Consider the following 72,089-nt stretch of genomic DNA (forward strand, 5'->3'; position numbering starts at 1 on the left):
AGAAGCTAAAAAATCTCCCAAAAGGCTTTAAGAAAAACATTATTTATCTTTAATGGGTTTTCTTAGTGTTGCATGGCATATTGAGAAAGGAAATAAAAAGAGTACCCATAATGAAGAAGGCAGCAACACAACATCCAATTTCTTGGAATAGGATGAGAACAACACAATATAGTTAGAATAGCTCATTGTCTGAAGCACTAAACAAGGATCAATCTCATCCTCAATGTCACAGGGTCTAATCTTAGCCCCCTCTGATGCTTCGACCTCATTAGAAGAATATGACAAAATCTCCTTCGCAACACTCCACTCTATCATGGAATCTTCTAGAATGTGCATAAGCTCTTCTAGTTTAGGAGAATTGTAGGTTGTTGAGAGCTTTTTCACTTGATATCGTAATCTATCTCTCCATTGAAATCTCTAAACAAATCTCATATTGAATTATAATATTCACTACAATCTATCTCTCTACTGAAATGGATTTTCTCCCTATAAGCAAGCTTGGCTGCGTATGTTGGTAGATTTAAATACAAATAGTTTGCAAAGGACCAAGAATCCATGCTGCCCATTACCGTTCATTACCACTCTTCCACTACTACCATTCTTCCACTACCCTATGCCATCCTGCCAACTAAGTTCTTAAATAGGGAAATACATGTCATTTTTTTTTTTAAATGTCAAAATGTTTACTCTAAGTGTAATAACTTATTTTTTTGCAATAGGTTTTTCAATCTTGCAAACTTTGCAAGCATCATTTAGTTACGCCATAAAATACAAGCTTATTTTAAGAGCATACGAAATTGAAAATCATGGAAGTGGATAAGGATAATGTTAGGAAATTCTCTTTATAGGGAAAGTGATATGACATGTTCATGTTCGATATTAAACAATACCATTATGTGGCAAAGCTTCATTTGAGTACTATGATGAGTCTGAACACTTTAAAAAAATTGCAATATCAACATAGGATATTAATGACAAGATTTGATGTCCCCACAAATTGATTGCAGATCTATATGATGTAAGAAATTAGAGGAAAGGCAAAAATAATACATGAAAGTAAATGTAATCTAAGAATAAACATGAAAACATGTAAACCATGTGAAGTAATGACTATAATAAATGCATTGTACAATAAGCAAGTTAAACATTTAGAATGATAAAGTATGGATATCATATGGGCTACAATGAATCTCATTATGTAAGTTTTCCTTATATAATAAAACTTATATAATAATAACAATAAAATTGGCTTTTTCCAAAGATCATATTTACTATATGATAATAAAAATCCTTCTCTTCTAGAGTAATACTAATATAAGACTTGACAATTTCTAGCATACATGGATCTCGTTTAAATAAATGATTGTTAACTCATACACTAAATTTAGGATTAGGATTCAAACAAGAAAGAAAACCACTTTTCCTTCTACCAAGAACACCTTAAGGTTCCTTAATGATGAGTTTCTCTAAGCTTGACAATGGAACCTCAAGTATTGCATGCTTAAATAGTATAAATATTTCATATCTACTCAATCACAACATATTTCTACTACTAATGAAGGCGATGGGACTACAACACTCTATTGAGCATTTGGAAATACATACATAGACTATAGCAATCCTGAAGTACTATGAGCAACTTCTTGTTGAGGTTGAGAAGACATCTCAGGAAAGATAGGCATCGGTGGCCTTAGAGGGAGTTTTCTGGCATCAATCAAATTATTTTCTGCCCTTACTGCTACATCATATGCTTGTGGCAGAGTAATACCTTCGAGAGATTGGATTATAATAGAGATATTAGGATTGAAATCTTTGAAGTAAAAGGAAAAAGCCATAGTAGTAGGGGGGTGGGCCGTTAAAGGAATTATTTCCTAGGTTTTATGAAATCGGGTATTAAAATCTATAAGTTATTCTCGAGGGGCTCTTTATATAGTTATTACTTTTTGCATTGATAGGGACAAGCAATCTCCTTTCTATGAGAACCTATCAAAGAAGTGAACACCAAGCATGTCGTGATCCTTCTATAGAATTTGGTTGTAGTGATCTGTACTAGTTGTGTGCTTTCCCTTTAAAATAGGTTGTAAGTAGTCTAAGGGAAACATTCTACTCAGTAACATTATGGATGGTACAACAGTCAACCACATCTTGCAAATGTTCCACAAGTTTTTTGAAATCTTCTCTAGTAAATTTAGGTAAAACTTTTAATGTTGATGCGGGAATAGGATCCCATTGGACATGAGGAATGAGAGAAATCAAGGGGCTTCCATTATTCCATGTGACAAAGTTTTTAAGAGGTGTATGGGCTATTTGTTGGGCTTTCCTTTGAGCTTGTGTTGTAGATTTCCTGACGACTCTAACTTGTGTTATGGATACTATTAGAGGTAGCAACAAGATTGGATTCTGGAAGTTCTAAGATCTAGTCACAAGACTATGACTCATGCACACTCTTGTGGTTTACAAATTGGTCCCATTGGGTGTGCCAAAAAAAGAACTGTTGATGCTTAAGATTTGTGCTTATGGATAATCAGTCTTATGAAAATTTTAATAGCAAATGGGGGAGAAAATGCTTTTCTCTAAACAACCTCCAAGATTTGAGAAGTTCTCTTCAAATATCTTTAAAAATGAAAAAGGGAGAGAAAAATGCAAAGAAATAAAACATAAAACTAAAAGTGATGCATCAAAATTTGGTGAAACTTTATTTATTGAACATAAGATAAGAAATATCCCATCCCAAAGTGTAAGCACGTAGCATCACTACCTCTTCATGTTAGGAGGAGAACAAAATGCATAAGATCTAATTGATATAGAATACTATATATATTTGTAGCATCGTAAATTGTCATCGAGCCAATCTACACCTCATGTTTATGCCCCTAATTTAGCATGTCTCCCCCTCATCTCCTATCCGGGTCAATTCAGTGCCTAAATTCCAACTTTTATGCTTAATACACTTACCAAGTGATTCCCTGAAGAAGTGTCCTCCTCCCTTGGCCCAAAATTTGGTCCCCCTCTTTGGGGCCCAATTTTCAAGGAGGGGATGAGACCTACTTCTCCAGCAAGAAAATAAATTGGTGGCTTAATATGACCGTTGGAGGTCGGCTTAATCGGTAAATTGACCTAGATCCTCATATATAAATACATTAATCAATTCATTTCAATCCTAAGCAATCTTAGTCTTCACATTCAAGCAATCACACATTCAAGCATTGAAGTGTTCATCACCAAGTATTTCCAGAGGTCTTCAAGGTTGCATATTCTTCATTTAGTCATTGTGAGCAAGTTACAACATTTATATGCAATCATGTGTGTGTGATTAGGGTTTTGTCATGTTCATGTCATTTCATACAACACATGTGATTACATTCACGAAGAAAAGGATCATTATTAGTCATTGCAAATCTAAGGTATATCTTTTCATTATTTATTTCAGTATTTGCAATATTTCATTCAAGATTAATTCCTAAACCGGGGCTTGACTTAGGCAAACCCTATTTTCCTACCTATTTCCCCTTCTTTATGTGTGTAGGAAGAAGGTATAGAGCTGCAATCTTCAAAATAAGCTTTATTTACAGGGACGAATCAATCCTCCATTGGAGTGTGAAAAGTGCAAAGGATCAGAGTGACCATCACACTGGTCCCAACAAATTAGGACCTCGTTCTAGAAACAGATCTAAATCCTTTTACAATTATTAGATCTAGGTTCATGGCTTGATTCGATGACTTTAGCTCACTATTCATGCATAATTACTTCAATGTCGACCCATTTTCCCTAATTTTAACATCTTCAATAAATCAATTCAACTTAAGGGAAAGAAGAGGCACATTCAACACCCCTGAAATTATATTAGAATCTAGATCTATTAGGTCTAGATATATCTAATTCCTATCTTTCCCTAATTAATGTAATGGTCCTTGAGTTCAAAAATTAGTAATTTTCATATATCTAATTGTGGAAACCCTAATTTTTCAACAATATTCAGACCCTTTAGCAAGAAGCATCTATTAAGGCTTGATTGAGACACAAATTTCTCAACTAATGCAAATATTCATTTGTTTATAACCATTAAGTCATCAAATTGACATGGAATGATATCAAATTCACACATCACAAACCACTAAAAGAGTATAACTAGACATGATTTAATGACCTATTTTATCAAATTGAAATCACAAGAGTCAAAATTTTAGACACTCGATTCATTTACTTGTGATATAGAAATTTTATTTATCAACCAAAGAGAACAAACACACAAGAGAGGCTAACTCAACACAATTTGATGTGTCTTTTTTTCTTGATTTCAAAATAAAATTAAAAGTCTTTAGCATAACAGAGTCTTACCATTTTTTAGAGATCATGAACCCTTAATACAAAATTCCCATGGGCTTAAATAAAACTAGACGATATTAGTTGTAATCATTTTCTAAAAACAGAAAGAAACTTACATAGTCACCACGTGTATCTTCCATCACGGCATCTTCTACAACTATCTTTACCATGACCCAAGCATCATGATTTGCATAGTCACCACATGTATCTTCCATCATGGCATCTTCTAAAACTATCTTTACCATGACCCAAGCATCATGATTAATAATCTCATTTGTTAAAAAAAAAAACACCACCTATGACTCCCATCACTTTTAGAGTAGCAATGAACCCATACATAAAAGACTATGTTACGTGGGCAAACCTTTCAATAAATGTCGTCTCTGATTTTCTTTCACAAAAAATATCATCCAATGGCACAAATTTCTCAAATTTAAAACTAAAAACCATTCTCAAAGCCCATCGGGCTGCTAAATGGCAATACCTAGTAGAGTCGGGTCAGTCTTTCTAAGTTCCCACCATAGTGAACCTTTTAGCAAAACTTTGCAGCATTGCCACATGGCACCTTCGAGTAAAAACCTTTGAAACATTGGGCTCCTTGAAACAAAAAGCATGAAGGTAAACAGGGGGTGGCTACATGTGCCTTTAAAGAAAAGACAAACTATAACTTCCTTAAAATTTCACTAGATCGCCAAGTGGGACCTTGACTCTTTTTGAAATGAACTTTAATGCTTTAGATCAAAAAAAAAAAAAATCCAAAAGGAGAGAGAAAATTAAAACACAAAGATGCAAAATGAAAACCTTGAGAATTGACCAAAAAAAATGGAAAGCGCCTTTTATGCCCACCACTATAGACTAGTCTACAGTTGCAAGTTTGTATAAAGTTGGACATGTTTAAAAAATATTCTTCACTCTAAGATTTGGTTGGTAAATCTATGAATAATATATTATTATTGAATATTGTATAACTCACTAAATCGATTTGGTTGGTAAATCTATGATTTGGTTTAAATGTTGAAATATACATGATAATGTATTGCAATGTAATAAAAATGTCAAATCAATTGTAATATATTTTCAATAAAAGTAACATAAATAAAATAAAATATTTTATCTTTTTAAAAACCATTTTGTTTCTATCATATGCATCATCCATCTCCAAAAGAAAATAGTTGATAAGAAAATAAAACTTTTTAAAAAATATTTTAATATTCTCTTAAAACTCACACACTTGCCCATTGAAATATTAAAGAAAATCACATATATCTTCAACAAAGCTCTTTCAAAAAATACATTTTACAAATCTTTAAAAAAATTAAAAAATCACGCCATTAATAACTAAGAAGAGGGATGTCTTTGCCTAACCGATGCTTTCTTTGTAAGGAAGCGACTGAAGATGTTGCTCACTTGTTACTGCATTGCTCCTTTGTCCAGGAGATTTAGGCTCACTTCTTTGATCTTTGGGGTGTTAGTTGGTGTTTCCCCTTCACCTTGTTGGATTGTTGGGCTCAACAGTCCTACCCCTCGGATAACCAATCTCTTATGGTTTTATGGAATTTTATGCTTCCTCATGTTGCCTGGGGCATTTGGAAGGAAAGGAATAACCGCACTTTTAGAGACAAAGATTCTCCGGTTGTAGTGGTTTCTGAATGTATTCAAAACTCTATTAAGGAGAATTTCATTACTTCATGTTCTTCCCGTAAGCTTGATCCTGCCATTCAATCCTCCAATTTGGATTGGGACATTATCAATAGATGGCACATTGATTGAGATATTTCAAGAGCTATTGTTAAAACAAAGCACATTGGACCCAACATTGCTTGGATTGCTCATCCTAGAGGATGGATCAAAATTAATGTTGATGGGGCGGCCAAAGGAAATCCTTGGCTAACAGGTAGTGGGAGAGTTGCTCGTGATTACAATGGTAGGATTCTCTCGGCAATGACACTCCCACTGGGCACTTAGACAAACCATTATGCTGAGGCAAATGCAGCCTACGTTAGGCTTAAAATGGCTATTCGTGGAGGATTCAATAAAGTATGGTTGGAAAGTGATTCACTAAATATAATCAATTGTTTAATTAAAAAGACTACCCCTAGCTGGACGATTAATCATTTAGTGTTTCAATATGATTGCCAAATTTGAGGTAATTCAAATTTCACACATTTTGAGGAAGGATAACAGGCTTTCAAACCACGAGGCAAATCTCGACATAGCTAGAGATGATGAAAAGTGGTCGTGGAAGGGGAATCCTTTCCATTTCATTTGTGTGAACTGGTGAGGGAGGACGTCAAAAATCTCTCTACAATAGAGCATTAATTATGACAACTTTTCACATATGTAAAGCTATTCATAGAAAGAAGTAGCGACAACCTTCCAAATTTTTCCTGTGGGTCTGGTTTGTTATCATCTGTCTAAAGCTTGGTTTTAGTGTTACTAGAAAAAATTACTAAGGCATCAATCTTATGGGGGGAGACAAGAATAGAATGGGGTCATCATCGTATGAGCTTTGGGAGAAAAATGAAGAGGTCTGGAGGGAAGTCGTGGATGGGGGTATGGAACCATTTGTTAGAAAACTCCATGGCCAAAACTACAAGCTCGTGGATTTGTTTGTTAGAAACTAGAATAATGGGTTTCTAAGCATGTATGGGGTGGAGTTCAGGGTTGATGAACCCTTCATTGTTGAGATTACTGGGCTTAGCATGGATGGTAAAAAATTCTACAAGGAGAGGAAAAATTTGGAAGAAGCCCTCTCAATTTTCTACGATAAAAAGAGTGAAAGAAGCAAAGTCAAGAAGAACCCGGATGGAGGCTACAATCGAAAGGATCTTCTAAAGCTCTGGGCGGACATTGCAAAGTTTATTATGAGGTACATAACCCTTGTTGGCCGCTATGCTATTATTTTTTCCTATCATTTCACTATTCAGAATCACTTTAGGCATGATAAAAAGAATTTCAATTTTATTTTATTTGTTGTCATCTCTTGAGCATTCCATTGATAAGAAATTTGAGAATGAGGAAAATCGGGTTCTGCATGAGGGGTTAATCCTTGTGATTATGGAGTACACTAAGTCTCATGAGGTTAAACCCTCCCCTATTGTGGGAAACCATAATCCTTAGCAAGCTAGGAGGTGCGTGATGTTTCAAACATGGAGTTTGGTGAGGCGGAGGGCGGAATTGTTGTGGACTAGAATGACATCCATGTTTTAGATGATTCAAAATATAAGACCTCGGAGGATGAGGGTCCCCCACAGAAGCCCACACCTGGAACACATAGTAGCAGGAAAAATCCACCTAGATGGGCAATGAAAAAGTTGAAATCCCTTGTTTCTCATCCCCAAAATTTGGGCCCACAAAATCTTAAAAAGCAAAAGATTGGAAAAAAGGTGGAGATTCAAAGGGGAAAATGAAATTAAACTTGATATTCCCCTTAATGTGGACCCCAATGAGATTAAATGTGATGAAATGGATGTTGGCAAGCTCCTGGGCAATTCATTTGCTAATAAGGAGAAATGCTTCCGATGGATTTTTGGTGAAATTAATTTCTTGAAACAAGGGATCAAGGATATTGTTGACTCTTTCACTGAGAATTAGGCACCTGATAAAATTGATAAACTCCTGAATTTGTCCCAAAAAATTATAGAATATATTAAGGTCATGAAGATAGAGCATGAGGCTAGGATTGATAGGTTGGAGAATGAAATCCAAGATTTAAAGGGTAAACTCAAGGGCTTGGTGGAGGTTAGTAAGGAGGCAATGTATAACAGTGTTGAAGGCATCAAAAGAGTGAACGAGGAAATCGCCTTGCAGAAAGCTCATATGACCAGATCCAACCTATCCTAAGACATTAACCTGGACAAGAAAAACCAAGATGTGCAAGCATGTATGGGGCCCTCTACTAGGACCAGGAGCAAAAAATACGAAAGAGGTAGCTCAAGTTTCATCATGGAAGAACTCCAGGAGATCAATAACAGAGCGATCTAGAAGAATGTTGAGCTTATGAAAGCTCTTTGTTGTTTTTAGCTGGAGTTTTTTTGTTTTCGGTGTGTTTTTTGTGGTTTGACTCTTTGGGGTGCATCCCTTGTTTTTGTTGTTGTTTAGCAGCTGGTTAGACTCTGGTTAACTCTGTTTATTTTTTGGATGGATTTGGGTTTTGGGTCCCGATAAAATCCGTTTATCTTAATCAAAAACTAAGAAAAGAATGAAATAATTGCTAATCTATAGATTTAAACATAAGTTTAATAATGAAAATTAACCACACTTTTACATACCTCATGAATCAAACTCTGAATAATTATCCTAGTTCAATTCCTTCTTATTATTCAATATGATAGAAAATAAATTCATCCAAAAGAATTATTTTTTGGAACCCAAGCTTTGAAGCTGCCACAAACTTTGACCCCATGGGTAATGTGAAACTCACTTGGCAATCTCTTTCAATAATGAATAATGTGAAATTCTAAGATAAAACTAATTTACTACCTCAAGTTTGTGTCATTAAGTCAAATTTAAGGACAAAATTCTCACTACTTTTCATTGGTTCACCAAACAATACACACTAGGGGAGAGGACCCAGGTACCTAAGGGCATTCCATTGGTTGTGATAGTAGTTGTTGATTTAATACCAACACTTGTTGATTTATTGTCCAATTTTTTTGATGAAACTACACTAATAGTTGTGACTTTAAAGTTGTTAAATTGTTGATGATGACTACCCATAGTTGTTAGAAGCAACCAATTATGTGATGCCACATCGGCTGCACACAACTATGGATCTCCCTTTTGCACGACCATTTGTCTCATCATTTTTTGGGTTATTTTGGATACTTGGCAAAAAGCATGCTAATGTGGTATCACATTTGATGATGTGACCTTGCAACCTTAGTTATAAGAAGGGGACTTGCAAAGTAAGTTGTTGTTAAAAATTGGGAGTGACTTGAAATTTCTATGTAGGATTTTGAGAAGCATGAAATTAGGGTGCTCAACCACTAGATCTTCTCCCCTAATTCATTTGATCCTAAATTCCTCAAATAATACACATTAGAGAATCAAAATATTATAAACATGAATATTATGATAAATACCTCTTAAACCGTTTGAAGTGGTTTCCTTTATACTTTGAATGTGGGGAAGATTATGCCATATTTGTATTTGTATAATAATATTATATTTAAATTTAATTATGTATTATATTTAAATAGATAATGATTTTTAATATAAATATAATATATAATAATAACAAGGGTTGCAAAGCATCATAGTTATTGCCAAAGGCTAGAAGAGTAATGTTGGTGTTGTGTGATTTGTTTGTGTATAATTGCAAGTAGATGTTCTCGTAAGTCAAAGCACTATGTAACAATAGTTGGAAAGAGTCAAAAAGACAATCAACTATGTTATATACAGATGGTTTTATTTTCAACATGTTATTGTTTTCTAATGCTATGTCAATTGTTTAATTTGTGTCTCTATTAATTGGTTCATAGTTCTCTACATCTATGATATTCTCTAATGATGTTATTAAACTATATTCCATGAATGCAACAACAATGAAATTGATATAAAATTATTCATTAGGCAAAAATGTTGTCAGCTTGCAAGGAACATGAGAAATAGGCAATTAATTAGTCAATTGCACCCAATGAAAAATTGTTTGGGATTCTTGTACTTTGTCACTTTAGACATTATAAAATAAGCAACTATTATGAACATCATTGTAAAACTTGTATTAAAATCTAAATTTTATTTTATTTCATGGACAATGTTCTACAGTCTTGTTTCAATGAGGCAAAATACTTTGAACACCATAAAAATTCCAAATTTGAATTTTGAGAGTATTCCATTCATTCAACTATAGATGTGAGGTGTTTGTGTTGATAAACTATAGAAGTTGGGAGTGTATTTTTCATTTCATTATGTTTAACTTTCCTACAAGACATGAGAATTTATTGTTATTGTTTACAGTTTAATTTCGTTAGCCCACATAGGTAAGGGATCTTGCACAAGATATGTTCTAGTTCGCTGATGTACCTTAGCAAGGATTTCCTTCAAAGTGTTGTAGAAAGTTTCATACTTGATTCTTATAGAGAATTAACTATTAATTTGATAAAAAATATTTGTATATTTATTTATGGTGCATATTCAACTTTATTAAAACTTTAATTGTGTCCTTCAGTGTTCTTGCCTTTTTGCTTCTATAGTTCTTGCACATCTTTTCATTTTTCAACTTGAGAGTTGGTTTATGCTAAAAATACTAAAGAAAGAATGAATACTATGATGATGATCTTAATTGCTTAATCCTTTTTGGTTTCTCTTTTAGAAAAGAAATAAGAAATTTGAGGTTATGTTCATGTAGCAATATGTTATGGATATTGGATGGTACATGATTGAATACAAGGATGTTGTCCTAATTCTTGCTAGATGCATTGGAAGTGCAGTTGTTGTAAATATGGATGAATATTAAGAAGCCGTTAATGGACTTAGTGAGTTTTAAAGGTGGGTACAACTAAAAACATTTTGTAACCATAAAGGATCTCTATACATATTTCTTGTAAATAAAATGTTCTCTTAAGGGAAATCAGTTGAGTAGCCTCCCTTGTATAATTTAAAGTGAGAGGATGTTGTCCTAATTCTTTGTAGTATCATTTGGGCTCATGCTTGTTGTAAGAATGGACAAATATTAAGAGATAGACATAAGGGGTTGTGGAGACATTTAGGTGGACACAAGCAAAATCATTTTGCACCCATAAAGGATCTCCACACATTTCTCTTGTTAATAAAGACCACTGTTAGGGAAATAAATTATATAATTTTCTTAGTTGATGATGTGTGTTTGTCTTTCTTAGGTGAGATGCTCGTTACACTCTATAATCATGCTATGTTTTTAAAGAAGTGCATTTAAAGCCTTTTTCTTTCTTTGAGAATTGATTGCAATATATTTCCTTATATGGCTATAGGATGTAATCTACTAGGGAGCATGTTTTGTAAAAATATGGATAGATCAAAGTGTGCCTATTGGACCTTAGTGACTTTTAGGTGGCTATAAATAAAATTAAAAAATCATATTTCCATCTATATATTCCTAAACAAAATATATCAATAAAAGAATTCAATTGATTAGTTTTACATTGTTATGCTCTCTAGTATTCTAATAAATAGGTTGTTGTAATATTCCCTGACTGTATGACGAACTGGCAAAGACTGTTGAATTGGCAGAGGAAGGTTGTACAGTGGATAGACCGTACGGTGGTAAGAAGAGGGGGCCATACAGTGTGAAGACCATATGATGGAGTGAGGGGTCGTACGGTGTAAGGGTTGTACGGTGGGCAAAACAGGGTGTACGATGGTGTGAGGGAGATCGTATGGTGGTGCCAAGCAAGTCGTACAGTGGGAAGAAGGCAGGTTGTATGGTGAAGGGGATGTACTGTGGTATGTTTCCTTGATCATATGGTCAGTGTTTGGGGTGTAAGGTGGTATGTTTGCTTTGATCGTACGGTTGATGTTCGGTCATATGGTGAGTGAATATGGTCGTGCAGGCTGGGTGTATGGTAGTGGTTGTACGGTGAGTGAATATCCACCAAGTTCTGCCTCGAGCCCTCCAAACGCTCAGTCTGTACAACGAAATGAAATTATTATTCCAGACACGAGACTTAGGTGAAGATTGGCACATGCAAAGAGAAATTATATTGATAATGATCGCACAACAGATTACACAAACCCAGAACAGAAGCAAACTAGGGTGAGGAGAACTCCCACCAAAATTGCGGATGCCAAGTAGGGAGGATCTCTCACCTCCAAAATGACAGACAAGCTGAACTCCAACTAGAATCCGCACAAACAAAAGGAAAATACCAAATTCCCATACCTACAATAATGACTAACTCGGCCATATATATGGGCTCCGAGAAACTTCCCGAAGGGTTACAAACGGGCCAACACGACCAACCAAAACTTACCTAATCTAATTAAATAAAGGGCCCGAAAGGTTTGTTATTAAATTTGGGGCCTTACAATAAAGTAATTAGATTTATTATTTAATTATATCGAGGACATCACAATCCTCCCGGGTCAAAAATTACTTTCCCTCAAGCAATTGTAGACTTGGATGCCCCAGAATTTGCTCGCCTTCCCAGGTGACATCCTCGATGGGTAGATTCTTCCAGCGTACAAGGAACTCCTTGACTGTGCATGTTCTCAACCTCTTTTCTCTGACATCGATGATCTCCATGGGCTCCAGAATTAGTTTCCCTTCTTCGTCGATGGGTGGCAGATCCTTGGATATTGTGACGCGTTGGCCGATGGCCTTCTTCAGACATGACACGTGGAAAACAATGTGAATCCGACTCCCCTCGGGAAGCTCCAACTCGTAGGCAACTTCACCCACTCTCCGAACCACCCTGTAGGGTCCATAGAAACGCGGCTTCAAATTCTCCTTACCACTTGTCTTCAAGGAGGATTGTCTGTGCGGTTGAAGTCGGAGGTGAACCAGATCACCAACCTCAAAATTCCGCTCAATCCGGTGTCGGTCAGCATACATCTTTTGCTAGTTCTGAGACCTTTGCAAATTGTCTTTGAGAGATGCCAGGATGTCTAAACTCTCCTAAAGCCAATCTTTGGCTATTGGTGCATGACTGTCTCCCAATGCCAGGTCAACAAATGAAGAAGGTTCATAACTGTACAGTGCTTTGAAAGGTGGCGTGCCTGTCGACATGTGATAAGTGGTTTTATAACAGTGTTCACCCAAATGTAACCAGCGAACCCAAGCCTTTTGTTGAGCTGAGACATAGTTCCTGAGATAACCCTCCAGCCATTTGTTCACAATCTTGATCTATTCGTTTGTCTGTGGATGGTAGCTCGTGCTGGGCGACAACTCGGTTCCTACCAACCGAAATAACTCCATCCAGAAGGTACTCATAAAACGTCTATCCCTATCACTGACTATGTTTCGCGGTAAACCATGTAGGTGGAACACCTCACGGAAGAACAACTCGGCTACTTGAACTACTTTATATCATGTGGGGATGGCAAAAAAATGTGCATATTTGGTCAATCGGTCAACTATGACAAAAATGAAATCCTTTCCTTGCACTCTGGGGAGTCCAGTAATGAAATCCATTGAGATGTTATCCCATTTCTAGTCGAGAATTGGTAGTGGTTGCAGCAATCCAGCCGGTAGGTTATGCTCAGATTTGTTCTACTGACAGATGGAGCATTCCCGCACATACTGCAGGACATCATTCTTAAGCCCCTTCCAGGAAAACCTTTCATGGATCTGTCTGTAGGTTTTCAAGTATCTCAGGTGTCCAGCCAAGGGAGAATCATGCAATTCCTTTAGAATCTTTTTCTTCATCTTGGATTCGGGTACTAGATAAATTCTATCCTTTTAATAAATGATGTTATCAACCACCTTGTATCGGTCATCCTGCACTTGACCATCCATCATTTCACAGGAAAAAGTGTTCTTGGAGTATTCAACCAACACATATTCCTTCCAGTTCGCTGAAATCTGAGATAAAGAACATATGGCAGGCCTTCTTGACAGGGCATCAACGACCATGCTATTCTTCCCCTTTACATATTCAATGTCGAAATCAAACGGCTGGACTTTGCTCACCCATTTTTGTTGTCGTTCATTCAAATCCCTCTACTCCAAGAAGTATCGCAAGCTGTTGTGGTCTGTCAGCACAACAAACTCTGCTCCGACAAGGTACTACCAAAACTTCATCAGTGCGTGTAGGATGGCAAGGAGCATCTCCTTGTCGTAGATGGAATACAACCGCTCAACTCTCGAGAGCTTTCGAATCTTGAACGCAATGGGGTGACAGTCTTGCATCAATACTGCTCCAATGCCTTCCCCCGAGGAATCACACTCCAAGATGAAAGGGCGAGTGAAGTCTAGTAGTGCCAGAACTGGACACGTACTCGTAACTTCTTTTAATTTGTCGAAGGTTTGTTGCGCTTGTGCATTCCAATGGAAGGATCCTTTCTTTGTCAGATCTGTTAGTGGTGCCCCTAGCTGTGAAAATCCTTGTACAAACCTTCTATAATAACTACACAAACCAAAAAATCCATGCAACTCTGAGAGAGTCTTGGGAGGAGGCCAATACAAAATGGCTTGAATCTTCTCTTGGTGAACTTGTACCCCCTAGGCGCCGATGACATGACCCAAGTACAGGACCTCGGTGATTCCAAATTCACATTTGGACCTTTTGGCATGAGGTGATTGTGATTCCATAACCCCCTGGAATACTTCATCCAAATGCCCCACGTGTTCCTCCCAGGTCTTGCTGTAGATGAGTATGTCATCGAAGAATACCAATAGGAACTTACGTACTTGCTTGTTGAAGATGTGGTTCATGCATGACTAAAAAGTGGTCTGCGCATTGGTTAATCCAAACGGCATGACCAAGAACTCATAGTGTCCGTAATGGCAGCGAAAGACTATTTTTTCCACATCTTTCTCCCTCACACGGATCTGATGGTAGCCGGAGCAGAGATCAATCTTGGAGATAGAATGCGCCATGTAGTTCATCCAGTAGCTCATCGATCTTGGGAATGGGGTACCTATTCTTGATAGTCTTCTTGTTTAGTGCACGATAGTCAACACACATTCTGAGAGTTCTATCCTTCTTCTTCACCAGTACCACCGAAGATGCAAAGGGGCTAGAACTAGGTCGGATCCATCCTTTACCGAGGATTTCCTGGATCGTTTTCTCTATCTCATCTTTGAACTTTTTTGGGTGGCGATAGGGTGTGGTGATAACGGGTTTTGCTCCTTCCTCCAACTCGATGGTGTGCTCAAACCCTCGATGTGGGGGTATAACAGGTGGAATATCAATGAAGACCAGACTATGCTCATCTAGAACCGACTGAAGTCCCTCATCCCGGTAGTAAGTCGGTTGCTCTTTCAGAGATTTTGTTGAGATCAAGCAATGTGCTGCCTAGACTACTTCATCATGTTTGAAGATGGCTTCCATCCTTTTGGCATAAATCTCCCTTAGGTTGCCATTTGACATTCCCCTGAGAACCACCTTCCTACCATCCACCTCGAATGAGAACTCCATCCTTTTGAAGCTATGCATATACTGGTCGAGGGTCTCATCCATTGAATGCCCAATAAGACATTTGTGTCATCCAGATCTACAACAAAGAAATCATCGGTCACCGTGTAATTTCCCATGGTGATGCTCAGTTGCGGAACTAGGTGAGTGCATGATAGGAGATTGCCTCCTGCCACCTTGACATCAAACCCTTCATGCTCCTTTGTACACAAACCCCTTCGGGTGACAAGTGATGAGTTTATGAAGTTGAGCGAGGCCCCACTGTCGAGTATAACAAGAACTCATTGCCCTTGGAGTGCACCACGTACTCTAAATACACTGTACCTTGGGGTACCTGCCAGTGTGGCAATGACGCCACCCTCCACACCAACGTGGAGATTCTCTCTGCCAGACTGGTTTCTTTGGTAGATTCTTCCCTTAGGGTTTCACTTTCCTTATGCTCCTCTTCTCCATCAGACATCACTTCAATATAGTGAATCTTTCCTTTGCCCAAACATTGGTGTCTTGGTTCCCATGGTTCCCTGTAGGTAAAACAAAGCTTCTTCCTTCTGAGTTCCTGTCTTGTGGCTTCATCGAGCGATGACCCCTTCAGAAAGGGTTTATTATCCTTCTCCCTCGGAACGAAAGGTAGTTTGGTATGTGCAAAATTTCTGGAAGAGGAAGATGTTGCCATGTTACGTGCCTTTTTTATTGCCTCTGTGAGCATGCTGGGGTTGAACCCTTTCACCCAACCTTTCAGTGGTTCCATCAATCCGTCCATGAACAAGACCACCAATCTCTACTTTGAGATGTTGGTTACCAATACAGATAGTCTCTGGAATTTTGTGATGTAATCGTCCATAGATCCCGACTACTTTAGTTGTGCCAACTCCTTGAAATTGAGTTTTGGATCCTTCCCATCAAATCAATCTATGAGCTTCTTTGTGAATTTGACATAGGAGGTTATCTGGTCATGGCCAAGAGTGACCATTCCATGATGCCACCATTCATGCACGACCCCTTCCAGGTGGAGTGTTGCAAACTTGATAGCTTCATCTTCAGGCATCGGGTTGAGTTGGAAGTAAGTATCTGCTTTTTGAACCCAGGCTCATACCGAGGTCACTCTGGCCCCATCAAAGGATGACAAGTTGATCTTGCCAACCTTCCACTTGAGGTCATGGTTATAGTGTCCATAATGGCCCCAACTTCTGCCGCTCGAGTATTTCATTCGGAGCTCCACATAATCCTTGAAGGATATATCCCCCTCGAGATTTGCATCCCTCCAATCTTGGTTCAATTGTGCTTACATCTCCTGAAAGGTGGGCTCTTGTTCCTCGCATGATGCTTCTGATTTCTAAGGAAAAGTCGGCATCAACGGTCGTGAATGTGAGCGTTGGACGTTTGACCTTCCGTGATCGATCATCACCCTATCCATTCAGTTCTCCATTCATTTTTTCCAAGGCCAATTATCGTAAGGTTTCCTCCATGATTTTTTGTCATTGTTCTCCTCTGGTTAGGGTGTTGTTGAGCTGAGCTTGGCTTTTGGTTAGCTCCCTCAATAGTGCCATGACTTCTCTTCCAGGATCTTGTGGTTCCCCCATTCGACTGACCAAAATGGTACCTCCTTCTGATGTACACTTGCATCCACTACATGTCAGGTTGGCAAGATCACAAGCTCTAATACCACTGCAATGTTCCCTGACCGTACGGTGGACTGGCAAAGACTGTTGAACTGGTAGAGGAAGGTCATATGGTGGTAAGAAGAGGGTGGTTGTATAGTGTGAAGACCATACAATGGAGTGAGGGGCCGTACGGTGTAAGGGTTGTATAGTGGGCGAAACAGGCCGTACGGTGGTTTGAGGCAGGCCGTACAATTGTGCCAAGCAGGCCATACAATGGGAAGAAGGCAAGTCATACGGTGAAGGGGATGTACGGTGGTATATTGCCTTGACTGTACGATGAGTGTTTGGGGTGTATGGTGGTATGTTTTCTTTGACTGTATGGTTGATGTTTGGTCGTACGGTGAGTAAATGTGGTCGTGCAGGCTGGGTGTACGGTAGTGGCTGTGTGGTGAGTGAATATCCGCCAAGTTCAGCCTCGAGCCCTCCAAACGCTCAATTCATACAAAGAAATGAAATTATTATTCCAAACATGAGACTTAGATGAATATTCACACATGCAAAGAGAGATTATATTGATAATGATCACACAACAGATTACATAGACCCGAAACAAAAGTAGACTAGGGTGAGGAGAACTCCTACCGAAACTGCAGATGCCAAGTAGGGAGGATCTCTCACCTCAAAAATGACAGACAAGCTGAACTCCAACTGGAATTCGCACAAACAAAAGGAAAATACCAAATTCGCATACCTACAATAATGACTAACTCGGCCATATATATGGGCTCTGAGAAACTTCTTGAAGGGTTACAAACGGGCCGACACGACCAACCCAAACTTGCCTAATCTAATTAAATAAAAGGGACCGAAAGGTTGGTTATTAAATTTGGGGCCTTACAATAAAGTAATTAGAATTATTATTTAATTATATCGGGGACATCACAGTTGCTTGCTAGATTGAATAATCAATCTGTATGTTTATGAAGTGTAGAGATGTCAAGCCCCTAAAATTATAACAATCACGGTTTTGATGGGCTCTTTAATAGTCAATTTTTATTCAGTTGGGTTGAAGTTGTTTTTTAGTTTCTTGTTGTGGAGAGTTTTAACCATGTTGTTCAATTAACAAAATCATTCATCTGACTGGAATTATCCTTTGTTTTCCTCAATGAAATTAATATCAAATTTAAAATTTCTCGAAAATTTAACAGTATTCTGATTACAAGTATATAAATGCATCAAAATAATTTTACAAATGGGTTTTCAAATACAACTGTAGGAAAATCCCCACAGGTTTACAACCCATAACAAATAATGGATTTAATTTTTGTTATCTATTATTAAAGTAAAAACCAACACAAATTTAAAAACCTGATATCATAGATTTTTTTTTAATTTGACAAGCCCTAATCGATTTTTGAAACGAGTTTGAAATTGCAAACCATAATTAATGAACTCCATTACCTAATTACCAGTGACCAAGCCACCTCAATTGGTGCAAACTTCTTGCTCCCTTTTAAAGTTATTATTGATTTTACAAAGCAACCATAAGCATACTAGAGAGCAATTTTTCATGTTCATATTGAAAACCTGAATAGCTTATATGCATCCTTTATATTGAAATAGATTTGTGCGTTGTGAGTTTGGATTTCCACTCCACGATGGTAACAATCATATGCACAAAGCAAATTGTGGCAAGATAGCTCCAACACCCTTGCACATATAAAGATTAGCTTGAATAGAGAAAAAATATAACCTTACACCTTGCACAAGACAATCTCACCCTCCAAAGTGAAGAGGTTCACTAGGTTTTTTTGCTGTACCAACGCTTTGTTTCCTTTATGATTAATTTTAAGAATTGGTTTTTCTTTTCATTATTATAAAGGTAGATTTAAAATGATATTCGATTATCATTTTCAAGAAATAGTTATCCAAAAACTTCCATTTAGCTCATTAATTGGCCATATCAACTCAATTTTTTTTAGCCAATGAAATTAAAAATAAATATGTTTTCAAACATGTTTATTTAAAAAATTTACATCTACATTTTAAGAAAAGTTAATATTTTTTTGTATATGAAAATTTATCACAGCATGATTGATTAAAAACATAGGCATTAATAACATGTTAAGAACTACACAATTGCTATAGTTCTAGATAGCAACTAAAAATAACCATAATATATTTTAAAATTAAATATAATTTTATTGTATTATATAAAATAAAAAACAAATAAAAACAAAAATAAAAAGTAACACAGTTAAATTAATTGAAGGTATGAGGCCGATTTTGACTACCGACGGGCGTCGGCGTAAATCCTGCTGGTTTTGTTTCCGCCCTTGAAAACTGTGGGAAATGGAAAATAGTTCATTTCAAAAAAAGAAACGCTTTCCGCATGATTATAAGAAACAGCAATATATCACCCAGCAAACCCTAAATGACAACCATATTCATTGATACATGTATCACCTGCAAGCAAAATTAGACGGCTTCAAAAACTTACATAGAAATTTACTGAGGTCGCGGTATCCTTATTTTTGACAGTATTTATGCGAGGAGTCTTCTTTAGCAATGATGGGGAGATTTTTTTGCTTGCTTTTTCTGACCAGCGAATGCTGACAGACATTTCAATCCTTCGCCGTCAGTGGCGGCAGTTTCTCTTTGCTGACAGGCGATTAGCATTTGCTGGGCTGCAGGTACTGGCAATTACTATTTGCTGGGTGAATTGTCTATTCTGGGTTACTCGCAGGGGGTTGTGTGAAGGTGAGGGCAATCATCGTTTCTGCTGGTGCATGTGACTGATATCCAGAAAGAGTCACTGGAAAACGTTTCTGAGATAATATTGATGCTTGCAGCTGGACTGCGAGATAAGTCGAAATTCGAGTTCTTTTACATATTTTCCAAGTTCATTTTGCTGTTCCGTTGCTAGCCTGCGTGCCTAAAAGAGTTTTTATTGAGAATTTTGAATCCTAATTTTGAGTATTGTCGTTCCTCGTTGCCGTTGAATTGATTTTGTGGGTGGAGCTGCTTGGGTCAGTTGTATCAGAATGTAAAGGGTATCAGGTTTTTTTTTTAAATTGGTTTTATCTTCTTTAAGGTTGGAGAGCAAGTAATTGCTCCCATGAGTGGTGTTGCTTGGTAGCTGACCAAGTGGGTTCATAGACTTTACAATTTTCTAAAACGCAGAACTCAGTTTCATCTTGTTTTCTTAATTGGTGGTGTTGGTTTGTTGCTCGGTCTTGCTGATTACTGGAGAAAGGGATGGACTTCAACAATGGCATGAAAGTTGAAGTATGCACTAATGAGGAAGGTTATAGAGGTGCATGGTTTGAGGGGACAGTGGTGTTTAACGAGGGAGGGGGTATTTATAAGGTGCAGCATGAAAAATTTGAGAATGAGAGAAAAGAACCCTTGGTGGAAGACTTCCACTTCACTCAAATAAGACCACGCCCTCCTAAGATGAACATAAAAAATTGGAAAGTTAATGATCCTGTTGAAATATATGATAAACACTGTTGGTGGAGGGGTGTTGTTTCGGAGCTTCTGCCTGATTGTTATTACTCTGTTCATTTCCCAGAGTATGGAGAAAAGGTCTATTGCAGGTCGGCTATGAGGGTAAAACAAGAATGGCATAATGGTAAATGGTCTAGGTCAAGCAGCTTGTCCTTGAAGGTAAGGATATATTCATTCCCTTCTAGCGTTTTTTTTGAAACCACAGTGAATTTTCTTAGTAATATTCCGAATGAGCAGTCTTATCTTGAAAACCATGTATTATCATTAGTTGTTATTTCCTTGTTAATTGCATGTCTTGTCATTTCTAATATTTATCGCCAAACAATCCAATTGATAATGATTTGGCTTTTATTAATCGCAATTTAATGACTGTATTTTTGAGGTTAGAGAATACAAAATTTTATTTCCCATACCAATGTTACAGATCTGATTCTTCTTGATTCTCCTCTACATGTTAAATAACTAGCATACATATATTGAATAATAGTTGAGCAAGGTGGATTTGTTCCTGGGAGGGAAACAACAAAAGGGGACCTATTTACACAAGAAATCTTGTTCATTCCAATAATATTCTGTCTATGCTAATAAAGTTGGATATGATGAAAGCTTATGATCGAGTTAACTGGAGTTTTCTTGATCCACTTTTTATGAAATCCATATATAAAATCCATGACATCAAATGTTCCCAAACATATATGTAACTGTAAACAAAAACAAGTCTATGGCTTAGGCTCTAGCTCATCCTCAGCCTTAGCCTCAGGGTAGTCTGTCTGCCTCCTACAAAGGCGTCTAAGGTAGGTCCTGGATGACTGAGTAGCCATAGTCTCCGCCCGTGAGGTGCTACAATGACCAACATTAGCTGGGCCTGTGTCGGATCGTGCTCTATCCTCCTCCTTTGCCATAGCCACAGCCTCAGCCTCTCTGTTTGCCTGGTCAACCCATTCATGGTCCTCCTCAGTGAAAATGGGATCGGTAGACTCATTGATCCACTCGGACTCTCGATCGATCTCCGCTAGAGTGATCGGAGAGGAGTCAATGTTCAAAATCTGTCTGGTCCTAAGATAGGTTGTAATGAACAAAAACAAGATCATTCAACCTCTACACAGACAATCTATTCCGCCTCTTCGAGTGGATGTTGTCGAACATGGACCAGTTGCGCTCACATCTAGAAGCGCTGCATGGCTGACTCAAATACGGATGGCAATTTTTTGAAGGTTTGGGGTTGAGGGCCCAAACATTTGCCACCATCTATCTGAAATAACGAAAAGAAAAAAAAAATCAATCTCATTTCCAACTTTAAGGCTAGATTATAAAATCAAAAATTAAAATGCATAAGCCATAAACTTAAGAATCGTAAGTTTACATATATTTCTACCTAGCTGCAATTGTGTCCGAGCCTCTATGCACATGCTGTTGGCGAAGATTGCCCCTTCTTGATTATTATATTTATCCAACTGGAGCGTTGTATTTGAGGCTGTGCCATCAGAACACAACTTCTGTACCACTGTATACAGGCCACTAGAACCTCCTCATCCGCCTTGAAGTCATCATAGAATTGAAATGCCGGATTGAGGTAATAGGCTGTTGCATGGATGCACCTGTGAAGTTGGTTTTGCCATCTCCTATCAATAATCTCCCAAATGGGGCCATACTTATCCTCATCTTTTGCATATATGGATCTAATGGCATCTTTGGCCCTATCCATACCCTCATATATATAGCCCATAGACGGCTTCTCCCCATCAACAACTCGTAGGAGAACTACGAGGGGCTTGGTGACCTACACATAATGTTAAACAAAAACAATTAAGTCACAAATTAAATAAAAAAAAACAAAATTGCAAAGTTAAATTTTTAATAAATTAAAAGTAAATTACTAAAGAGTAGATACTAAATGTTAAATTGTAATAAATTTACTTGCATGATTTTTCCACAAGGGGTCCAAAAACTAGGCTCATAAAAAATGCAATTTACCACATCTATCCTTGCAGTGGTCGTAGCATAGGATGAAGAAGTCCACTCCTCACCAACAAACATACGCCTCAAAGCCGCCTTTGATTTCATCAAGGATTTCAGTGTGAGGAAGTTTGAGACAAACCTCGTTATACCAGGACGAACCAACTCCTTTTGCTCCGTGTATTGCCTCATAATGCTAACGACCGATGCATGATTGTAGATAAACTTGCTGATATTTTTGGCCCTTTCAACTATTGATTTCACCCATTCAAGCTTACCAATATCCTCCAACATGAGGTCAAGGCAATGGGCTGCACATGGAGATCAAAAAAATTACGGGTGCCTCTCCATCAAAGTTTAGTTGCAACAATTTTAAATTAATTAGAAATTTTGATGTGTTAAGAAAATTTTAAATAATCATAGATGCCTTTCCATCAAGACTTGAAAAGTTCAAAGTTTACCTGCAGCAACATAACTTGTTGCATTATCTGTCACCACCAGCACCACATTTTCTTCCCCCACCTCTTGTATGACTTCCTCAATAGCCTCACATAAGTATGTGGTATTTTTTTACATGTGAGGAAGTATCAATAGACTTTAAGAACATGGTCGATTCTGAAAATAGAGCAAAATAATATCAATTATCATGTATCAATCAACAAATCAAAATTTAATTTATTCAATGCATTTAGGGAAGTAGAAATTAGAATGATCAATCACCTCCGCAGGAAACAAGAAAATTTAGGAGTGTTCTATTCCTCCTATCCGTCGAACCATTTGTCATGATGGTGCAACCCTTTTGGCTCCAAGACTGTCGGTGGTCCTCTAGCTCAACTTTCATATCCTCAACTATTTCTAACAAGAGGGGGGCACTTAACTCAGCATTAGTAGGGGCTTTAAACCCCGCACCACAAATGGTTATGGCATCTACCATCCCTTGCCAATAAGGAGACCAGCCACAAATAGATTATGACTAGACAAAGTAGAGTTCAACTTCAAACTATAAATTTACTTTTAAACTTAAAACAATCAAATAAAAAAGAATTACCTGGTGGCAATAAATGGAATGTTGCAAAAGTACCAAAACTTGCAAATTTGTTTTCTTGCAGCATCATGAACCTCCTTGTTCCAACCCATGCTCTCAAGTGAGGGTTGTGCCTAGGAGTACTGTGTGGCACAAAATAACTATCCAACCTGGATTTTCGGATTTTAGGGCCAAAGGTAATAGTGCCACTAGGAGGAGTAGAAGTAGAAGCACTAGCACTAGTAAAAGCACTAGGACAAAAGGGAGGCATGGAAAAACCCTCTCCAACATAGCCTGCAAATGTGGATGCGGGTGCATGGTAGCCAATAGCACTTAACTCTTCCAATTGCCTCTTCTTAGTTAACTTTTCTTGTTCACGTGTTTCTAATTGGACATAACAGAAACGTTTTGCCTTAGCAATTTGTATTTTACATACCTCAATATTATGGCCAGGTATGCCGACAATATGGTATTTAAATCTATGGATGCCACCAAAATTAATTTCTTTACAAAAAAAACATTTTGTTTGATTTTTTTGTCTGCCAGGAAACTCTTCAGTATATTTCCAAGCCTCATCCTTTTTAGGCATTGTGAAAAATGAATGTTTTTAAAATGTGAAGGCTGCTGCAATAAGAAAATTTTATAAAGTTATAAACTAATAGAAAAAATCGGCAAACCCTACTTCTCTCATTGAAGTTAAACTTAAAAAATAAAAACATTCAAGATTTGGAAAGTTAACTGTTAAACTAAAAAAATTTAACAAACAAATGAAAAAAACCCATTAACATACTAAAAAAAACCAACAAAATCTAGAAAGTTCAACGCTTACTCTTTCAAATGAGTTGAGAGGTCTTGCTATGGACTCCTCATGGCACCTTGTGACAGTTTTGCACTTATCATTGCTATGATGGCTTGTGGTTCTTTTGGTCTTTATAAGGCTTACACTTCAACTCTGTTTTTTCGTTCTTGAACCTTGAACATGGATGCTGCACATTTGTCCCAAACATCTCAGCTATTTGATAACTTCAATGACTATCTATGGCAGTCTTAACACAAGCCCTCAACACTGTATTAAGGGCTGCTCTCTTATCCATGCATAGGGTTCTCATTTATTGTCTGACAGTCCTTAGGACTGTCAATTCATCAACATCTGCTCACTGCTTGAACTCTAAAGCTTGGAATGATCTACAAGGTCTATACAATCTACAAACACAAGTCATAACATGACAAGGCCAGGCCCAGGAATATGTTGATTGCCATTATCATGGTGTACCAGAGTTTCCAAACTCGCTGTGAGTCAGGCTAGTTTGCCGAGTTGGCAAGTCGACCTAAGCTCGGCGAGTTTTGACAACTCGTGACTCGGACTCGGTGAAGCCATAGGCCATAGGAGTCCATAGCAAAACTTCTCAACTCATTTGAAAGAGGTAAGTGTTAAACTTTGTAGATTTTGTTGGTTTTTTTTTGATATGTTAATGGATTTTTTTCATTTGTTTGTTAAATTTTTTTAGTTTAACAGTTAACTTTCCCAATTTTGAATGTTTTTAATTTTTTAGTTTAACTTCAATGAGAGAAGTAGAATAATAGCAAAGTGCAAACCCTACATTTTTTTTAGAAAAAAATTGTAAACGTGTATTTACAGTTTTTTCTTAAAAAAAGTAGGGCTTGCTGATTTTTTCTATTAGTTAATAACTTCATAAAATTTTCTTATTGCAGCAACCTTCACGTTTTAAAAACATTCATTTTTCACAATGCCTAAAAAGGATGAGGCTTGGAAATATACTGAAGAGTTTCCTGGCAGACAAAAATATCAAACAAAATGTTTTTTTTGTAAAGAAATTAATTTTGGTGGCATCAATAGATTTAAATACCATATTGCCGACATACCTGGCCATAATATTGAGGTATGTAAAAACAAACTGCTGAGGCAAAACGTTTTTGTTATGTCCAATTAGAAACACATGAACAAGAAAAGTTAACTAAGAAGAGGCAATTGGAAGAGTTAAGTGCTATTGGCTCCCATGCACCTGCATCCGCAGGTTGTGTTGGAGAGGGTTCTTCATGCCTCCCTTTTGTCCTAGTGCTTTTGCTAGTGCTAGTGCTACTACTTCTACTCCTCCTAGTGGCACTATTACCTTTGGCCCTAGAGTTCGAAAATCTAGGTTGGATAGTTATTTTGTGCCACATAGTACTCTTGGGGCAACAACCCTCGCTTGAGAGCATGGGTTGGAACAAGGAGGTTCATGATGCTGCAAGAAAACAAATTTGCAAGTTTTGGTACTTTTGCAACATTCCATTTATTGACGCCAGGTATTTCTTTTTGATTTGATTGCTTTAAGTTTAAAAGTAATTTTATAGTTTGAAGTTGAACTCTACTTTGTCTAATCATAATCTATTTGTGACAGGTCTCCTTATTGGCAAGGCATGGTAGATGCCATAACCATTTGTGGTGTAGGGTTTAAAGCCCCTACTGATTCCGAGTTAAGTGGCACCCTCTTGTTAGAAATAGTTGAGGATATGAAAGTTGAGCTAGAGGACCACCGACAGTCTTGGAGCCAAAAGGGTTGCACCATCATGACAGATGGTTGGACGGATAGGAGGAATAAAACACTCCTAAATTTTCTTGTTTCCTGCGGATGTGATTGATCATTCTAATTTCTACTTCCCTAAATGCATTGAATAAATTAAATTTTGATTTGTTGATTGATACATGATAATTGATAATTATTTTGCTCTATTTTCAGAATCTACCATGTTCTTGAAGTCTATTGATGCTTCCTCACATGTAAAAAATGCCACATACTTATGTGAGGCTATTGAGGAAGTCATACAAGAGGTGGGGGAATAAAATGTGGTGCTGGTGGTGACAGATAATGCAACAAGTTATGTTGCTGGAGGTAAATTTTGAACTTTTCAAGTCTTGATGGAGAGGCATCTATGATTATTTAAAATTTTCTTAACACATCAAAATTTTTAATTAATTTAAAATTGCTGCAAGTAAACTTTTGATGGAGAGGCACCCAAAATTTTTTTGGTCTCCATGTGCGGCTCATTGCCTTGACCTCATGTTGGAGGATATTGGTAAGCTTGGATGGGTGAAATCAATAGTTGAAAGGGCCAAAAATATCAACAAGTTTATCTACAATCATGCATTGGTCCTTAGCATTATGAGGCAATACATGGAGCAAAAGGAGTTGGCTCATCCTGGTATCACGAGGTTTGCCTCAAACTTCCTCACATTGAAATCCTTGATGAAATCAAAGGCGACTTTGAGGCATATATTTGTTGGTGAGGAGTGGACTACTTCATCCTATGCTACGACCACTGCAGGGATAGATGTGGTAAATTGCATTTTTGATGAGCCAGGTTTTTGGACCCCTTGTGGAGAAATCGTGTAGGTAAATTTCTTATAATTTAACATTTAGTATCTACTCTTTAGTAATTTACTTTTAATTTATTAACAATTTAACTTTGCAATTTTGCTTTTTTTTTTTAATTTAATTTGTGACTTAATTGTTTTTGTTTAACATTATGTGTAGGTCACTGAGCCCCTCGTAGTTCTCCTATGAGTTGTTGATGGGGAGAAGCCCTCTATGGGCTATATATATAAGGGTATGGATAGGGCCAAGGAGGCCATTAGATCAATATATGTAGGAGATGAGGATAAGTATGGCCCCATTTGGGAGATTATTGTTAGGAGATGGCAGAACCAACTTCACAGGCCCATCCATGCAGCAGTCTATTACCTCAATTCGGAATTTCGATTCCGTGTTGACTTCAAGGCGGATGAGGAGGTTCTTAGTGGCCTCCAAAGCGCATTTGCAAACAGTGGGAGGTCAATGATAAGAAGTTCTAGCAGTATGAGATGAAGGACAGTGTTTGTGTGAAAGGAGCAGACTTAAACGGTGAGTAAGATTGGCCTTGACAAACAAGGGAGAGTACAAGCTCAAGAAGTCACAAAGGCAATAACTAATAACAGTCAAGTATGACTGTCATAGCAAAACATTCAAGACAGTACATTGAAAATTACAGCCAAATGACTGTTTCAGGTCAATACACAGTCAAGTAGCAAGGTTTGCAGTCCTAAAATCAGTTGAAGAGCAAGAAGTTAACAGTCATCTATCCAAGAAGGCAGCCAACAGTCCATATGAGGGTTTTGTGTTTACAATCTATCCATCAAAAGATAGTAAACACAACTTGGATTAATGAAATCAGACCTAGATAAATAAGTTTTTGCAGTCATAAGGATGAAAATTCAGTCCTCTTACACAGTCAAGAAGATAATCTCAGATGAGAGCATATAAGGCATGGTAAGGTGAGGCAAAAGAGAATACTGTCATCAAGCAATTGCAGTCATAATAGAGGTGCAGTGAAAAGGGCTTTTGACAGAGTTTTGAAGAGACCTAGAAGGACATGAACAAATCTGAGACAAATGACAGTGTTATGGTTTCGACAGTCAAAGTTAAAGTTACCGTGAACTGAGGGTGAGCATGTGATGGTGAGTTATCTTACACCTAAAGAGGGGTCTCCTAAAAGCTCTCCTACGTAGACTTCAAGACTATTTGGACTTCAAGTTCAAACAAATCCCTCACATCATGATCACCTTGAGATCAAGACACCTAGCAACCAGTTAAGTCATCATACAACTAGTTCAAGGTGTTGAGACATGGACCAGCTAGGACTCGAACCTAGGACCTTCCATACGTTGCTGGAATGCTCTATCACTGAGCTACTGGCCCCTCTTGGACCAGTCCATCGTTGGTCCGGGTGTGGCTTGTTTCCTACACCAACACCCCCCCTTAAGTCACACCTCTCGTGTGTTTGGGGTTCCTAACCTGAACTTGGCTTTGATACCATTTTGAGACATGGACCAGCTAGGACTCGAACCTAGGACCTTCCATACGTTGCTGGAGTGCTCTACCACTGAGCTACTGGCCCCTCTTGGACCAGTCCATCGTTGGTCCGGGTGTGGCTTATTTCCTACACCAACACTCCCCCTGAAGCCACACCTCTCGTGTGCTTGGGGTTCCTAGCCTGAACCTAGCTTTGATACCATGTTGAGACATGGACCAGCTAGGACTCGAACCTATGACCTTCCATACGCTGCTGGAGTGCTCTACCACTGAGCTACTGGCCCCTCTTGGACCAGTCCATTGTCGGTCCGGGTGTGGCTTATTTCCAACACCAACACAAGGAACAGTCATAGAGGCAAGAGGTGAATTTTTTATTCATGGATCAATTAGAGGCTTAAAAGGAGGAATTTTGAAGCAAATACATGAGTTCTACATCAGTTAAGGGCCCCACATGGATATAGTATGAGTTAAGGCAAGTCTTGACCCCACCAAGCATCAGTTTGGATCAGTTTTGAGGGATATTCTGCATGATTTTGGATCACATTCGACCCAAGGAGCTCTACCATGCAAAATTGGAGATAGAATCAAGAAAGGAGACTACCAATTGGAGCTAAGTGTGAGAGTCAGAGCAGGAGTTCATCTCAGATTTATCTATCAGTCAAGAATGCAGCTTCTTCTTTTCTTGTTTTCTACTAGTTCTTTCTTCTTGCTTTTATACACAGCAGCAAAGAGTGATTGTAGCTCATATATTTTCAGTTTCATAAGTATTTTTTAGAGTTGTAACAGCAAAATCCTTTCAGTATTCGATAAAATACAGAAGGTTTTCCTTCAAAGTTGTGCTTGTCTCTTCTTTGTCATGCAATGATTGATGAAAATACTGTGATTTATTCATAAATCCATTTTTTATGTCTCATTTATACTTTGTGAAACAAGAAATCTCATGCTAGTATAGGTTATATGAGTGTGTATATCAGTTTCCAATCAATTGTAGTCGAGAAAACTTTGTTTTCCTTAAAACAAAAATTGAAACTCAAACATTCATATGAAATATTTATGCACTACATGATCTAAACTGAGTTGTGAAACAAATATGAAGTATATTTAAGGCTGATTGTGAGTTAGGTTAGGTTACTTTAATCAGTTTTAGGTGCATCACCTCCTATTAGCATAGAATCCCATTTCAAGCAAACTTTGTATCTTTTTTCCTAAGCAAATTCCAGTAGTTTTAGGAGGTATTATAAGCGAACCAGCCCATAATCTGGAGATTTACCTTCATTGTGAGCAACCCACAGGCTCAAAGGTGTTTCCATGTTGCATGGGATTTCTGAGCTTCAGAGCTTGAGCAATTGGGCACAATCCTTTGTGACAACAATAATCTTGGAAGTTTTGGTATTGGTTGTGTTCTCAGATCTCATGATGGAAAGATAGTAGTTGCAATTGCTTCTAAAATATCAGATGGCACCAATAATCTTGTATGGGCAAAGGCTCTGCTTGAAGGATTGAAATTAGCAAAAATTCTTAGCATTTCACATCTGGTCATCGAAGGAGATTCATTAATAGCTATGCTTTAAGTCTCAAACAAGTCTTAGATTGGCATTTGAAATTCATATTTAGTGAATCATGGAATATTCTTGAATCATTTCAAAATTATCAAATTGTTCATACATATCGTGAGGGCAATAAAGTTGCAGACCATCTCTCAAATATTGGAGCATATTTAATTTGTGGGAAATCCTTCTTCCTTCATGATGATTTGAAAAAAAGTTGCTGAGTTGGCGGAAGAACTTAGTGGAAAGTAATTTTTAATCTAACATGTGTTTGGTTTTTGCAGATTTGATGGTTTTCTTTTGAAGCGGTGGCTGTACAGGGACATGACATCATTCGGCTCATTGGCCTTTCATGTTGGCAGCCATTGTACACTATTACATCATTTAAACTTGTGTTAAATGTTGGTGTAATCCGCTCCCCTCATGCCAAGGATTACCCTCTATTGGCATCCTTTGCCATGGGTCCGACGTGGTGCTTTCGCATTCTGATGACCAGAATACTTATTTTCTGCACTTACGAGGCGATCAACTTCACTTGTGTTAACATCCTTTATCCCTATGGGTATCAGATGGAGCTCTTTCATCATACATGTGGAAGAGCTTTTAAATCTTTGTTAGAGGGGCTCATTTCTCATTTTAGGGTGTATATTTGTGCTGATAGTGCTCTCTTGAAGCTCTTATTGCAACTCAGCAATGGTGACATCAGTCAATAAGGCTAACATTATGTGAAATAATTAGGAACAAGTTTAAGGCTCTTTCTCTCCTCATAAATCATGAAGGATTTCGATTTCTTCAATCTTACAAAAGTAAGAAACCTCTTCCTCTCGTTGTGGACGCGGCTAATCTGGCTCCAAAACGTCTGACTAACCTTCATGTTATACACAGCCGAAAAATAAAAGATGCAGCTTGTTCTGTCGAGCAAGGCCTAGATCTGTAATTTTTGACTCACCCTTGTGTTATGCGGAAATCGTGGCGTTTTTGGAGCCAGATTAGCTACAGCCTCTCGCTGCTAGGCCGAGACTTCATCTTTGCAATTGCCATTCTGGAACTCAAGATGGTCATGGTCAGTCTGTTCAAGAAGCACACCATGAGGTTTCTAAGAATAATGTGAGGAAATTTTGTGGTCCTATGTAAATTTCGAAATCAGGGTTGTTATCTTTGTTGTACATGGGTGGAATTTTGTGGTCATATGTAAGTTTGAAAGCAAAGTTGTTAACTATGTTAATCTTTGTATATGGGTGGTCTGGTTATATATGTTTTGTATATAGGCCTGCAAATTTTGGTTGATTTTTATAGTTTGATTCTTATTCCAGTTGAGGTCTGCTCCTAGATGGGGCTTTTTACTATAGTTACAGTTTGGTTGAGCTTTGCTCCCACTTTCTTAGTCTTATGTAATCTTCTATATTTTATATTAATATATATATATACACGCTTATGTGTTTTGCCTAAATAGATAAAAAATAATATATATAAAATATGTTGAGAGGTGTCTTTTTGGGATGCCTTCTTTTATCAATTTCTCACTTAAGTACAATATGCATGTCAAAGAATATCTCTCAATATATTTTATATATATTATTATTTAATATATTAAATTTAATAAGCTCGAAGTAACTTTTTTATGCCCATATACTTCACAAAGAGACTCCATTTTATTAATTGATCAATTGCTTTCCCCTGAAACAATCAATGACCAGTGAACTGATTTCTTTCTTTAATATTAAAGCATACTACTAATACCGTATATGTTCTCATGACCCTGTACTGATTTTTTTTTTTGATCAGTACCCTGTAATGATTTTTGTTTATTAGAAATAATGATCTATTATTCCAAATATTGAGTTAGCAATATACAGTGGCATCTTGAACGAAATGTTTTGAGATTTGCCATAAATGAGAAAATGTTTAGAAATTTTTGAATGAGATTTGAATAACAGACTGTTATTTCTTGGCAAAAGCTGCACAACCTTCCATATAATAATTGGGTATACACAACTGATGATAATTAGAACTCATTTTTACTCAAAAATAAATAATTCATGATCCTATCTACAATTGAGATGAGGTAAACAATAAAGCTGTCAGCAGTACAATTCCACTGAGCCAAAGGCATGGCTTCACCTAACAACACCAGTTACTGTTGGGTTTAGAGAGTGAAGATTTAGAATGGGATGATCCTGCAAAAACAGAAAAACGTTTTGAATAAACTGAACTTTTTTTTAATCCACACAATAGTTAATAAAGACTTACCAGTAGAGGATGATGGAGGAGGAGCACCATCCATTTCAAAGATCTTGGCATCAGGAGAAGATGGAGTTAAGTTCAAATTAGCTGTCAAATAACAAAGTTAGTCATTTATATGAATATTATCAAAAGTCGGATTAAAAGAAGGAAAATAAAATTCAGCTCCTTTTTTGAATACCAACAACTTGATTGCAAAAAGTTCAAAACAGAAAACATTCAAAGTTGAACAACTTAGAAATTTTACAACCAGGGAAAAGTAACTTTGTTTGCATCAATTGGAAAGCTATATGGAATCCCATATGAAGCATTCTTGTAAAATGTAATGTGCCCAACTAGTGATTACCTGAATTTTGTCCTAAATTAGTAATTCCACAATATAGTTTATCATTTTCTCAATATGTAAGAGTAACTTCATCTAGTCATTCAATAAACTTAGGAATAGACAAATAAATACATGGATTAATAGCAAATACATTACATAGAATGATAAACATGTCTTTCTACCCATAACCAATCAGTTTAGTTTGGTAGGAATGCCTCGCGAGGTTGCCTATAAACTGCTCAACCCAACTAAGCTCAAGAGCTCGCAGCGTCTTACTATGACAACTCACCTCTTGGCCCACAAGAGGTAGGAACGTCCCACTATGACAATTCCATCCCTTGGGGTGGCCTACTTAGCTTGGGAGTACCGGTAAACTGTCATTCCCTAACTTACTTCCTCCATTCTTTCCTTTGGTTGATTACAAGATAAGACACACGTTTAAGTAATTATGCGGAGAGGCATCTACAATGACATCAAAATATCCGTAAACAAATATCCATTTTTGAAAATATTTGACATGCAAATGGATGGGTAAATGCATGCCACTTTTCTCCAACTAGATTCACATTCACAACTTTTTGAATGCAGTAGTTTAATGGATTTGTATTCATGTTTTAGGAGAACATTTATTTTACAATGATTCTCTTCTATTATAAGATACCTCTTGGCATATTTTACATGTATTTTCTTAATATAAGTATACTAGTCATACATATTGCAGCCAATATTAATATTACTATTAAATTCTGCATAAAAACACTATCAAGCTTCATATATTAAGCACATCCCCATGCATACCACCAAGAACAAGGATGTTACTGCGTGTAACTTTATAACAGTTCTGATCTGATCGATGGTGTTGTCACTGGATGCTTTTGACTCCTTTCCTTTATATCTCTCAATGTGAGGGAGAGGTCACACCTCTTCATCATGTATGCCTTTTGGCAAGAGACACACACTTTCACCTTTAGTACCTTTTGAAAAAGTGCAACTCACACAACCTTTCATGATCAGATCTACACTTCTGATTCCCAAATTATCCCCTCTCAAATGAGTTTCACTTCTCCCTTTTATATCTCATGTTTGAGGTAGTCACAACTTTTCATTCCATGTCTTTTGACCATTCATTAACTTAATTAAATTTTAATTATATTTATCGAGACATGGACCAGCTAGGACTCGAACCTAGGACCCTCCATACGCTGCTGGAGTGCTCTACCACTGAGCTATTGGCCCCTCTTGGACCAGTCCATCGTCGGTCTGGGTGTGGCTTATTTCCAACACCAACACCCCCCCTTAAGCCACACCTCTCGTGTGCTTGGGGCTCCTAGCCTGGACTTGGCTCTGATACCATATTGAGACATGGATCAGCTAGGACTCGAACCTAGGACCTTCCATATGCTGCTGGAGTGCTCTACCACTGAGCTATTGGCCCCTCTTGGACCAGTCCATCGTCGGTCCAGGTGTGGCTTATTTCCAACACCAACAATATTTAATTATATTCTTGTATATTTTAATTTTAATATTATTATTATTATTTATTATTAAATTATATTTCAAAGTGGAAACATTACAGTCCGCCCCACCTAAGATTGCTTGTCCTTAGGCAATGATCATGGAGTGTTCAAAATGTTCTCCATCACCTTATTTTTCTCTTGAAATACCTTTTATAAAATCTTCAGTTTACTTCAGATTTCCTTGAATCTTTTATCTTCTTTAATGTTTGCACTTTAATTATATTTCATATACTCTTCATGAATCTTCTTTTATATCTGCATTACACCACTTCAATAAAGTTGTAGTCTGAGAAGACATATGAACTCATTGTTTACATTATTCCTCCATGTGTAATTGTTGCAAGCTGATCATGTTCCCATCTTTAACAATGGTAATCCAATATCCTTCTACCACTAATCACTTCTTAATATGGGGTCACTTATCTTCCATATTAAATCGCTGTAGACTATCGCAAAATGATTCTCAATATGAAATGGCATTGGAAACACACATTTAATAAGCATGCTGGAAACATATCAAATATAGAGCATACACAAGAAAACACGAAGCATACATGAATATATGCAAACACATAGCATACACGTGAATACACGTATTGTTAGATTCCTTCTCATTGACTAGAATGATTCTTTGATTCATCTTTACCCTGTAGGATGGTAGGATTAAGGCGCTCTGATAACGATTGTAATGTCCCCAACTAGTGATTACCTGAATTTTGTCTTAAATTAGTAATTCCACAATATAGTTTATCATTTTTCCCAATATATAAGAGTAACTTCATCTAGTCATTCAATAAACTTAGAGTAGGCAAATAAACACATGGATTAATAGCAAATACATTACATATAATGATAAACATGTCTTTCTACCCATAACCAATCATAGTTTAGTTTGGTAGGAAAGCCTCGCGAGAGTGCCTGTAAACTGCTAAACCCAACTAAGCCCAAGAGCATGCAGCGTCCCATTATAACAACTCAGCTGGCCCACAAGAGGCAGGAACATCCCACTATGACAATTCCATCCCTTGGGGTGGCCTACTTAGCTTGGGAGAACCAGTATTGCCATTCCCTAACTTCCTCCATTCTTTCCTTTGGTTGATTACGAGATAAGACACATGTATAAATAATCATACATATTGCAGTTTATATTAATATTACTATTAAATTCTGCATAAAAACATTACTAGGCTTCATATATTAAGCATGCATATTAAGCACATCCCCATGCATACCACTGGATGTTACTGCTTGCAACTCAATAACAGTTCTGATCTGATCGATGGTGTTGTCACTGGATGCTTTTGACCCCTTTCCTTTAATCTCTCAATGTGAGGGAGAGGTAACACCTCTTCATCATGTATGCCCTTTGGCAAGAGACACACCCTTTCACCTTTAGCACCTTTTGAAAGAGTGCAACTCTTCATTCTATCTGCCCTTTGAAAGGGACAACCTTTCATGATTAGATCTGCACTTTTATTTAAATCAGATCTGCACTTCTGATTCCCAAATTATCTCCTCTCAAATGAGTTTCTCTTCTCCCTTTTCTATCTCATGTTTGATGAAGTCGCAACTTTTCATTCCATTGACCATTTATTAACTTAAATAAATTTTAATTATATTTAATTATATTCTTTTATATTTGAATTTGAATTTTATTTTTATTCTTTTGAATTTTAATTTTTATTATTATTATATTTATTATTAAATTATATTTCACAGTGGGGACATTACATAAAAATATATGCCCATAAGGCCAAATAGTTTTGGTATGGTACATTGCCAGAAACGTTATAAAACATATAGTGATCAAGGACTTCATTAAAAATGTGCAACTTGGTGGTAGTAATAACTATGAAAATCGGTAATTTGTACAATTCAATGATTTCTATCACGGTACATTTTTAATTTCCTCGATGTTCCAATGCTTCAACAATAATTTTTTTTTAATCGGTAGCTTTTAAAAATAAATGTTTTCTTCCAATGATTTAACTAATTGAACTCTTTTAACTTTTTTATATACTTATTCAATAATGAATCAATCTTTCACTGAAATATTTTTTCTGATATTTTGTATATATAGTTGGGTTAGTTTAAATAGATTAATTAAATTTTTTTATAGTTGTGCTGAAAACTTGTTGCAGAGAAATTCTCGCATAGAGGATACACACCTGCAGCTAGAAGCAGGTGATCTTGGTTCTTGATGGATCAGGATTTGCCCAATCAAAGGAGGAATTATCCCAGCTTGGTGAATGGTTAAGGCCCAATAGTATCAACACCGCATTCCCAGAATGAAGAACATTTGATGCTAATATAAAGAACTTTACAGATGCTACATGACAAAAGGAATGATTAAGAATTTTTTGAGCATGCACGAAGAAGTTTCATATAGGATCTACTCGACACTACAAAATAGTGAATATCTATCATTTCTTTTAAAGTACTTAAGGTTACATTCACTGAAGATCATTAAATTCAAACTAAAAGCTTGATTTTGTTGATGCAAGGGTTGCAAAAGCCCATTTCCAAAATGGGTATATCTTATTCCCAAGATGGCTCCCTGTAACAACTATACACTGATGGAAAAGGCTTCCTCGAAATCATCTGCATTTGTCATAATGCATACACATGCTACCTGTAATAGCAAATGCATTTACGTTCTTTCAATTTCCTTGCTAGATATTTAAAATATCAATATGTATACACTGAGCAAGTTCTAGAACAGAGGTGTAAGCGAACGAGTGCATCTAGTTAAAATAATGACGGTTATGGTTTACATCAAAACACTGCCAAAGACAAGGGTGGATAGGTTCTCATTGGCAAACAATTTCATGAATTAGCAAGGCAGGCATTCACGAGCACAACTTCAGACTAATGTTGAAAAATATGAAACTGAATGAAATTTAATATAAGAAACACCACACAGAAGTCCCTTTTCATGCTTTGTGCCAGTGAATTATCTTATTTTGTACCATTGTGCCAGACAGAATCTTAGTTCCTATTGAAAGGTTTTCATCATTTCTGTAAATTCTTTTGTTTATTTGAAAGTATTTATATTGCATCAGTGCAAGTTATTTTTGTATACTCGTTACAGAGGAACAGAGATGATAGATCACTGGACCTAGATATGTTCTCTTTCGATGAAAGATAATACTTAGTACTATGATCAGTGCATCTGCAGCCATTTTTTTATAATTACTCTACAGGTGCATGGATCACAGTATGCTCCTACATCACTGCCTGATTGTTTTTACGGCAGTAAAATTTTACAAGCTTGAGGTAATGTAAGTTTTATGTATCCTTTTATTTGTTTGGTAAAATCTGGGTGGGTTTACAAGCTACCTTGAAGCAGTGTAAGGTGAGCTTAGTTTAGATTTATAAGGTCTCTGTTTCTTGCTCACACTCTCAAGTACTCCATAATTATTACGTTACGACCTTGTTGGTTCAGTTGTTACAGCCTGCTTTCTTACGGTGGGGGAATTTGAAATGAGGTCAGAGTCTTCCATGTGCCCAGCTTTACCATTACACCACCACTCCCGGGAATTCCTATGCATTTAACATAAGTTGTTTAACATTTTTTGAGGATAGGGGAGAGGACAAAATCTTATTTTTCATACCAATGTTACAGATTGATTCTGCTTGATGCTCCTCTACATGTTAAATAGATAACAAATTGATTGAAGACTAATATGTAGATCAAATATAATCCTATTTTTAAGGTTAATATGCATAGGAAACGATTCAGCTTCTTTAAAAAGCTGGACTTATCTGTTATTTTAGATTATAAAAATATGACTATTTCATGGTCATAACATTGCCTCTATTGGCAAGAAGCAGAGAACTATTGAGAAAGAATTGGATTATGTGACACAAAATTCACCTGTGAAGCGGATGCGGATACGGGTGAAGGGAATAAATGAAGGTGTAGGTCAGGGAGCTGTTGAGAAACAATCAGATAATGTGGTACAAAACCTACCTGTGAAGCGGACACGGTTACAGTTGAAGGGTCTGAGTGAAGATGCAAGTCCAAGTGGGGTAGTTAACCCTAAAGTGTCAGGATCCAAGGTTGCATCTTCTTCTAAAGGAAAGAGTTTAGGTAACTTTTTCTTTTATCTTGTCCATTTAGAGAGCTGTATTTTATTTGTTCATTTATTTAGATTCAGTTAATTGTTTGTTCTATTGCATTTGAGTATTGATCATGATCTTTTGTATGTGCAGGGGTTAGGGAGGAGTTGAGTGATTTGCGGAGCAGGGTTACTGCTCTAGAGAATATTCTTGGTGTTATCCAAGGGCAGTTGAATGTACTTTTAGGTTAAGAGAAGTCCCAACCTCAGGGAAGAAATTTGTAGCATAATGAGAACTAGCTAGGCATGGGCAATTGTATTTTTTTTGGGTCCTTTTTCATTTGCTTGAGCTTTTAAACCAAAATTTTGAACGTAGAAATTAGAATCATCTTTTGTATTCTACACTTGTATAGTTTGTAGAACAATCGGCTTAATAATAATTACCTTGTTATTACATTATGTGCACGCTTTTCAACACATGGGAATACTGTTTTAACAACTTTGGCCTCTTACTATAATATCTAAAATTGAACTCTGCTGTTGTTAATTAGAACTTGCATTACCAACTCATTATACCAGCACCACTACTTTATAATTAGTATACAATCAAGGCTTATGATGCTTCCCTATGACAATGGTTGTAGTAGATCTCATTGAAAAGTGTGGACGTATTTTTGTACCTATGCAAGGATGCTGTCTAGATGCCAGTTTGGGACACTGTCCTACAACATCCTTTAAATAATTATGATAATCGAATTTGATTGCTAGTTGTTTTCAGACCTTCAAACTGACCCTCTAGCTCCTGGCAAACTATTAATGCTCAGTGTTATATTTACAGAGAGCTCCAATTCGTTGCCCTTTGTCTCTTCGTTGGCTGTCTTTAGAAGGCCCTTCAAAATTGATCTTCTACAACCTTGAGAAGAGGAACCCACCTTACCGATATACTGTTCCCTTTTAAATTATGTAGTTTATTTTCTCTAATTTTTAGATTTTTCCAATCTTGCCGAAAATGAAATTACTATTTGTGCTTTAGTAGGTTTGGAATTCCCTTGCATTGTGACGTTGGCTTATGCTACAATCTGGTGCAGGAGCACCTGGAATTTAGTAAATAGGTTTTGAATCATAGGAGTTAGGGGTCATGTCATTCTGATTCAATAAGGTCTATGGAGACCATTTTGTAATGTGATTTCATGTTTTTCAGGTCTGTATGTCAAATAAGCCTGTAAAAGTTGTCAAATGTTGTCATCGAGATAAGTTATACCGATAGTGTCATTGCTGTAAAAAGTTGTCATAGTGGTCATCGGGATAGTTATCTCAATAAAATGTCGTCGTTGTAAAAAGTTGTCAAAGGGGTCATCAGGATAGTTATCCCGATAATAGGGTCATCGGGATAGTTTCTTCTATTGAGATTGGCAAATATTGTTTAACCGATTGTGGAAGGTTATGTCGATAGGTATCCATTTGCCTCGTTTGGTATAGCTACGACGACATGGGGTCATTGGGATAAGTTTACGCTATCGGAATTGCACAAAAAGGTTACCCCGCCGATATTAGTTATTCCGATAGTGGAAAAAGACTTCAGTAGTGTTTAGTCAATTCAGAATTGTTATTTCGATGTTTGTGTTAAAATTTTGATTTTTCAAATTTGGTAGTCGAACAGTCATGCAGTCCAACGGTCATGGCGGGAAGGTACAAATTTGGTATAAATTGTATAGCAATGTTGGAAAATGGATTTAGGAGTAATATGAGAATTTGAATTTCTGGATTTGATTCTGTAACATAGTTTCAAAATTTTGCAATCATTGGCATTGTATTGAAGGAACATTTTTTTGCAATTCCTCTATTTCTTGTACATTTGTGTTGTATGAATTTGATTCGATCAGACAGTTGGCAATTGGGGTTTTATCCACGACTCAACAATTCTCCCTCTCTGTATTGCATCAAATTGGTATCAAAGCTACAAGGATTAGATCTGTTGGAAGGCAAAAGGACATCATGACAATCAAAGGATCCATGGAGGAAGGGATGCTACAAAGGAATGCCATCTTCAAGACCAGACGTTTCTATCTAGGCAAGGTATGCAACGTGATGGTTGATTCATCTAATTTGGATAATCTGGTATCTTAGGAGATGGTGGATAAGTTGCACTTAAAATGTTTTCCTCATGAAGCACCTTACTCTATTTCCTGGTTGAATGGTGAGCATAGTTTGATTGTGAAGGAACAAACTTGGGTCGAGTTTGAAATAAGCCCATATAAGGACAAGATTTTGTGTTATGTTATACCTATGAATACATGTCATTTGTTGTTGGGATTGCCATGGGTATGTAATAGAGATGCTTTGTATGATGGGAGACACAATAGTTATAAGATTAAGAAATATGGTATTTGTTTTGATTTGACTCCGTTGGTAGAAGAAAATCAAGGACAAGATAGGCTTAGAAGAGTATTTATGCAAGGCAAAAGGGAACCTATAAGGCAAGAGGAGAGTCATTGTAGTGATGAGGCAGCCATTGCCAAGGAGAAGAGGGCAAGAGCAATGCCTAATGAAAGGCAAGAAAGGCCTATCCAGGCCTCAAAGGAGGAAGAGTACTGTCCACTGAGTGGACAAGAACATAAAATACAATAGATGTATGTTGACAGAGGAGATGAAAGATCAAACAACAAGGTGGTCTCTAAAGTTGAGATAACGAAGGAAGAGGAGAATCGAGATGAGCTTGAAAAAGTCATGATGGGAACAAAGATGTGTCCCTTGAGGGAAAGATAAGTTGTAGGGCAGTCAAGCATTGCTAAAACAAAAGTTTACCAGTCTGAAGATTCAGAGATCAGAGTGAAAGAACGCCATGTGCAAGGTATAGTGCAATGTGAGTAGCAAAACAAAGAAATGGGAAGCCAAGGACCATGGCAAGGATTAGTCACCCCAAGAGGTGAAGAAGAAGAGTCTGCAGAGATTCTCAAAGGTGGAAGGGACTAAACAAGTGGTGGGCCAAGAGAAGGCCAAAGACACTGTATGTGAAGTCTCCAAGGGAAGCGAAGAAAAGAGTTAGTTCTGTGGTTAGGACAATAGGATGTCCTTGGTTGCTAGATCTGATAAGGAGCCATTTAAATGCTGGTATGATAGTGGTTCTAAGCATAAGGAACCTAAAGGTGATAGTGAAGAAAAGACTTCAGAGACAAAGAGAGAAGGAAGTGCCCTATTATTCCATTGTTGTGGTGAACAAGTTGGTGGAGGCCAAGCCAAAGTTTGAAATGAAAGAACAAGGACTGATTATGATCTGTTTAGAGATGAATGAGACCAAGAGATTTGTTGGCAGTAGTTGGATAAAGAAGGTACAATCAAGCCAAAGCATGGAGGTGCAGATCCAAGGTAGCCAGTCAAGAGGAGTGCTAAGTTGCATGGGCAAAGCCAAGCCCACAGAGCGATGAAATTCAAGACATTGTTGCAGACCTCATTTCATCAGGAGCATGAAATTTTTCCTCTTTGGGTGTTTGGTACAGGAGCACCTGGAATCTAGTAAATAGGTTTTGAGTCTTAGGAGTTAGGGGTCATGTCATTTTGATTCAATAAGGTCTATGGAGACCATTTTGTAATGTCATTTCATGTTTTTAGGTTTGTATGTCAAATTTGGAGTCATATTTTGTAAGTTTGTAAAAGTTGTCAAATGTTGTCATCGGGATAAGTTATACCGATAACATGTCATTGCTGTAAAAAGGCATCATAGAGGTCATCAGGATAGTTATCCTGAAAAAATGTTGTCGTTGTAAAACGTTGTCAAAGGGGTCATCGGGATAGTTTCTTCTATCGGGATTGGCAAATATTGTTTAACTGGCTGTGGAAGGTTATGTTGATAGGTATCCATTTGCCTCGTTCGGTATAGCTATGCCGACATGGGGTCATCGGGGTAAGTTTACGATGTCGAAGTTGCACAAAAAGGTTACCCTGCCAATATTAGTTATTTCGATGGTGGAAAAAGACTTCAGTTCGGGATTGCTATCTCGACGTCGGTGTCTAGTAGTGTTTAGTCAATTTGGAATTTTTATTCCGATGTCTGTGTTAAAATTTTGATTTTTCGAATCTGGTAGTCGAACAGTCATGTAGTCGAACAATCATGGCGGGAAGGTACAATTTTGGTATAGATTGTATAGCAACATTAGAAAACGGATTCAGAAGGAGTAATACGAGAATTTGAATTTCTGGATTTGATTCTGTAACATAGTTTCAAAATTTCGCAATCACTGGCATCGTGTTGAAGGATCATTTCTCTGCAATTCCTCTGTTTCTTGTACATTTGTGTTGTTGTATGAATTCGATTTGATTGGACAGTTGGCAACTGAGGCTTTATCCACAACTCGACAATTCTCCCTCTTTGTATTGAATTATAATCAAGGAGTATTTCTTTGGTCAAATTCTCCTGTAAAAGTCTGTTGGGGTATGCTACATATGCCACACTCAGAATTGAATGTTGCATTTTTTTTAAGGTTTAACAATGATATGATTAGCCATATAACATGTCTTCTAGGAATTTGAAGATCCTCTCTACCATGAGAAGCACAATGAATTATCATTTGGGCTCAATCCATTTAACTAAAATGAAATTACTAATGATACCTTGGAATAAAACAATTTTAGTACAATATTTCGTTTTAAAAATATAGTTACTCATACGGGACATCCTTGGAGATGGATCTTTACAAGCTAAAAGAGATGTCCTTAGTAGTACTTGGTCTTGAGTTTTTAATAGCTAAAAATTTCTTAGTTTGTTAGAAATGTGCTATTATTAATATCAATAATGACATGTCATTTTATATTGCTGCATTTACTTGAATTCCAAGTGGAATTCCTTCCTTGACTGGTTGAAAAAATTATTAAAATTATATTAGAACTATTTATTTGATGCTATCCACATTATTTATTTAATATTTTTAATTTCAGCTTTGAAAAAATTAGCATTTGTTGTTTGTTTAGATTATTTATGTAATTGTAAGTTTGGACAAAACATAGAAATAGAATTTTCCACAATCCTTCAATTTCCTATTGAAATCTTTTTTCATGTCTAGAATCAAATTTCTATCTTTAACCCTTCGAGCTCGGTCGTGATTATAATTCGGGACAAATTCATATAGGGCAATAGAATTTCACATGAAGTTCTAAAAACAAAAATAAAAAACCCTCTTCATAATTAAACCCTATCTTGAACCCGAAGCCTAACCCTTCAGCCTAAACCCAACCTAACCTTGACCCTATCCCTAATTTAAACCTAATTGAACCTCAATCCTAATTGAATCTTAATACTGACATAAACCATAACCTTAATTAAAAGTTAGACCTGACCTTAAACCAAACTTTATTTATCGCGGTCGACCTAATTGAGGGTTTTGATGAAGAACTTTGTATATAAGAATTTATGGTTGTATGTGATGATGTATTGAATATGCTTGAATTAATGTGAAGTGGATGAGAATAATATTCAAGCAGATTTTGTGTTGGTGATGTGTAAAAGTCAGTTGAGAAGTGCTTTGATAGTAATAACTTCAAAGCGATAGAGATCAGAGATAATATTTGTGATGAGATGTGCTTGCCATGATGTTGGTCACTTGACATCAAGGTTCAAGGTCAATTTCATGATCAAGAGATTCTAATCATATCGGCTTTAGCTATTTCTATTGTCTGTCAGTGGATAGTGAGTTTGTTGGTAGGCTTTTGTATCTTGCCATGAGATAGTGCATCTCAATTTTGCAAGTCTCTCTGTATCTTGCCCTAAGGTTGTGAACCTTAGCATTGCAAGTCCATCAGATGCATATTGCTCCTTGGTAGTGAGGCTATAACCTTGTAATTATTTTTATTATGTTGCAAGTGTGATTCTCACCATGGTTTTACTCTTTAGGGTTTTCCACGTTAATTGGGTATTCATGTGTTGAATGTGCTTTGCACTTTCATGCTTTGGAATTGCGGTAGAAGTATAGATCTAAACAGATTAATTGTTCTGCGTTGCAATCAATAGGATTTACACAACTTTGAAAGAGTGAGGCAATAATTTGCATGTGGCACAAAATAAATAATAAAACCTTCACCCAAATGGGTAGTGAGCTAAATTGAGCTCCTTTTTAAGGAGACATGTATAGGTTGCATTTCATAATTATCATCTTGAATAACCTTGAATGTTAGTAAATTTTCAATATGTAATCCAATAGTAAAATTGATGAGATTTGAGTATTAAACCATTACAATGTTAAAATATGAGATTGCATGCAAATCTAAAAATTAAGTTGTAGATTGAAAAATCCATAGCTGCTCTTTGAGCCCTCTTTTGTCTGCAAGTCTTATACTTCACTCCCCAAGTTTGATTTAAGCTATCCTCCATTCAAGCCTCGTGTTAGTTGGGCACACTTTTAAAAATAGTTCTTCCACCTTGGTCCCTTGGAGCTTTGCTAGGTTGCCCCGTGTTCTTTCCCCGTGCAACTTTCCCGAGCAATTCTATAGCACAATATTTTGTGCCGATGGTCCCACATGTTGCCTTTGCGGGATTTCAAGAGGAAAGAAATAAAGGATGTTGAGAAGCCCCGCTCGCATGCCATGTGTCCTAACCGGTAAAGCAATAAGTTGCCACACGTTAGCAAGGTGGGGTATCTAAACCTTTTGCAACTAGAGTTTTTTCAACAATGCGATCTAATGCCAAGTGTTCTCCTAGAGAAATGTGAGGGCCGACACAAGGAATCAATTTGTTGAAGCGGTTGTTAAAGCAGAAATGATGATTCTTGGTGTTGGAGAAGCATGCTTGTGAAGCCAAAGGGTTGTAGCACCCAAAATGTTTTAAAGGCAAATGTGTCATCAATTGTAGGGGGTTCACTCCTAGAAGGACATTTAGCAATTTTTACTCTCAGCCTTAGCACTTATTTTGAAATTTTATGTTAATTAGACACTCAAACTGCCAATTTTTTGACCTTTGTATTTGTTTTATTTTCATCTAATAGAGAGATTGTGTTCTGTGCTAATTGAAGTAAATGTTAAGGTGTTGTAATTTGATTTAGGCTTTTGTGATTTTAATATAACTTCTCCTGGTTGAATCATGTCTTGTACTCTTTCAATTTTGGTGGTAATTGTGTGTAAAATTACATTATGCTAAGTGAGTGAAATTCTAAAAGATTAGTAGTTTTAGATATATTGTTTATGGGCCTTTGGTTGTGCTTTTGAAGTATAGTACTATGTGTTTTTGGATTTTAAACACCGAAAGTCTGGCGTATCTCCATAGTTTAGATTAATTGTTAAGTTTTTCTCTTCCCCTTTTCTTCTATCATGAAGAGTCGACTTCTAAAATCTCAGAGGTTGTTCAGTGAAACAAAATAGGTTCCCCATTCACCGAGCTTCCCATAAGGTTGTTTCCTTAAAAACAATTTTAGGCATCAACAATTGCCTCAATGTGAAAAACTATAGAGATACTCATTTTCTTTATCATGCTAAAATCAACCACTTCAACATTCTTAATAAACCTACCTTAGATGAATAAAATATCAATTAAATGAACATTGTATCAACATAAGATAGCAAAAAAAAGGATTACTCAAATCAACAACACAAGAAGACCATCTCATATTACATGATTTATGAGGAGAAACCCTTGTGGGAAAATACTCTCCCCACCAAGAAGAGAGGCCAAGCATGTATTATCTTCAATATCAAGACTACGAATAATTCACTTCCATCACTCTTTTTGTCTCTTCAATCTAGTAAGAATTTATTAGATGCAAATCTCTCTCTCTCTCCCTCTGTGTGTGTGTGTGTGTGTGTGGAGCTCTTTCTCGTAAAGGTTCCTCATGCAAATCTTGTTTTGTGAGATGTTATATTCTTGTTTTGCTAATTCATGTTTGATGAATTTTTGAATCTCTTCTCATGTGTTTTGCATGTGAGAGTGTCTTTAGCTTTTCTAACCATCTCCTAGTATGAAGGGAGTGGATCTTTTGATTCAATGTGGTTGGGTGGGATGTATACCATCATTATTTTCTGAAGGATAGTTGACCAAGCTTACTCAAAAATGTATTTTCTTATGCTTTTTAGTTGACTTAATGAAATATAATTGTATATAAAAAATACATTTGAGTCCTCTTTGTTGGCATTAAGGTTGTCATTGATGTCAACATGTGTGTGTGCATGACTGAGTTGATTGATGTCAACAACAGAGATGATATGTGTCCTAGAGAACAAGTGCAACATGATAGAGAATGTGCAGAGGAACAACTTGACACCCACAAAATTGTGATATAGAGACTTGCAGGACACCCACTAGATGAAGATGCAACTGACATGTAGAGTTGATTGATGTCATCAGCTAAGAAGTTGCAATGGTTACAGTGATGTAGGATGATGAGGTCACAGAGGAAGATCAGATTGTATCATATGGTGTTGCATCCGGATGGTAGAGCCATGTAGGTTGAATGTATATGCATGGAGGTTGCACGGAGTAAATGGCCTCAAATAAGATCAAGAGGACAATGGAGTCTGCTATTGAACCTACAGGTGATTAGAGGACCAAGGCCATAGAGTTGAGATGGCATGGGCAAACAGGATTGGCCAAGAGCATAAGTGTTGTTGCAAGATCATATAACACATCATGTTATACCCATAAGGAGATACAGGAGGAACACATGAAGTGTGTCATTGGGACATGAAGATGGACAAGGAGGACACAGACAATTGTGTTGGAAATGTATTGTGAAATCTAGTTTGACTCAGAAAAAGTTAGCCGAAGTTTTATATAACACGCTATGTTAGTCACATGCAACTACAGAAAGTATCAGTCGCATATGTCAATAACCCGCATGTTATCGCATTCTATGAAATTACATAAGGGGGCCGAAGATGTCAATACCACACAGGTTATGCGATAGGTGTTGTCAATAATACGAGGGTTATATAATTACAAACGTCAATAGCACGATGGATATATGACTGTAGTTGTCAATAACACGATGGGTTAGTTGTGTTGGTCTTGCAATAGAAGATATCAATAACACGCAGGTTATCGCAACCACGATACTACAAATAGGGGACAAGAAATATGCACAACACACTGCGTTATTGATAATTTCCATCTCACTAAGGAGTTACCCCGCACAACCATCAGAGTGTTATGCTTTCTCATGCGGGATAAGGAGATGCATAGTGAGAAGTGAAAAGATTTACCCCACACGGTCGGGGGCATAGTCAAATGGACGATGCTGGATAACAAGATGTCATGTAGACAGAGGCGTTCTTACTCTGCATGGGTCCAAATCGTATGTAATGTGTGGCGCGGGAGAAATTTAACACTTGCAAAGTCTTACCTCGCATGGTTGAAGGTAGCTCGAAAAGAGCAATGTGGGATAAGAAAGTGAATGAAGGAGTACGACGATCCTTACCCCATGTAGGTAAGATGTGCTCATAGATGGTGGTGCAGGATAAGAAATTGAAGGGTGACTTCTTGAAAATTCTTATCCCGCATGAGGCAAGATGGTAGTGCGATAATCATGTGTAAAACTCAAAAGCGAAGAACATGGGTTAAGAGGCCTTGCCGAGTGTTGTGCGAGCTAACAAGAGAGAATAGAGTCTCTTGTAGATGCTTATCTCGCATGAGTCTAGAACTCCTCCAATGTGTTGTGCAGGCTAACAAGAGTGAATGGACACTTGAAGACGCTTATCTCGCACGAGTAAGTTGGGATCGCAGATGATGATGTAGGATAATAGTGATCTACGTGACATTTGACCAAGGCTTGACCAAGTGACTTGGACGTTGAATAAGAAGATTTTAATGACTCAGGGAAAGCCTGATAGACACAAGGGTCCACGTGGTGTTGACCAAGTTTGACCCAACGACGTGGCATGTACGGAATGAATAAGAGGTAGGTTGACTATAGTTGACTGCATGTTTTTAAAGGCAGATTTTGGCGCCACATATGCAACCCGATAGATGAACTACTCACGCAGATAGTTGACCAAAGTTGACTGAACAATTTGGACACCACGTGTGCATGCCGATAGGGTAGATATACCACGTAGTTGTTGATTGATTGTGAATAGAAATGTTGAACGACAAATTTTTATGCCACGAACGCATGCCGATAGATGCAGAGGCTTATGTGGCAGTTGATCAACTTTGACTAAGCAACTTGGATGATGAAATGAAGACATGTGCCTTCCAATTGGTTCAATATAGAAGTTTCTACACTAAAGTCGGTGAATGCAGAATTGGTGCACATAAATGAGGTGGTTGTCGATCCTATCAGAGCAGGTTGACAAAGGATGAAGATTGCATTGATGACAACCAAGATGAAGTCTGTTGTGTGTTTCGAGATGATCCACAAAGAGGTAATTAGATCTCATCGGACATAGAAGATTACTAAAGTTAGTAATCAGAGTACGAAGTCGATTGAAGAAAATGATGCAACATTTAATGGCTATCAAGTTGCAAAGGATGTTGTTGAGCCTTTTTGAGGCTCGAGGAAATTTGCTAGGCCGAAGTTTGCTAAGTATAGCAATCCTATATTGATTACATGATCTAAATACATATGTTTTCAAAAGGGAATGCATTTATAATGGGTCCTTATCTGTTTGAGTGATAGGTACCGAGAATCTGATCGATATGAAGACATAATATCTTAGAGGCCGAGGAGATTAGTGTGTGAATCCATTTTTAGAGGGAAATCCTGTAGGTACAGAGATGACCGAGAACAGTGTACAAGTGATGAGATTTGATAGCTGCAGATGAGATTGATGAGTTGTTAGAGGCAAGCTGGGGTATGTCGATCAAAAGAGAGTAGTGCATTTAGAGAGGGAGTTGCTAAAGGCGTGAAAGTGTAGAGATCTGCAAATCAGAGGATAGAAAATAGAGAGAAGAGGGGGCAAAGAAGCAACTCACATAGGAGTCAATAACACGATGGCAGTGCAAACCTAACACTGTAGAAGAGTTTACATGTAAAATGTTTAGATGTGTGGAGAAGACACAAAGCAGCTGAGAGTCAGAGCAGAAAGAAGATAGTGAAGAATGTGAAATAGAGAGTAGAGAGCAACAAAAAGAAGAGATATGAAAGTACAAAGCTGAGACATAAAACACAATGGGTTATATACACTGTGAGAGGCAGAGAAGGAAGAGTGATCAGAGCAGAGAATAGAGAGAAGGGATTGACGACAAAGCTCAGAGAGCAGAAAACAACGATTGAGAGAAGAGAAGAATCAGGTCAATCTCAAGAGAAGAACATCTGTGAGTTACAGAACATCATTTGTAACAAGGTGCTTAATTTTTTTTAAAATACTTGTTCATTGTAATTCTCTAAGTGGGTGCTTAGAGAAGGGGTAGGTGCTCCTTTGTGTTGGTGCCCATAAACATCGTAATTAGTTTTATATTGTGAGGCTGGATTGGAGCAGTAGACTCCAACAACATTCTCACCAAGGTTTTTCCCCATCGTGGGTTTTCGTCATACATTTGGTGTTATGAGTATGCTTTGTGTGTGTGTGTGAAAATATGTTTTATATCTCTACCTATAAGTTTCTTAATGTTTGTTTTTAAATCTTTGAGGGTTTAGAATAGTTACATGACTTTTGTGATTAATGTTTTAATCTCTTAGATAGTTCAAGTTTTTATTGATTACCACTGATTCACCCCCCTCTTAGTGGTCCATTGTGTTCCTTCACTCTTGTAATGTATTATTATTTCACAAACCTCTCATTGAGATGTATGCAATTTTAATTGCATGGATTATGTTAGTGATTGTGAATTGGATTATGTGTCAATGTCGAAGTCGAGCACATTTGCTGCTTGTTTTGCTCAAATTGCTTATGCCATGTTAAAAGAAAGTGAATGTAGGATTTTTTTTTGCTTAAAATGAATCTATGGTGCCTTGTGTCATCTTGGGAGGTTTTGAAGACCCACTATGACTTTGTCATGTGCTCTAGTGGTGATGTGAAGGTTTCAAGTTTTTGGACCCTCTTATTGAGTGTTGTGAAGTGTCACTTTTTGTCAAAAAGTGTCATAGTTGTGTGTTCTTGAATCCTTTGGCTTAAGTCAAGAGTTATGATTGTTGATGAGGTCACTATGGACCTTCCCATCTTCTTCTTTCATGTTTCGGTGGTGTCTAGCACTTGAGGGAGTCGTTTGTTGATTTTATCCCTCAAGTCTTATTTTGTCATTTTTGAGCTTTTGTGGCATCATAGGCCCTTGTGGGTGTGTTCCAGTGACCAATCCCTAGCTTTGGATTGCTTGTCGGCTAGGACATTAGTGCTAAATTGGGACACCAATGCATTGGTAGGACTACAATACATAGATAGGACTCCAATGCTAAACTTGGAGAACATCATGTTTCTAGGATGTTAGTGCTAAAATAGGACACCTATGCGGTGCACTAGTATCCTCCTTGGGTGCTAGTGTCCCCACTCCATTTGTTGGAACTTTTTATCAACCATTTCTCAGGGTGGCCTAGTGTGTGAAAGTTGGTCCCCTTGGTCTTTGATGTGTTTGTAGGCCATCATTATGATTATTAGTGTCTTATAGTAGGGTTTAAGAATCTCCTTGCCTTACGAAGTGAGTCGTTGCTTGGAATTGGCTTGTCATCCTTTCGTTTGGTGGAGGGTTGATCCGTCCCAATATAGTGACCTCTTGCGTAGGTTGGACCTTTCCTTGGAGGATTTTCTTTGGTGTTTTTGAGTGACTAGAAGCAACTATGTCCTCATCTTGGTTCATGTCTTGGAAATTGACAAAGTTCTCTAGTCAAGCAATGTGGGCTCCTAGACTTCCTTCGTTGGTGTCGATATTTTGAGTGTTTCAGAAGCGTTTTGGCTTTGAGTTGGTTAGTGCGATTTGATGTAGATTGGAAGATGATGATTCCCTTATCCCATTCTAGTGTCATTTTGTGAGAGAACACAATCATGGGTTGTATCGATCAACATTGAGGTGTCGTCCTTTCCCTCTCTCATGATTTCATCATGGTGAGTTGTCACACAGTTGTTAGTCTTCCATTGGTGCCACCTTACTCATGAAATGGTATGGTCTTTTGTAGTCATTATTCAATGTTGTAGTGCCCTTGTGACACTTGTGTGCACATTGTAGTGCAAATGCGACATTTGTTTGTCATATCTAGTGTGTTATTGGTTGAAAAAAAAATTTGTTCTGCTAAGTTTTGCCTTGGTCCTTCATATGAGATATTGCATAAAGGGTGTTAAATATAGTATAATTGAGAAGTGTTGTCCAATCTATTAATAGAAGTGTTGAAAAATATATAAACAAGTAGTTAGTTATCTAGAGAAGAATAATATGATTCCAAAAAATATGAATAAAAGAATATTGTAAAGGACTATGAGATTATCTTTTGCATACAAAATGGAAGCTTCTAAAATTATTTAAAAAATGAGAAGGCTATAGTTTTGTCGAAGACTTTAGAGGAAACAATTGAAGTTATTGGTAGGTGAAAATAAAAGTAGATGCCAAGAGTTGAAGTACAAAACTAGTATTAAACAAGTATAAGCTAGATAAGATAATAGTAAGAAGTATGTTTTTGATTAGTAAAACAATGTTAACCAGGGCATTGACCCTTACCATAGTCAAAGACTATCAACAACACAAAAACAACATTAAAACATCACAACAAGGGTGTTGGCCCTACAAAACATGGGGCAAACCCCAAAATAATATAGTCGGATAGGTCAAAGAAAACCCTGTCAAATCAGGAAACACCCAAAACCCTAATCAAGGAAGGGGAGAGACACCCAAACCCAAACAAGGAGGGGTTTGGGGGAGGGGAGAAGACTTCCCCTTCCACCTACAAGAAACCATTGTCTAGGAGATACTGTCATTAGGACCATCAAGAGAGAGATGAATTACAAGGGACCCCATAGGGTTACATTCAGTAGTGTCAATAGGGTGTTGTTGCAGAACAACAACAGGCTGCTGCAATGGAACAACACCAGAAGCAGGTTCAATAGGAGTAGATCGAGGATACATAATAGGAGTGGGGCCCTCAAGAACAATGGAGGCCACAATCTTGAGGCCACAACAATAGAAGCTTCAACAACAGTGAGGGGCACAACTTCCTCCTGGGAGGAGACATCATCCTCATGAGAGGAGCCAACAAAATCAAAGTTGAAAGCATTGAACATCAATTGATTACCAAGTAGTAGCACCCCTATGATGTGGAATAGAATAGTTCGAAGCAAGATGACTCGTTGAGAAGCATTTCCGACAGCAAAAAGGGAGACCCTCACAATCCAATGATTGCATTCATGGCCTATCCCCAACCATAAGAACCATAAGAAGTATGTTATGATAGCTAAAGAAAAAAAAATATCTCAAGTAATGAAAGAAGAAATGATAAGAATTGAGGCCACATTAAATTCTAATGGGAGAAATATGGGTTGTAACTATCCTATAAGAGAATAGGGAATCATCATAAAGAGGGATAAAGAAGTGATAGTAACTAACATGAAGGAACGAAGATTTTTTCTTAGGAAGGACATAACAAAGGAGCAGAGAAAAGTGGAGAAAGATGAACTTGAAAGGAATATTTCAATGAGAGGAGATATGCATATGGTGTTGCTAGGAGAGACAACCATGATTATTTTTAGGAACATATAAGAGAAGATACTACATATGTAACTAATATCTATTTTTAAAAAGTAAATAAATGCAAATAGGTCTAGAATTGCTTATATAGAGGAGTAAGATAAGCAAAAAATTTATGAGTTATGGTTTTGATGCACATGCTAGGACAAAACATGATGATGGGTATTTGGATCTAATTTGGATAAATAACAAATAGAATATATTCAATTGAGGAAAAGAGAGACCGAAAACTATAAGTTCCCAAGTGGAGGGAATAGATGCTAGAAAGAAAATAGAAGAATAAATCAAAGGAAAGGGAAATAAAGAGCCTCAAAACTAAAGTTAGATCCAACAGATGATAAAAGTAGAAAAAAGAAGAGGAGGTGCATTTGAAGTCAAAGAAATTAGGAGGAGATTTGATATTTTTGTATTGAATTATAGAGAGGAGTAAACAAGATCAACATCAAGAGGAGAATGCTAAAAGAAACTAGATTTATTGGTGGTGGACTATGGTAAGTAAGCTAGATCCCATAATTGATATGGTAGTGGTCAAAACACTTAATTTTTTTAACCTATTATGTATTAAGTTCTTGTTTCATAGTTAGGAAGGTTTTGATTATGTTTGAATTTAATTTTATCTAGTTCATTAGAAGTCACATAACCCAATTGTCTAGTCAAGTCCTAGCCTTCCCATATCTAAACTACATGATATGTGATATTCAAAATTTCTATTTCTGCATGTTCCATGGAGTATCAAAGCCAAGAAAATTATATTTAGTCTTGAAGATTTTGACTAGGTGAAGAATCTATTATTAATTAGATCCTAAAGATTATTGGATTTGTTAATTATCTAGGATTAATTCTTTTTTCTAATTTCACATATTCTAGAGGTGGACTCAAATCAAGATTCATCAATTATCAAATTTATTAAAAGTCTTTCACTAGAATTTAAATCTCTAGTATCACAGTCAAATCAAATTGAATTTATGGCTAGGTACATTGGGTTGTCAACACCTAATGGTCCCATTTTATCTCAAGTGACCAATCATTTAGATGCAATAATATATGAGATATTTAATTGGACGTCTTTTCAAGTTTTGGGGACCTAGTAATTTGGTTCACGACGTATACCAAGATTGATAAAACCACGTTTTATAAAGTGGTAAATTTTAGATGGATATCATAAACTTTAGTTGTCTTTTTTGAGCTTGGCCTCTAATCACTTGATACAATTGATCAAGGAAAACTCAATAGTTTGATTGCATCATAGTTCATCCAATATAGTCAAATTGAAAAGAATTTTTATGTCTTCTTATTTAAGAACACACAAAGTTTGTGGCTAACTGATATCACACATCATCATTTAGCTATTGCATTTGTGTTTTTCATTGCTGGCCATATGTATAGAACCAACTTTGGGATTGGACACAGTATAAAAGATATTTTAGAAGCACATGTTCCTCCGAAAGGCTTATTAGGACGCGGGCATAAGGGTCTTTACAACACAATCAATAATTCTCTTCACTTTCAATTAGGTCTTGCTCTAGCTTCTTTGGGAGTTGTTACTTCCTTGGTAGCTCAACACATGTATTCTTTACCTGCCTATGCATTCATAGCGCAAGATTTTACTACCCAAGCTGCATTGTATACTCATCATCAATACATTGCCGGATTCATTATGACAGGGGCATTTGCTCATGGAGCTATATTTCTCATTAGAGATTATAATCCAGAACAAAATAAGGATAATGTATTGGCGAGAATGTTGGAGCATAAGGAAGCCATAATCTCTCATTTGAGTTGGGTTAGTTTATTCCTAGGTTTTCATACCTTGGGACTTTATGTTCATAACGATGTTATGCTCGCTTTTGGTACTCCAGAAAAGCAAATCTTGATTGAACCCATATTTGCTCAATGGATACAATCTGCTCATGGTAAGACCTTATATGGTTTTGATGTACTCTTATCTTCAGCAAATGTGCCAGCATTCAATGCTGGCAAAAGCTTATGGTTACTCGGTTGGTTGAGTGCTATTAACGATAATAAAAATTCACTGTTCTTAACAATTGGTCCCGGAGACTTTTTGGTTCATCATGCTATTGCTCTAGGTTTGCATACAACTACATTGATTTTAGTAAAAGGTGCTTTAGATGCACGCGGTTCTAAGCTAATGCCTGATAAGAAAGATTTTGGTTATACAATATTTATGCAATTAAGTTTAAGATAAGGATAACTATAAATATCATAACAAAGAGGAAGATTCTAAACACTAGGTGCAAAGCTAGAGAGATATTGGGAAATCAAAGTTCACCAAAATGTAGGAAAAATAAGTGCAACCCTAAATCGCTTCAAGTTCAGATAAATAGATCTTGCAAGAAATACAATAATCAATGTAAATAAGACCAAAAAAAATACAAAGAATTGAGTTCAATAAATTCATTAAGTAAATAGATGGTTAAGATTTTCAAGCAGTTTATGATGACAAAAATTAGCGGTGTTGATCTACATCAGACATCTAAGTGTTCACTGACCAATCTTGAGGTTTATTTTGAGTGTCTCCTATAGATAATGTGTTTTTATAATGCACTTTCTTATCATAGAAGATTACATGTGATTGAGTCCTAGTCTTGTACAATCGTATCTTTCTTACCAAATTTTTCCCTAGATAATTATGTTTACAACCATTATTTTCCTTGAAAATGTGTGATCTTATTGTGATATGTGATTTCACACCAAGCCAATGTTAGTGAACACCTTTAGGAGTCTTTAATGGTAGGGTTGAATTTTTGAGAGTTTCCCTTACCTTGGCCATATCCTTTTTGTTGTTTACAAAGAGAATCTAAAAGTATTACAGACATGATATGCCTAATGTAGAATCTACTAATGCAAATGCAAAGTGCTCTAAATATTTTGATGCTCTTTAATGGTTGGATAATGCAATAGTGATGATCCAATGAATCTTTTGAATGATTTACTGATACTTGTAGACACATAAAATTTGTCATCCTAATTGGCTTTAATCCTGGGTGGATCCATTTCATTTTCATGCATTATTCCATCTATTATCATTTATCATCAATATTATCCATTATTAATATTATTATTCCATTTATCATTTAATAATATTATTATTCTATGATCTATTTATCATATATCATCTATAGATATATTTAATAATAATATTATTATTTATCCATTTTCACAAACATATACATAAGCATTTACATCATTCATTTATGCTTTCTCCTTTACCCATTTGCATCCACCTTACACATGTGGGATCAAACTCTCAAAACCTATTCTTTATCCCACATTCATACCACAACATGGATCTGTAAAGTGGAAAATTAAACCCTAGTGACTCCCCACCTAAGAGAGAGAAAGGAAGTCACTAGGATGATTTTCACTTGGAGGAACTTTACATTCAAAAGAGGGGCTTGAATCCACTAGATCCAAATCCAAAGATGTGAATTCCAAGTGGATTGCAAGAGTTGAAGTGTAATTTGCCCTCTTTTGCAAATGGGAAAGTTAACTTGTTGACTATGCAGGAAAGCGAGATAAAATGGGTGTAATGAGGAGCTACCGGTTCAGGATCCTGCTGTAACTTCGGATCTGAGATATTTAGGCTGATACGGATTTGCCCTGCAAATTTGGAGAAAAGTCATCTAGACTGTGTTGAAAGTGCACATGGTCCTCCGAAAAATCCGCGAAACGAAAAGGGTTTTTCCGCCTTTGTAAATGGAGTCCAAATATGAAAATATAGCTGCGCATGTGCAACCTACACACTGAAAAGAAGGGAAGAAGGGTTGTGGATAGGGGTTTTCCTCAGTCAAACTTCAGTTGAGGAATCAACCTTGAAAGAAAGTAATTGCAAAAGCTTGAATGTAAACTATGGAAATGTATACCTTGTAGATCTGCAATTTGTTGATGATGATCGCTTTGCTTCTTGAATGAAATCACAAGTGTTGCATGAAATGGCATGTAACATGACAAAACCCTAAAACACACATGCTTGCAAATGAATGTTGTAATGTTGCTCCAATGGATGAATGAAGAAGGGGACTTGATGGATGCTTTAAGGTTTGAATGCTTGATGAAGACCTTTTTCTTGAATTTTGCTTATTATCCTTATCTTGCTCATGTATTGCCTCTATCAAATGAGGGAATTGAATCTTCTTTTATACATAGCTAGAGGATTAATTTTCATCCACCAAAGGCCAACAAAGAGGAGTGCAATCCCCAAAGAACGAATTGTGCAAAAGGGGTCAGGCAGATCATCTTAGGTCCACCCTAAGAGGTGGGGACAGGTGCACCACACCCCTATCTTGCCCTATCTTGGGGCCCAAACAGGGTTTTGAGACTATCTCAGGGTTCAAACAGGAAAGGTTCATGGGGTGAAAGTATAGGAAGAGGTCTTGGTCAAGGAAAGAGATGATGTCGCCAAGGTGAGGGCCTCAAATGTGGTTAAAATTGCTAGGGTTGCAATTTTATGACACTACATTTAGCCCCCACTTTAGCGGGAGTATGACTTACGCCAATACTGGCGATAAAGTAGAAGGAGAGAGATGAATATGAGAGACATAGAGGAACACCACAAGGAGTATAAGATGTCACTAATTTTGAGGAACAAAAAGCCCCCAATCTTAGGATCTTAACTTGCTCAAACATATGCAAGAGCAGACAAAACAAAAAAAGAGAAAAGCACACAAACAAAGCACAAAAGAAACACGACAAAAACAAGATACAAGATGACAAAACAACTAGCTGAAGAGATCTCGACACTCAAATGTCTCAACAACTGATTGAAACACAAGGACCAATGCCACTATATAAACACAAGTGATCACATAAAAGAGCAAAGATGACATCATCCATGAACCATCAATAGTAAAACTATGGGTTCATGAGAGGAAGAAGAGAGAGAACATAAATACACACTTTGGTGATCCTTGAGAAGAAAGGCGAACAAGAAAGAGACCATGAACATCTCGCCTGTAAAACTAGGTGATCCATGGAGAGAAGGACATGGAAATCTAGCCCTTAGAGTCTGTCTTGGGTGATCCATGTAAGGGAGGAGAGTGGGAACACCATTAGTTCCACCTAACCTCAAGTGCGTGTACAAGTGAGGTTCGAAGCACCTCATATGAGTCTATGCTTGAGTACACTACAACCTGTATGTATAGTACAAATGTCAAGAAAGGCATGACATCTCGCTCTAAGAGTCCGTGCTCTGCTTTTGAGAATAACCCACTATATAAGAGAAAAACAATGTCATCTCGCTCTAAGAGTCTGTGCTCTGGTTCTGAGAATGACCCACTGTACAAGGGATAGGAAGTGGCGACATCTCGCTCTAAGAGGCTGTGCTCTATTTCAGAGAATGACCCACTATACAAGAAAAGTGATGACATCTTGCTCTACGAGGCTGCCCTCTAGTTCCAAGAATATCCCACTGTATAATGCATGAGAGAAATATAGTACAAAGGAGTAGTGTGGGTGCCCCCCCTTAAGATGTCAACATAGGTTGATGTTGATATCTTAAGGAAAGTAGAACAAGGATACCTACCTTCATCACAAAGAAGATTTTCACTATGCAACAACATCATAAATCCAAGCAAGAGAGGGAATACTCTTCAAGCCAAGATAAGATAGTTGAAAAGAGATATCTTGCTGTAAGTGTAAAGGAGATCCTTGGAGGAGATGAGATATTTGTTCAAAAGACATCTACTCCCCAAGAGGAGTTGTCTTAGACAAATATAACATCTTATAGAATAAAGAAAAGAAGAGAGCAAGAATTCAATCCTTCCTCCTATTGCTAAGTGAAATGGATTCTTGATGAAGGATGATGCACTTGTAGCTCCCAAGAGGGATGGGTGATCTTATTATAGATGTTCATTACCAAGTGTGAAAGAGGTTGTAGTCAAAGAATTACACCTCTTGTATAAGAGAGAATCCTTGAGCCATCAACCAACAACTGCGCACAAGGAATGACATCAAGTAATAAAACTCACACCACCCACATAATAGGGCAAAGTGGATCCCTAGAGAAAGAGAGAGAGAGAGGGATCGTTTCCCCCCAAGTGTAGGGACAATGAGAAGAACTTACACAATCTTCTAGAGATAGATTAAACATAATCAAATGCATAATGTACTTGCATGCAAGAAAAGACATTCATATATGTAAAATACATGTCTCAATAAGTGTTAATCTTTTAGGAGAAGAGAGAAAGAGTATCACATATTCCCCAAGCGAGATTAATCATAAGAGCATACCATTGTAAAATAAATGATAATCACATATGAAAAATGCAGCCCCTAAAGGAAATAGTGACACATGAGATAAAAAGAAAGAAAGGAGTGAAAATCCTTGCCCCCCAAGTGAGGAGAACAAGGAGAAACATTACACATCTTTTGATGGTGATTATTTCCAAGCGACATACCTTCCTAATGGAACAAATCCTCTCAAGGAAGGGATACATACTTCTCAAGAGGCCATTCCATGCTAAGGGACATATCATACTTGCAAATAATCGAAACCATAAAAGAGGTAAGTTTTCCAAGAGAATGAAGGAAAGATAAGAAGTGCATTACTCATTAAAGATGACCCTCTCCTAGCAAAGAGGAAAAACAAAGAACAATTATATTCTCACATAAGAATAAGTCTATGCAAGAAAGGATATTCAATAATCAATAATGCACCAAGATAGAGATAAATATATTGAAAGAAGAAGAAAAGTAGACTTCATGTTGTTACCCCAAAGTATTTAAAATTGAAGCAACACCACCACAAATGATGAAAAGCCCCCAATTAAGTTGACTATTTATGTAATAGGGTGAGGAGCAACATGAAGAGAAAGAAAGTTCTATGACACTATTTTGATGTCAAGAAAGATAGCTAGATCTATCATGAGAGAAATTTGTGCAAGATTATATTGCTTTTGAAAAAAATTCTTAAATGCATAACATTTCCCAAGAGAATGTGAATGTAAATCATGAAAAAGGCAATATTCAATTCCTTCCACTTGCTTAAGATTTTTGTTTTTATTTTGAGGAGGGAAGGAAATGTTCTTATCATACTTCAATCTCCAATAGATTCTTGCAACCAATCTTTCAAGGTGATAAATATGGTCTTGACATAGAGAAGGTTTGCTAGAAGAGGAGGATTTATTTTCCATAAGTCTAATTTTGCCATTGTCTATGCCATCTTGAATAGATTTTTGAAAATAAGGGCAACCATCAACATTATGGTCACGGGTTTGATGAAATGAACAAAAAGGACGTTTTGAAGAAGAAGCATTCTTGCAGGCTCTTTTGATTTGCTGTTTTTGAAGATAGTTTTTAAAGTTTTGGAGCCTAAGGAATTCATCCATAGAAAGAGGAGTATCATTTCCTAGGCCTTTTGTAGTAGTTTGTGTAAGAGGGTTTATAGGGACACAAATTCCTTGTTCAAATTTCCCAAGTCCCTGTCCTCTAAAACCTTGTTTTGTTAGTATAGGAAAGCCATGACTATAAGAATGTTGCAATTGATTAAATGGAGGAATAGGATCATGAATTTCTTTGAAATCTGATGTGTAAGGGGGAATAAAAGAATTTGTAGATGAAGGAGGAGTATCATGTGAAATGACAATCTCTTTTCCTTTATCAAGCTTATCCTTTTTGGAAGATTGGGGATGAACATCTTCATCATCTAAAAGCTCATTTTTAGTTATTTCTATGTGGGGGAAAGGTCATGAATAAAATGCATGACATCATCCTCCCTAGATATACTTTGATGTTGGAGATAAGTCTTAGGAGAATAAAGAGTATCTAAAGATGTAAGAATGGCAATGTTTTGATTTCCCCCCCCCCCTTGCTCAAAGGTATGTGTAGAAGAAGAAGATGGGTCCATTTTACTTTCCAATGTTTTCTCTCTTTTAGAAAGATCATTGGTCAAAGAATTAGGCCCCGTCTCATCCACACATGGTACCCTAGGAGAGGTACAAGGGTTAGGATCTCTAGGTTTAGGGTCTACAAAAGCTTTGAGGTGATTAACATAGGAAATGCATTTTGTTAACAACATCACCATAATGCATTATAAATCATACATGAAAGCTTTGAGATCTATTTGAAAAGAGAATAATTTGGAAATTCTAACAACACAATATGACCAAGTGCTATGAATGAAGAGAAGTAACATGAAATGAAAGAAACCCTTATTCGACACATGATTGTAGTAAATATATGTGAACAACAATGTAATCATATGTGAAAGAGCAAGTAAATCCAACTTATTAATTGCCATTGAAAGTCTCTTAATTAAAATCTTAATTTGCTGGAAAAGAAGATCTAAAATTAAGATCTTTTTATGAAAATTTAGTTTAAAAGATGAAAGTCATGAAATTTGAATTTGCTGTCGACCTTAGGAAGTGGTAGAATTCATAAAGTACGCCAATTTTCCGGATTTAAGCAAAAAAACACAATCAATTCCGTCTCCCAAAATTTCAGGAAAAAATCTAGGGACCGTGTTGAAAATGTACATGGTTTGACCAACTTTTTTCAAAAATTTTCAGGGATGATAGATATTATAATTTTATTGTAGAATCCAAAAAAACAGCTAATTTGGAGATGTTTAGATCGGTGAAATTGGCAGTCCAAGGTCGAAAATAGAAGGATCTTAAAAATTAGGGTTTTGTGGTTTAACCACTGATTTTTTAGAATAAAAAGGCAGATTTGAGTTGCAATTTTGAAATAAAAACCAAATCTGAAACAAACACTTAAAATTTTGCACTTCACAAGCTTAATTTCCTCAAAATGAAAGATTAGGGTTTTTATGCAAAGAACCTCTAAAATTTGTAAAAGATAAAACTTGGAAATGAAAATTTAAAATTCAAATTGAAACTAATCAGATCTAATGATGAGAAATCAGGATACATGTGTAAGATGTCGGGTTCACCAAAATGTAAAATGGAAAATTGAACCCTAGTGACTCCCCACCTAGGAGAGAGAAAGGAAGTCACTAGGATGATTTTCACTTGGAGGAACTTTACATTCAAAAGAGGGGCTTGAATCCACTAGAACCAAATCCAAAGATGTGAATTCCAAGTGGATTGCAAGAGTTGAAGTGTAATCTGTCCTTTTTTGCAAATGGGAAAGTTGACTTGTTGACTATGCAGGAAAGAGAGATAAAATGGGTGAAATGAGAAGCTATCGATTCGGGATCGCGCTGTAACTTCGGATTTGAGATATTTAGACTGATACGGATCTGCCCTGCAAATTTGGAGAAAATTCGTCGAGACCGTGTTGAAAGTGCATATGGTCCTCCGAAAAATCCGTGAAATGAAAAGGTTTTTTCTACCTCTATAATTGGAGTCCTGATCTGAACATACAGCTGCGCACCTGCAACCTACACACAAAAAAGAAGGGAAGAAGGGTTGTGGATATAGGTTTGCCTTAGTCAAACCCTAATAGAAGAATCAACCTTAAAAGAAAGTAATTGCAAATGCTTGAATGTAAACAATGGAAATGTATACCTTGCAGGTTTGCAATTTGTTGATGATGATCACTTTAATTCCTGAATGAAATCACAAGTGTTGCATGAAATGGCATGTAACATGACAAAACCTTAACACACACATGCTTGCAAATGAATGTTGTAATGTTGCTCCAATGGATGAATGAAGAAGGGGACTTGATGGATGCTTGAAGGCTTGAATGCTTGATGAAGACCTTTTGCTTGAATTTCGCTTATTATCCTTATCTTTCTCATGTATCGCCTCTATCGAATGAGGGAACTGAATTCTCCTTTTATACATGCCTAGAGGATTAATTTTCATCCACCGAAGGCCGACAAAGAGGAGTGCAATCCTCGAAGAACAAATTGTGCAAAAGGGGCCGAACATTCCTATCTTAGGTTCACCTTAAGAGATGAGGATAGGGGCGCCACGCCCCTGTCCTGCCCTATCTTGGGGCTCGGAAAGGGTCCTGAGACTACCTCAAGGCTCAAACAGGAAAGGTTCATGGGGTGAAAGTGCAGGAAGAGGTGTTGGTCAAGGAAAGAGATATCGTCGCCAAGGTGAGGGCCTCAAATGTGGTTAAAATTGCTAGGGTTGCAATTTTATGACACTACATGATCCACCTGGAGAAATTCTATTTAATCCAACCCCTCTCTCATTTCAATCCATCTAGCAATTTAATTTACTTTTGTACTCTTGCATTTTTGCTATCTTGCACTTCGCTTTCTTTAGCTTTTGCATTCATCATCTCAAATCTTCATTCACCATAGCCTCTTGTGTGTTTGCTTCTTTAGATTTTTGGTTTGCATGTGTGTTTTCTTGCAAATACTTTTTAACTAAAAGAGGGGTAAAAATTTATTCAAACAAAAAAGAGACAAACAAGAAAAGAGCCCAACAGAAGAGCACTACAGGGATCTGTCACTGTTAATTAATTGATCAAGCACATGAGCCATATCAGGAGGCAATTGCCCCTTATCCAAAATATCCCAATCTTGCATTTGAACCAACACCCATTTGGCCAAACAATCAACCACACCATTCCACTCCCTAAGAATGCGTGTGAAGGTAACAAAATCCAAGAAAGTACACAATTGAAGAATATGTCGGATAACCAAAGCCAAGTGCCAGCTAACATCCCAAATCTCTTGCTTAGTCAATAGAGTCACCACAAATTGAGAATTAAACTCATAAATAATCCTACACTAGCCAAGAGCACAACATCATCGAACAATATACAAGATTGCAAGAGCCTCTATCAAATTATTAGTATGAAATCTTTTATAAATAGAAAAAATAAGCTCGACATCACCAAAACTATCTCGACCAACTCCCCCAATACCAACTTGCCCAAGATTTCCTTGAGATGAGCCATCAGTGTTAAGTTTTAAAACTCCAGGAGCAGAGGGTGATTAGTGACCCTCACGATTGATCCACTGCACATGATGTCTACACCTCCTCCTGCTATGCTGACCAACAATCACCGAAGCATCTCCCTGAAGAGGTAAAGTCAAACGATTGCCAATAACAACCTCCCTTGGATCCACACCACCCATTACATCACTTGGCCAATATATTATCCCGAAGGGAGTGGATAATTTTCCACCATAGGTGTATAGCACCCATTCTAACATCTTGAAAAATCCTTTCGATTCCTTTCCAACCTCACATGCCAAATGAGAAAAGAAGTACCAAGAGCCCAAGCCACTTGAAGAAAAAAAGTTTTAGTAGGGGATTTACCCCAGCATGCCCAAAAATCAGACAAAGCAGAAACATGCCAACAAGACTGACCCCATACACTCCACCAAAAGTGCTAGATTTCCTTAGCAAAGGAGCATTGAAAAGTAAAGATGAGACATAGACTCCTCACTATTGCCACACATGACACACATCGAGGGATCCTGAAAACCCCGCTTGCACAAATTATCCCAAGTACAACAATGGTTATGAACCACCAGCCACAAGAAAAAATTGCACTTAGGTCAAGAAAATTTACTCCAAACCTGCTTCCACCAAGGTACCTCTATACCTCTGAACAACTATCTATTATGCTGTAAGTATCCAGTAGAAACAAAATATTTGCCAAACAAATCACCTCCCTAGGCTAGGGCATCCGACCCCACCAAGGAGCTGCACTCCCTAGAAGCCAGAATTTGAGCCATCTCATGTCGATCCCGCTCTGAACCACCTGACGGCCAATCAGAAGAATCCTTCTATCTATAACAAACAACCATACCTAAAACCTGAGTTGTCTTATAATGCATAACCTTATCCCACCCAACTGCTAAAAGACAATCACAGAGGGTCTGCAAATGCATATACATGGACAAAAGAGGGGGATAACCATCCCAAGGGTCCTTCTAGAAGAGAGCCTCAGAATCCCCATTGTAAATCCAGAAAAGGCCCCTCTTAACCAACTGAGCTCCTGTTTTCAGAGTGTTCCAAACCATAGAACCCCTATCCTCCAAAGGATACTGAGAAACATTAGAAGAGGAAACATCATGTAAATACTTATGTGAAAGAATACAGGCCCAAAGCTGATTCTGGTTGGTACACCAACACCAATATAATTTAGCCACAAGAGCTTGTACATTCAAAAAGGTAAAGCGATGGCCAAGACCTCCCTCCTACTTAGGTTGACATATAGAGGCCCACTTTAGTAGGCTTCATTTAGAAGTCTGCAAATTATCACTCCAAATAAATTGGTGCAATAGGGCATCAAATTCCTTAAGAAAATACACTAGGGCCCCCTGAACCAAACTCTGATAGATAGGAAGCCCCTGAATCACTGAGTTAAGAAGGGTAACCCGAGTAGCAGTAGAAAGCCACCGATGAGTCCAATTGTTAACCTTTTGATGCAACTTATCAAGCAAGTCCTGCCAAAAAAGCCGAAGTTGCCTACCAACAACAATAGGGATGCCTAAATAAAGCAAGAGAAGAGACCCAATTTGAAATCTCATAATGTTAGCAATCCTCCTCTAGATAGGCACCAAAGCATTAAAAAAATAGATTGAGGATTTATGCTCATTGATTTTCTGACTTGAAGCAGCCAAATAAATATCCAATGTTTGTTTGAAGGACTTAGGTTCATGTATCCCTATAAGAGCAGTATCATCCACAAATTGGAGATGAGAAAGGACTAGGCAACTCATTACCCCATCTCCAACCACAAATCAGGCCTTGTGAAACTCGAGACTTGATAAATCGGCCATGGCCCTTAGCCATAATGATAAATAAATATGGAGAAAGTGGGTCCACTTGGCAAGGACCCCTAGAGGCTCTGAATAAATCAAAAGGCTCCCCATTTAGAAGAATATAGAAGGATGAAGACGAAACACAACTCATAGTCCAGCTAACCCATTCTAAACTAAAGCCAAAAGAAAGAAGAATCCTTTGTAAAAATCACACTTAACTCTATCACAGGCTTTAGCCATATCCAAGTTGATGAACATAGATTTCTCTCTGGAAACAACCATAGAGTGAATGGCTTCAAAAGCAACTACCACCCCATCCAGAATCTATCTACCAGCCACAAAACCCCCCTGCTCAGTCGAGATCACAGTGGGTAGCCAAGGTTTAAGCCTCTCAGTAATCAACTTAGTAATAATTATGTAGACCACATTACAGAGAGCAATAGGCTGAAAGAAATCCAACTGATTAGCACCTTCCTTTTTTGGAATAAGAACAAGAAAGGTAAAATTTACGGCCCTAAGCATTTGTTTGCTAATATAAGATTCCTGAAACACCTATAATAAATCCACCTTAACAATATCCCATAATTCTTGAAAAAATTCAACTGGAAACCCATTCGGCCCAGGAGCCTTACCCTTACGCATCCCAAAAATAACCTCCTCCAGCTCAGATGAAGATATTGGATGCATAAGGGAATCATTCATCATATTGGTAACTAGAGAAGGAATACAAGCAAGAATCATATTCTCTTCATTGTCCGCAGGAGGAGAGTCATAAAAAAAGAGAGTAGAATAGTATATAGTAGCCTCATGAGACATAGCTTGCATAGTAGATACGTGAATACCATCTAAATTAACCAAAGAGGATATACAACTCCTATTCTAACGGTCCTGCATAGATTTGTGAAAGAAGGCAGTATTTATGTCCCCTTCTTGGAGCCAATCAACCTAGGCCTTCTGTTTCCAAAAAATCTCCTCTTTAAGTTCCCACTCCTCCAAGTCTCTAACAGCCTGGGTTTCTACTCTACCCAAATCCTCTGAAAAACCAAGATCCTGAATTTAACGAGTGATTTCATCCAGACGCTCTTGAGCTTGCCTCTTCATAGAATAAAGATTACCAAAGCATAGCCTATTCCATTTCTTAAGCTGCCATTTAACATATTGCAATTTCTTAACAAAACAATACATAACAGTGCCATAGGCCAGACCTCCATCTCTCCACCAAAGGGCCATTAATTCATGGAGTGATGATTCTTAAAGCCACATCAGCTAGAACTTAAACAAAGGATTTTTCAGAATTGCAATAGAAATGGCTGATAATTGAATAGGCCAATGATCTGAGCCCCTCCAATCCAAAATTTCAAAAGTAGGACTCTGGCTATCTCCAACCAAAGAGAAGAATACCAGAAATCTATCCAGTTGTTCAGAAATAACATCTTCTCCACTCCTTCGATTGTTCCAAGTAAACATCCCATTAGTTGGCTTGATATCAATTAAATGCAAGAAATCCACATTTTCTCGTAAGAGCTCAGAAGGAGCCAGACGAGCCAATCCACCCCTTTTCTCCTCCAAGCTCAACACTAAATTGAAATCACCCACTAAAACCCAAGGGAGTAAAGGAGCACATGCTCTAACATACCTTATATGAGACTAAAGGCTGATTTTACCAAGAAGATGAACCAAAGCATACACATTAGTAACCAGAATTTTTTCTCTAGTCTCCAAGCTAGAAGCAACCATATAGAGAGATGAGGGGCTAGATATCCACCAGAGAGGAACAATCTTTGTGGGATCCCAAAAGAGAGCCAGACCTCTAGAGCTCCCGGAAGAACCAATACATTGGCATTGCCCATAACTCCAAATACTAGAAGCACAACGAATCATGGAATCCATTGAAAGGTTAGTCTCCTAAATACAAAAGATAGTCATAAAGTGAGCAACCACCAACTCATGAATAACCTTTTGTCGAGGGATGCTATTCAACCCCCTAACATTCCATGAAAGAACAATCATTGGGTAGAGCGAGAAAAATGAGCCTCAATGGGCTTGACAGACCTAAACTCTATCAAGAAATCCCCAACTGATTTAATCTTATCTTGATCCTTTTTGCGACCAACTTTCGAGGTAGTATGAAAATAAACTTTCTTTAGGGGTCTTTGTTGCAAACCCAAATCCAGAGAAGATCCTTTACTTTTACCCGATGCTTGCACCTCTTTAGCCAAATCTACCAAAACAATATCATCTTGTAAATCCGTAGGATCTTTCGAGGCCCTTAGCTCAGGACCAGGAGGGGACACTCCTCGCTGTTGTGCACCATCTTGGCACAAAATACAAATCTCTTGATGTACAACTCTCACATCCATACTCGTTGCACCAAAAGAGACGTCCACATGAATCCCTTCCTCCAAAGCCATAGTATCCAACACCTCAAACCGATTGAAGCCCTCATCAGACTGCCTATCCCCAAAGGATCTCTTCAGTCCCCTTCCCTTTGATCGGGGCTTAACATGTATAAATCCATCCTTATCAGGGCCATCTGCTTCCATTAGAGCATTCCCTTTACCTAGAATATACCCCTTCAGAATTGAAGAAGATGGTGGGCCACTAGAACTAACCCCTTATTAACCTGGGGACACTGCCTCTAAAGATGGCCCTACTCATGACATATCCAACAATGGAAAGGAAGAGATTCATAATCTAGTGGTTGCACCCCTGTAGAAGAAACTAAACAAATTTCCAAAGAATATGTCAATGGATTGTTCAAATCAATCTCAACACAAATATGAGCAAAGGAAATTACCTTTTTATCTTTGGTTTGTTGGGAAATTGCAGTGGATGCCCTAACAAAGCGACAATCTGTCGCAAATCTCTTCCCTCCGAAACTCCAAAGGAAGCTGAGGCAAACGAGCCCAAACATGAGCCCTCAATGGAAAATCATCTGCTGAATTATAACCCGCATAACAGGGTTTAATGAACAAGCCCACATGATCCTCCCTCAAAAACTTGATTACGATCAGACATGCTGGAAAAAACAACCAAAAAGTAGCTATTTGCACTGAGCATTATCTCCATATCCCCCTCAACCTGCCAGAAGCGACTAATCGAGGCTTCCAATGCTGACATAGAAATTCAGATTCCAAGAAATTTGCAGATCAAAGCATGTCTGCTCCAATAATCAACATCTTCCATCACCATTTTAGGAGGAATGACAAGGACAAGCCGATCATGACTCCTCGGAAGGCAATCATTCACCTTATTCAATTTTGAACTCACTCCCACATAAAAGGAGTCCGATGGCTTTGCATGCACACCAGAAGAAGATCCATGAGGTGGCACACTACCAACAACCACCGAGCTATTGGAAACTGCAAGCTCCGCCATTTGAACAAAAGATGAAAACAAGAAATCAACATCACTCAACATTCAACAACTCCCAAGCTCCTTCGAGCACCCTACGTCGAAACAGTGACAACCAAGCACCAAACACAATCACCAAATGATGTCAACAATGTAGAACTCCACCCAACGTAAACAACAAAGACCCCCCTTTTCTTGCAAGTACTTCATTGTCTGATGTTAAATCAATTTGAATCTTCTCTCATAAGATCTCAGATCAGATTTTGGCATCTATAATACCCTAAGCCATGTCTTTAAAAATGACATACTAGACACCATATTCAAATATTTTTGCATTAAATTTAACAACTCATTTTAAAAAATGAAATGACTTGTGAAAATTAAATTTAAATAAAATGAACATGATTACAAACAAAATTCTACTACTCAACAAAAACCACATCAAATAATATTTTTAAGTTTCTATAACTACTTAAAAAAGTCTAAAAATAATTTAACAAATAGAAGATATTTTCCATAGCAAGTTAAATTATGATATTATTATGAAGATTCATCTATAGAATTCTTTGAATCAAAGTCATGAATCTTGAATCATGATGCCAATATCATAACAAATTAATTATATTTAAAAAATCACTATTTCAACTTTACCTCAAAAGATGTGTTGTGTTGTAATTAAGATACAGCACCATCCTTAGACCCACCATCAACTTGATCTCATTTTCCCATTGTTTAGGTGCATGTTCATCATAATTAGCAACTTGATCTACTTGTATAAACGACACAAGTGCATGAACGGTAAACGACACAAGTGCATGAACGGTACAATGAACAAATCTAATATTGAGAAAGATACATATCATTGTGTAAGAAGATTTTAATTAGGTTTCTGAAAGCTTCTCTATATAAAGGTAGGAACAAGTGGACAAGTTCCTGACTTTCGTACAGAATAATTGTCTTTAGTAGTTTGTAAGATATCGATCTTGTCAACTTTTACGATGGTTATAATGTCTTATATGACAGACAAAAAGCTTTCCCTTCATTCCCAATTCAATGGACAGGGCCCAGAAACAAAGAAAGAAAAAGCATAAAAAAAACCATTGTAAGCACAAAACTAGGGGTGAACCCACAGCGGGACGTAGTTTTTGATATCCAAATGCATTAAAAGTATCCAGACCATATTATACACTTCATGAGGATCACTTCGGCCTTCATATATTTCACATAGTTCTTAACAGTTTTACTCATATTCTCATTTCTCTTGGAGATAACAGAGGTTTTTGTTTTTCAGGTTTGGTGATTTCTTGAGTCTTATAATGGAGACTATCTTATGGGAGGTTGGCTTTTCCCTTCCCTTTCTTCTGTTGATGGTAATGCTTGTGATGTATGCTTTTGTTGTGGGGTTGGAGAATGTCCTGAGTTGCAGGACTATTCTTCTTCCAGATAGCTGTCTGCAGTTTTTCTGGGAGAAAGATAAGGTTGCAGGTACATAAATATTTTGTTGTTGGGTCTCTTCATGGAAGAGGTTAGTTAAGGAGAGGAAATTGGGTATTGATTGCATGGAGGGTTGCAAGGAAAGGAAATTGGGTATTGATTGTATGGAGGGCTGCAATGTTACAAGTACAGAAGAAGTTATCATTCTGGCCTGCAGTTTGCTTTACTTAAAATATAGCATTCTGTGGAAGTACCCTAAAAGATATCTTCAAATACTTCCCTTTTCATTTTTGATGGAAATGAAAGAGATTAGCTCTAGCAAGCAGAGGAAATTGAGTGTTGATTGTATGGACCATGGAATGCGAGATGTTACAAGTACAGAAGAAGATATCATCCTGGGTTGCAGTTTGTTTTGCTTAAAAGTTAGCATCATGTTCAAAATTTCTACCCTTGTGTATCATACTTTCTCTTTCTTTTTAATTTTTATGGAAATGAAGGACTCACTTAATTCTAGCAAGGAGAGGAAATTGAGTATTGATAGTACGGAAGGCAGCAATATTACAAGTATAGAAGAAGATACCATTCTGGTGTACAGTTTGTTTTACTCAAAAATTAGTGTTCTCTGGAAAAATGTTACCTTTGTCTATGAGTTTTTAGCAGAAGGTTGTTTTTACATATATAATTTGCAAATTTTTATTAGTAATTGGATTACGTAGATATTGGTATCTCGTATTTGTATATTGAAATTTCAAATGTGTAATCAAATACTTTTGATGAAATTTCTTAATCAATTAATTCTTTTGTAAGTTATGAAATAAAGAAAGGGCAAATCAGGTATGAGACATTAGAATTCCAGAGTCCATAATAATTGTTATGTTATGTTTCTAGATTCAATTGCATATAATTTATTTGCATCAACATTTTCGAACACACTTCATTCAATTCATCCTCCCGATGAGAGAGCTGTAGAGATAAATAAGGTTCTGAAACAAATGATTCACCCTTTGAAATATCACAACATTCATGAATGTAGAGTATGAAGCAGAGAACTCCAGTGAGCATTTAATTTGTGGTGATACTACATGGGTTTAAATTATGTCTTAACCTCTTTATTTTATTTAGACACAAAGGATCATATAAATGGATTCACAATAAGGGTGAACTCATAATACTGGTTCCCACTTTTTGACCAACTTTGACACTTAGATGAATATTTTGAAAAAAACGTTCACTTTCCAACACCTATAACTTTTAAACCATTAAGAATTTGAAGATGATATAAACTAGTGATTTTTAGCATCTTGATTGTAGATTCTAAATATATATATTTTTAAATTTGTTTGAATAAATTTTATTGATTTTTCCATCTCTCTCAAAAAAGTAGTTTTTAACAACAAACAACATTTTTTAAGAGTGATGTGTATCCCGAAACACATAATTTTTTTTCTATATATGATAAAAACTTAATTATCTTTAATTTTGGTTTGTAACATCAATACCCAAGGCATGCACTTGGTTTGATAGTGATATGTTGAATATTTTTCATTTTATTAACTTTTGAAATTCGACTAATTATAATTTAGATATAGGTGTACATTTGAACACATAACTTGTTCTATATATATCAAAATTCAATTTTCTTTTTTTGGTTAGAAAGAAAACATCAATACGTAGTGCATAGATATTTTTCAGAATTTTTTTGAGTTAGTTTATTATTTTTCCCAATGCATTGAACAAAGAAGTTCATGTTCGGTGAAAAACCTACATTCATAAGAAATAAAATAAAAATATATTAATGAAATTAAATATATTAAAAGGGTCAGTGCAAGAAGATGACTCCACTTTTTGGCCAAAAAGTGGAAGTGTTTTCCCTGTTTTTCAGATTTTGTCTCACTTGAGCTTAAATTTTGAAACACTTAGAGATTGAATCTTGAAAAAAGTCAGTAATATAAAAGATAGCTCTCTGAGTGTACTTTTCAAATATGTAATTTATTTTAATACCCACATAATAAAAAATAACTTTTTGAATGAAGTTCTAAAAACTAT

At 37.0% G+C, this 72,089-nt stretch overlaps 2 protein-coding genes across 2 annotated transcripts; both read left to right on the forward strand.

Annotated features, from left to right (window-relative positions):
• Window positions 1–19,283: 19,283 nt before the first annotated feature.
• On the forward strand, window positions 19,284–38,475 carry LOC131068880 (DUF724 domain-containing protein 3). Its single transcript, XM_058004148.2, has 3 exons — window positions 19,284–20,654; window positions 37,790–38,048; window positions 38,171–38,475. The coding sequence occupies exons 1-3, from the start codon at window positions 20,244–20,246 to the stop codon at window positions 38,266–38,268; spliced, it is 768 nt and encodes a 255-aa protein (XP_057860131.1). The 5' UTR covers window positions 19,284–20,243; the 3' UTR covers window positions 38,269–38,475.
• A 1,219-nt stretch (window positions 38,476–39,694) lies between these two features.
• On the forward strand, window positions 39,695–54,803 carry LOC131068852 (photosystem I P700 chlorophyll a apoprotein A2-like). The gene is made up of 3 exons (XM_058004132.2): window positions 39,695–39,705; window positions 39,900–40,092; window positions 53,898–54,803. Exons 1-3 carry the CDS (start codon window positions 39,695–39,697, stop codon window positions 54,801–54,803), a joined length of 1,110 nt encoding a protein of 369 aa, XP_057860115.2.
• The last annotated feature ends 17,286 nt before the right edge of the window (window positions 54,804–72,089 follow it).

Source organism: Cryptomeria japonica, chromosome 3 (genome assembly GCF_030272615.1).
Source record: "Cryptomeria japonica chromosome 3, Sugi_1.0, whole genome shotgun sequence".
NCBI lineage: Eukaryota > Viridiplantae > Streptophyta > Pinopsida > Cupressales > Cupressaceae > Cryptomeria > Cryptomeria japonica.

Coding starts and splice junctions, on each gene's coding strand:
- LOC131068880 (XM_058004148.2), top strand. CDS start 20,244: ATGGACTTCAACAATGGCATGAAAGTTGAAGTATGCACTAATGAGGAA. Junction 20,655..37,789: donor CAAGCAGCTTGTCCTTGAAG/GTAAGGATATAT, acceptor GGCAAGAAGCAG/AGAACTATTGAGAAAGAATT. Junction 38,049..38,170: donor TTCTAAAGGAAAGAGTTTAG/GTAACTTTTTCT, acceptor TTGTATGTGCAG/GGGTTAGGGAGGAGTTGAGT.
- LOC131068852 (XM_058004132.2), top strand. Junction 40,093..53,897: donor GACGTTTCTATCTAGGCAAG/GTATGCAACGTG, acceptor TTCTTATTTAAG/AACACACAAAGTTTGTGGCT.